Here is a 72,089-nt window from a genome sequence, read left to right as displayed (position 1 = left end):
GTAACGCCGAGGTCCTTCACAGTTTTATTTGAGACGACTGTACAACCATTAAGATTAATTGTCAGATTCAACAGAAGATCTTTGTTTCTTGGGACCTAGAACAAGCATCTCTGTTTTGTCCAAGTTTAAAAGTAGAAAGTTTGCAGCCATCCACTTCCTTATGTCTGAAACACATGCTTCTAGCAAGGGCAATTTTGGGGCTTCACCATGTTTCATTGAAATGTACAGCTGTGTGTCATCCGCATAGCAGTGAAAGTTAACATTATGTTTTCGAATAACATCCCCAAGAGGTAAAATATATAGTGAAAACAATAGTGGTCCTAAAACGGAACCTTGAGGAACACCGAAATTTACAGTTGATTTGTCAGAGGACAAACCATTCACAGAGACAAACTGATATCTTTCCGACAGATAAGATCTAAACCAACCAAAACTAGTGTATTTAACAAAGTTTACCTACGGGTAGTGTATGCCCATGGGCGACTTGTCTTGTTTTCCCCTTTTCCCACCAGCAAACAAACACCATAACCAAAAACAATACTCACAGGTGAGGACAAAGTGCTATGGGGGTGCTCAAACAAAAGATATGTTAATACACAAAGAGAGAGTGAAACACAGAGACCTACAGACATGGAATTTACAGAGAGATTGAGCCCTAGAGCAAACAACTGACAGGGTTTTTAAACCAAGGGAAGGGAACTGTGATAGGGTAGGAAACAGGAGGAGGTGTGTCTTCTGATTGATTGATTTATTTATTTCACCTTTATTTAACCAGGTAGGCAAGTTGAGAACAAGTTCTCATTTACAATTGCGACCTGGCCAGGATAAAGCAAAGCAGTTCGACACATACAACAACACAGAGTTACACATGGAGTAAAACAAACATACAGTCAATAATACAGTATAAACAAGTCTATATACGATGTGAGCAAATGAGGTGAGATAAGGGAGGTAAAGGCAAAAAAAGGCCATGGTGGCAAAGTAAATACAATATAGCAAGTAAAACACTTGAATGGTAGATTTGCAATGGAAGAATGTGCAAAGTAGAAATAAAAATAATGGGGTGCAAAGGAGCAAAATAAATAAATTAATTAATTAAATACAGTATGGAAAGAGGTAGTTGTTTGGGCAAAAATATAGGTGGGCTATGTACAGGTGCAGTAATCTGTGAGCTGCTCTGACAGTTGTTGCTTAAAGCTAGTGAGGGAGATGTGTTTCCAGTTTCAGAGATTTTTGTAGTTCGTTCCAGTCATTGGCAGCAGAGAACTGGAAGGAGAGGCGGCCAAAGAAAGAATTGGTTTTGGGGGTGACTAGAGAGATATACCTGCTGGAGCGTGTGCTACAGGTGGGAGATGCTATGGTGACCAGCGAGTTGAGATAAGGGGGGACTTTACCTAGCAGGGTCTTGTAGATGACTTGGAGCCAGTGGGTTTGGCGACGAGTATGAAGCGAGGGTCAGCCAACGAGAGCGTACAGGTCGCAATGGTGGGTAGTATATGGGGCTTTGGTGACAAAATGGATTGCACTGTGATAGACTGCATTCAATTTGTTGAGTAGGGTATTGGAGTCTATTTTGTAAATGACATCGCCAAAGTCGAGGTTTGGTAGGATGGTCAGTTTTACAAGGGTATGTTTGGCAGCATGAGTGAAGGATGCTTTGTTGCGAAATAGGAAGCCAATTCTAGATTTAATTTTGGATTGGAGATGTTTGATATGGGTCTGGAGGAGAGTTTACATTCTAACCAGACACCTAAGTATTTGTAGTTGTCCACGTATTCTAAGTTAGAGCCGTCCAGAGTAGTGATGTTGGACAGGTGGGCAGGTGCGGGTAGCGATCGGTTGAAGAGCATGCATTTAGTTTTAGTTGTATTTAAGAGAAATTGGAGGCCACGGAAGGAGAGTTGTATGGCATTGAAGCTTGCCTGGAGGGTTGTTAACACAGTGTCCAAAGAAGGGCCAGAAGTATACAGAATGGTGTCGTCTGCATAGAGGTGGATCAGAGACTCACCAGCAGCAAGAGCGACCTCATTGATGTATACAGAGAAGAGAGTCGGTCCAAGAATTGAACCCTGTGGCACCCCCATAGAGACTGCCAGAGGTCCGGACAGCAGACACTCCGATTTGACACACTGAACTCTATCAGAGGAGAAGTAGTTGGTGAACCAGGCGAGGCAATCATTTGAGAAACCAAGGCTGTCGAGTCTGCCGATGAGGATGTGGTGATTGACAGAGTCGAAAGCCTTGGCCAGATCAATGAACATGGCTGCACAGTAATGTTTCTTATCGATGACGGTTAAGATATTGTTTAGGACCTTGAGCGTGGCTGAGGTGCACCCATGACCAGCTCTGAAACCAGATTGCATAGCAGAGAAGGTATGGTGAGATTCGATATGGTCGGTAATCTGTTTTTTGACTTGGCTTTCGAAGACCTTAGAAAGGCATGGTAGGATAGATATAGGTCTGTAGCAGTTTGGGTCAAGAGTGTTGTCCCCCCCTTTGAAGAGGGGGATGACCGCAGCTGCTTCCCAATCTTTGGGAATCTCAGACGACACGAAAGAGAGGTTGAACAGGCTAGTAATAGGGGTGGCAGGTGGAAAGCATGGCCAGCCATAAAAAAATGCTTATTGAAATTCTCAATTATGGTGGATTTATTAGTGGTGACAGTGTTTCCTATCTTCAGCACTGTGGGCAGCTGGGAGGAGGTGTTCTTATTCTCCATAGACTTTACAGTGTCCCAGAACTTTTTTGAGTTAGTGTTGCAGGAAGCAAATTTCTGCTTGAAAAAGTTAGCCTTGGCTTTTCTAACTGCCTGTGTATAATGGTTTCTAGCTTCCCTGAAAAGCTGCATATCACGGGGGCTGTTCGATGCTAATGCAGAACGCCATAGGATGTTTTTGTGTTGGTTAAGGGCAGTCAGGTCTGGGGAGAACCAAGGGCTATATCTGTTCCTGGTTCTAAATTTCTTGAATGGGGCATGTTTATTTAAGATGGTTAGGAAGGCATTTAACATTTTTTATCCAGGCATCCTCTACTGACGGGAGGAGATCAATATCCTTCCAGGATACCCCGGCCAGGTCGATTAGAAAGGCCTGCTCGCTGAAGTGTTTCAGGGAGCGTTTTACAGTGATGAGTGGAGGTCGTTTGACCGCTGACCCATTACAGATGCAGGCAATGAGGCAGTGATCGCTGAGATCTTGGTTGAAGACAGCAGAGGTGTATTTAGAGGGCAAGTTGGTTAGGATGATATCTATGAGGGTGCCCGTGTTTAAGGCTTTGGGGAGGTACCTGGTAGGTTCATTGATAATTTGTGTGAGATTGAGGGCATCAAGCTTAGATTGTAGGATGGCTGGGGTGTTAAGCATGTTCCAGTTTAGGTCGCCTAGCAGCACAAGCTCTGAAGGTAGATGGGGGGCAATCAGTTCACATATGGTGTCCAGAGCACAGCTGGGGGCAGAGGGTGGTCTATAGCAGGCTGCAACGGTGAGAGACTCGTTTTTAGAGAGGTGGATTTTTAAAAGTAGAAGTTCAAATTGTTTGGGTAAAGACCTGGATAGTAGGACAGTACTCTGCAGGCTATCTTTGCAGTAGATTTCAACACCGCCCCCTTTGGCAGTTCTATCTTGTCTGAAAATGTTGTAGTTTGGAATTAAAATTTCAGAATTTTTGGTAGTCTTCTTAAGCCAGGATTCAGACACAGCTAGAACATCCGGGTTGGCAGAGTGTGCTAAAGCAGTGAATAGAACAAACTTAGGGAGGAGGCTTCTAATGTTAACATGCATGAAACCAAGGCTATTACGGTTACAGAAGTCGTCAAAAGAGAGCGCCTGGGGAATAGGAGTGGAGCTAGGCACTGTAGGGCCTGGATTCACCTCTACATCGCCAGAGGAACAGAGGAGGAGTAGAATAAGGGTGCGGCTAAAGGCAATAAGAATTGGTCGTCTAGAACGTCTGGAACAGAGAGTAAAAGGAGGTTTCTGGGGGCGATAAAATAGCATCAAGGTATAATGTACAGACAAAGGTATGGTAGGATGTGAATACAGTGGAGGTAAACCTAGGTATTGAGTGATGAAGAGAGAGATATTGTCTCTAGATACATCATTGAAACCAGGAGATGTCATTGCATGTGTGGGTGGTGGAACTAATAGGTTGGATAAGGTATAGTGAGCAGGACTAGAGGCTAGAGGAAATTAGAGGAAATTAGCCAATAAACACTAACCAGAACAGCAATGGACAAGGCATATTGACATTAAGGATAGGCATGCTTAGTCGAGTGATCAAAAGGGTCCGGTGAGTGGAGAGGTTGGTTGGGGGTCACGGCGATTTAGACAGCTAGCCAGGCCATCGTTAGCAAGCTAGCATAGGATGGACGTCTGTTATTTGCCACCTCTTGTGTTCCGTCAGTAGATTAGTGGGGTTCCGTGTGGTAGAGGGGATTAATCCAAATCACACAACAACAACAAAAATAAAAACAATAGATATAGTTAGAGGCCCAAGAAGAAAAAAATAATAAAATAATAATAAATTGTCCGATTGTCTATTCAGATTGCAGCCGATAAGACAGCTAACGGTAAGCAGGCAGCAGATGGGCGTTCATGTAACGTCGCGACGGAGGAGTCAGCCGGATAACTCCTTCGGGTAGATAACGTCGGCAGTCCAGTTGTGAAGGCCCGGTGGGGCTCCGCGTAGACAGTAAAACGGGTCCGGATAGGTGACTGCAGCCCAGGAGTGATTGTTGGAACTCTTCAGCTGGCTAGCTCCGGAATAATTGATGTTTGCTCCGGAATCGACAAAAGCTTTATCTAGCTTCTGACCTAGCTTCTGATTGGCTTCTGGCTAGCTCCTGGCTAGCTCCTGGCTAGCTTCTGGCTAGTTTCTAGCTAGCTTCTTGGAGGATTACAGATTTGAGGTAAATAATACTTTTTTATAAATATAAATTGGTGAGGCGGGTTGCAGGAGAGTGTTTTGAAGAGTTTATGGAAAATTAAAATAAAAAAATGTATGAAAAAAAGTTATAAAATATGTATATATACACGGGACACGACAAGACGAGGACAAAAGACGTCTGAACTGATGATGAATGGATTGGTGACTGATTGGGGAGTGATGATTTTCACCTGTGAGGGGAGAAGGAGAGAAAAGAACACAGGATACACACACACACAGGATATACACACAGGATACTGGTATCCGAAACAGTCGCCAACCAGCACGGTTATGGTCAGCGAGACCAACTACCGGAGACCAGTTAGAACCAAACTAACAGTAAGGCAAGGTGGAAAAAGTTACAAAACTCCCGTAGATGAAGTCCCACACCGCAGCAGCAAAGCCTTTATGTCATATATTACACCACTGGCCGTGTTCGAGAGCATCAAATCCATTCATGCTGCGTTGTGGGTAAACGGTGACTGGCTGACTGATTTATAAATAATAATAAGTAGTTATTTATGATGCAAGGTGATTTGTAAATTAGTCAGTCAGCAGTCAGTAGCCACCTGCACTGTTGGCTGCAATGTCGAACGAGCCCAATACCCAACCAATCAGGTGTTCGACGAAATGATTCTTCAGACGTCATTGATCATGTGCTGCTGATAAAGTGACACTGCTTTGAATTATATCGCTTAGCGACTTCAGTACATGCCTCATAGCTCCAGTCTCAAACTTAACCCTGTTCCTGCTGAAGAAGAGGACTGCTGGATGGAGAAATAAGTTATTGTGAAAGAGGAGGAGGAAGAGGAGGCTGTTACAATACAGAAACAAGTAGAGGGTGAGGCTGTTACCATGAAAGAATAGAAAGACGTTTCAGGTAAAGAAGAGGATGGAACTGGATATCTGGGCCCGGTTTCCCAAACGCATCTCATCATAACGATGAACTGGCCCTGGTTAACACTCGTAATTACTGTCTTAAAAACAGAAGCACAAACTCTGCAGTTGTTGAACTGATGTGTGATGTAAAAGGGTAAATCTGCAGGGTAGCCTAGTGGTTAGAGCGTTGGACTATTCACCGGAAGGTTGCAAGTTCAAATCCCCAAGCTGACAAGGTACAAATCTGTTGTTCTGCCCCTGAACAGGCAGGTAACCCTCTGTTCCTAGGCCGCCATTGAAAATAAGAATTTGTTCCTAACTGACTTGCCTAGTAAAATAAACATCCATATTTAGACTTTTTAATGATTTATTTATAGGCATTTATTCTTGAAGAATATGACACGTGCCTCGTGAGCTTAGTTCAACTGTTGTACCCCATCAGAACCCCAAGTAAGCTTTTTTTACTCCAATATTTAGAAACAATGTCAATCAACACTGTATAGCCTCAAAGTGGTTAAAACTATAATGTTGATATTATGGATGGTCAGTCCTTGCATCCATAGGTCTGTCTATGAATTTGAGAGTAATTACATTTCTCCAGCCCCATCCACCATCGTATTACCAACACGGTGGTGGAATTACAGCTTTGTTTTTGGTTGAACTGCAGATTGGTTGATTGATTGTTGAGTGGCTTTTTTAAAGGGGCAACCTAGTTTTTAAACAAACAAAATGGCTGCCCAGAGTCCTGAGCTGTGCTCGAATACTCATACTAACTGTACTATTTGTGATGTTAATTGAGTATATAGTATGCCTATTGGTCATAGTATGATGTAGTTGGTATCCCAAAAGTTCCCGGATGTCGTACTAAATTCGACAAAATATGACGTAAACACGCAGTACTTTAGGGCACATAATGCAATTCTTCAGAAAATGGGCGTGGCGTTCATCGTTTTCAGATTTGAATAAAATGGAGGAAAATATGCAGCCGAAGTCCAACGAGAGCGGATACAAATTCATTGCTTAAACTAATTATGACAAATGTTGAGCAATGTAATAAAGTAATGACTTTTCAAATAAGTTACGTTACACGTTGTGTTAGCTACACTATCCTTACAAAACGCATAGCATATCTTTACAGCAGTATGTATCGGTATGTTAATTAGCTACCTAACGTTAGTTGGCTACTTATACATAAAACTTGCCAGTAAAGTAACTATATTCTAACTAACTACCCAATGTTTATTGACTTGACTCGAGAGCAGAATAACTGATTAATTTTATAACGCTCAACACCCGTTGAATATGGCTGGGGTCCGTAAACATCTGCAAAAAAGCTCAAATTAAATTGTTGCCAGCAGCACAGTTAGTCACCAACGCTCTGGATAACATGAAAACAGCCTAACCAGCTCTGCTAGGGCAAGTAAAATGGTAAGAGTGAGATTTTCTCTCATTTGTGTCTAGCAAGCTATCCAACGTTAGCCAGTTAGCTTGGGTGCTTTACTGTCATTGTGAGGTCAGAACGCTTGGATCGACCCTACTCCTCAACCATATAGTATTAGTTTACAAACAGTGGTGTTATACGAGCTTATGTTTTGGTTTCTGGTGGGGTAATACGGTTGAAACATTTGAAGAATTTATAAATTATATTCTTCAAGAATCAATGGTTATATAGTAAATGGGTCTTTCTATAACTGCCAGTGTACATTTCCTGTGGGGGTCAAATTGTTAGAGCTGTTGATAAGTCATTGTATAATATTCTGGCAATTATTTTCTTGCCATTACATTAAAGGCGAAAGATTGTCTTTTCTTAGCAAGGTGTTGCTCAAATAATGTTAGCTGCTAATCGCTAGTTAGCGGGCTAGCTAGCTTGCTAAATGTATTAACCTGTCTCGGACACAGGTTCTGCTAGCGGAACCCCCCCCCCCCAACATTCCGCTGAAAAGGCAGCGAGGGAAATTAAAAAATATTTTTTAGAAATATTTAACTTTCACACATTAACAAGTCCAATACAGCAAATGAAAGATAAGCATAGTGTTCATCTACCCATCGTGTCCGATTAAAAAAAAATGTTTTACAGCAAAAACACATCATATAATTATGTTTGATCACCACCAAATCCAGAAAAACATACAGCCATTTTTCCCAGCCAAAGATTGTCACAAAAGCAGAATTAGAGAGTAAATTAATCACTATCCTTTGATAATCTTCATCAGATGACACTCATATGACATCATGTTACACAATACATTTATGTTTTGTTCGATAATATGCATATTTATATCCACAAATCTCGGTTTACATTGGCGCCATGTTCAGAAATGTCTCCAAAATATCTGGAGTAATTACAGAGAGCCACGTCATAAAACAGAAATACTCATCATAAACTTTGACGAAAGGACAATCACATGTCCAAATAGCTACTTTTGCTAGCACGTTTAATTCACATGTCCAAAAGCTGGCGCTGGTCCAGGAGAACTGAAGATTTTCAAAAAGTTATATTCCAGGTCGAATAAACTGGTCAAACTAAGTAGAGAATCAATCTTCAGAATGTTATTATCATATATATCCAATAACGTTCACACCGGAGCATTCGTTTTTGTCCCCAGAGTAATAGAACGCAAGACGATATCATGAGTACTGCGCGTAACCAGGAACTGGCATTCCGCCAGACCACTGACTCAAATAGCTGCCATCCGGTCCCACATCACACTAGAGGCTTCATTCCACCTTCTACTGACTGTTGACATCTAGTGTAAGGCGTAGGAAGTGTGAACAGATCCATATCTTATTTGGATGTGAATAGGCGATGAGTTGAAAATTAACCAGCACCAGAATTTCCACTTCCTGTTTGGAAGTTTGCCTGCCCTATGAGTTCTGTTATACTCACAGACATAATTCAAACAGTTTTCGAAACTTCAGCGTGTTTTCTATCCAAAAGTAATAATAATATGCATATATTAGAATCTGGGACAGAGTAGGAGGCAGTTCACTATGGGCATGCAATTCATCCAAAGTGAAAATGCTGCCCCCTATCCCCAAAAGGTTTTAAGAGTCAGAGCAAACATAGCTAGCTAATACTGCCTGGTACCAGTGCTGGTGTAGGCCTAGATAAGCATGTTTGTGCAGCGGTATCTTATCAGGGAGGACTAAGCGAAGCATGAATATGTTGGCTCACTAGCCGGCTACATGAAGTAAGAAAACAACATGTAATGTAACATCTAATTAGGGTCAACTGGAAACACTGAGGAACACTTTGGTTCCTACCATGTCTTCTTCTCTGAGGTTTATTGTCAGACTCCACTCATCAGGTGTATTGCTGCCACCTACTGTACGGGGTTGTAAAAAATAACCAATACGCAAAAAAAGAATTTGGGATAAACAAATCATACTATTTACATAAAATAAACACAAACCAAATTTACTCCACTACCCTGAATTTCAAACAAAAATGGATCTATTCAGATCCCTACACAGGTTCAGGAACCTGGGAGGGGAGAACGTCTTCATTCAGAACTCCCTGTAACATTTTGTCTGTGAAGTCCTGGAGATCCAGAAATCTATTTGCCGCCTAAACGATGATGTCTAGCTTCTTAGATGTTTTATTAGTTTATTATTAATGCAATTTATCACTGCGGCAATGAGGGCAATGCAAACACATTTTTGTTGTAGAAACTCCTCCAAGCTAATGCAGAAACTGCTAGTTTTGGACGAAGGTTACTAATAATTTATTAATGCAATTTATCACTTGCTCTATAAACACAACAATGTCCACCTTCTACACTATTAGTGTGTTGGGATCCTTTTCCTGCATGGCTTCACTGCAGAATGTGGGACATCCACTACCTTCTCCTCTCTACTCCTTAAGCTATTTTCACTCCCTCCACATAGGACACCTGCTGGATGGGCCTGATCCTAGCTGCTGTGACATCCTTGATCCGTACAGGGCACTCCAAGAACTTGGGAATGTGATTCCCATCACAATTTCAACATGCTTCATCTGACTACGACGTATTTATTCCTTCGACAAGCACTTGCCACATGTCCAAACATTTTTACAATTGTAACACTGCAGCGGCTTCTGTATATCTCACTTACCCAGGTTTTACATAAGATGGGTGAACCACTTCACCAAACCACAGTAAAACCATCTGTCTATCATTAATTTTAATCAACGTGCATCTACCTGAAATGTTTAACCTAAACCACACAAAGCTTTCTCCTTTTGCGCTGTTGACACACAATCAGTATCATACCGCTCCTGATCACTCGAACCGATTCCACTTTACCCAATTCATCCTTCACCATCTTTGAGACCGTTAACAGGTCACCCACAAAAACATCCTTGCTGATGATTCCCACTCCGACCCTAAACTCTGCTGTTCATTACCAACTCTAGCCCTTTTCACTCCACTGTTCTTCACCATCGTCCACTCAGTCTCACCAACTGTACTCACGCCAAGAGAATCCCACAATACTTCCTCCATTGTTCCTCCAGTCATCCCTGGACTGCCTCGCTCTGTGCTGTGAAAGATGTGAGAGTTTGTGTTCTCAAAGTAGCATCTATATTGGTCTCGTTCCAGCACATCTGTTGCTTCACCAACTTGTTATCCCTTTCATCTGCACTACTTGCTGCCATTTCCCTTCCTGATTTTCCTCTCTTGGATGTCTCCACCATGCTCCTACTCTGTCAGTAATTCCTCCCTGGTTATTAATTGGTAGTCAAACAACAATATATTCAAGGTGCTGCACATTCTATTCCAAATCTAGAATTAGAATCGTCATTATGTTTTCATGATTTCAACAGTTCACCAGTTAACTAAGCCTAAAATGTGGACACCAAGAATGTGGATACCAAGGAACTTGAAGCTTTCAACTGCTCCACTACAACCCCTTCGATGAGAACGGGGGCGTGCAGTGTTTAGTCCCAGGGTCCTTAGCTTAGTGATGAGCTTTGAGGGACTATGGTGTTGAACGCTGTGCTGTTGTCAATGAATAGCATTCTCACATGGGTGTTCCTTTTGTCCAGGTGGGAAAGGGCAGTGTGGAGTGCAATAGAGATTGCGTCATCTGTGGATCTGTTGGGGCGGTATGCAAATTGGAGTGTGTCTAGGGTTTCTGCGATAATGGTGTTGATGTGTGCCACGACCAGCCTTTCGAAGCACTTCATGGCTACAGACGTGAGTGCTACGGGTCGGTCGTCATTTAGGCAGGTTACCTTAGTGTTCTTGGGCACAGGGACTATGGTGGTCTGCTTGAAACATGTTGGTATTACAGACTCAGACAGGAGATGAAAATGTCAGTGAAGACCCTTGCCAGTTGGTCAGCGCATGCTTGGAGTACACGTCCTGATAATACGTTTGGCCCTGCGGCCTTGTGAATGTTACCCTGTTTGAAGGTCTTACTCACATCGGCTGCAGAGAGCGTGATCACAAAGTCATCCGGAACAGCTGATGCTCTCATGCATGTTTCAGTGTTACTTTCCTCGAATCGAGCACAGAAGTTATTTAGCTCATCTTGTAGGCTTGTGTCACTGGGCAGCTATCGGCTGTGCTTCCCTTTGTAGTTGTAATAGTTTGCAAGCCCTGCCACATCCGATGAGGGTCGGAGCCGGTAATACATTGAGCCGGTAATACATTGAGAGATTTGTTCACAAAGGGTTACCCCTCCCATAAGTGGCTCCTTATTTGGATTCATTGCTGATTCCTACCTGTAGCTCACTATGAAGTGTCTCATGATACAGGTAAAGGGCCCTGTTGGAGATTGGTGGCTGGTAGTGGAGTCGAGGGAACAAGCAGGGTTGGACACGGCCATGTTATTATCCTACACACAGTCTCTGTGGTTCATATGAACCCCGTTCCTGGGACTTAGATTTGATTACAAATCGTCCCAGTCTGTTACCACAGAAGGGGTCCGTTTGTCCCATTCCTAGCAAGGTTACGAGGAGCTTTGTCATTTCCAGAGTAATTTTATTTTGGCACTGTCCATATGTAGCTTGTTTTTGGTCACAGAATGGCTGAATAAGTGCAACATTTTACCTGGAGCTAACTATGCAGAGCATAGGAGATGTCGAATGACTTTAGCTTCCCTCCAGGCCTGAGGGCACACGCTCTCTAGTAGGCTTAAATTAAAGATACGGAAAATAGGAGTGGCAATATAGTCCGCTATTATCCTCAGCAATTTTCCATCTAGATTGTCAGACCCCGGTGGCTTGTCATTGTTGATAGACAACAATAATTGTTTCACCTTTTCCACACTGACTTTACGGAATTCTAAATTACAATGCTTGTCTTTCATAATTTGGTCAGATATACTTGGAAGTGTAGTGTCAGTGTTTGTTGCTGGTATGTCATGCCTAAATTTGCTAATCTTGCCAATGAAAAAAATCATAAAAGCAGTGGGCTTTGATGAATGAGCCATCTGATTCAATTAATGATGGGAGTTAGCCTTTTTTCCCAAAATGGTATGTAAGGTTCTCCAAAGCTTTTTACTATCATTCTGTGTAATTTATCTTTGTTTCACTGTCTTTTTCTTCTTTTTCTTCAGTTTAGTCACATGATTTCTCAAATTGCAGGACATTTGCCAATCGGTTGTACAGCCAGACTTATTTGCCATTCCTTTTCCCTCATCCCTCTCAACCATACCATTTTTCAATTCCTCATCAATCCACTGGAATTTAACCATTTTTACAGTAATTTTCTTAATGGGTGCATGCTTATTAGTAACTGGAATAAGCAATTTCATAAATGTGTGCAGTGTCTGGTTGCTCCTCATTACACACCACAGAGCAGCAAATATTCTTTACATCATCAACATAGGAATCACCAGTTTTATTAAATAATTGAGACACACAAATGACTCGAGGGAACCAGAGATCAAGATAGCCTAACCAGAAGAAAAAAACCTCTTCCTTAGCATTCTCCTCACACTGCTGCTGGCCTTCGTAAATTCTGACGTTCTGCTCCTGAAGTTTCCAGTAATAGGCGACAACAGCAGTCGGCAACCTTTTCCATTTGGTGCCAATTTATCTGACAATTTCTACTGATCTGGTGCCAGTTCTGATTTTCATATTCACATTTTACTGGAACAGTTTCATTTAATTTATAATTGTAATAATATTTATAATAGCCTTTGTATCTCAAAATCATTATCTGTGATTAATCTATATTCTATATAAATCGAAGTGAAAATTATACAAATTTAAAAGTAACTTTTATCGCCATTGCCAACTATGTAAAAAATAGCCTACATAAAGTCAACAAATAAAAACGGCTAGAAATATCCAGATAAAGATAGGCCATGTGCAGCCAAAGTGATTTGTCTACATAGTTGATACAATGTTTCAAGTTCTATCACCTAGGTCGGTCCGAAACTTGACATAAAATATTCAGGGCCCTCAGAGTTTCCTGTGCCAGTGAGTTGGAACAGACACAGCTGTAGGCTATTTGTGTAAGGGATAAGAAGTAATCAGGTATTTTATGACATTTCCACTGGATCAGAGCATTACATTTTTGCCTTTCATGTCAAGTGGTTGTAAAGAGTGAGAGCTGGAAATATTTTACAAATACTTTGAGGGACTTTGTTTACTTGCTGTTTGAGGTGAAGAAAAAATTACTTTGAGAAGCTCCACAAATCATTAGTGGTGGTGCGTAAATACTATCAGACATCTCCAAATAGGTGCATCGCTCTCTGCATCGCTCTGTGCCCTCTGTTTGCTAAAACGCAATTTGGTTGCTGAAACTCCTCCATGCTAATGCGGAAATCCCTAGTTATACCAATACCATAGACCTACTGTAGGACCCGTAACTTCACCTAACAACAACATAGACCTACTGTAGGACCCATAACTTCACCTAACAACAACATAGACCTACTGTAGGACCCATAACTTCACCTAACAACAACATAGACCTACAGAAAGGTGCCTATATTGGAGACCAAAAGTTGTCTGGCACACTGCTTAGGATTTCAACAACTTTAAAAATGTATTTCTAGCATACTATCGTCGATGTTACTACTAATGGAAAACAAGACAAAATATGACTATTGTTGTTCACGTGACTGTCTTAAGACAAATGTAAAATAATTTACATTCATTACAGATGTCATTGTTTGAACAACATCATGGCTACGCTGTTGGCATCACCTTTTTACAGTGGATTTTTGCTGTTGTGGGCCTTAAACCACCTGTCCAACTTTTTGTTCACACAGGAGAGAGATGTGACTATCGTGGATCCTCTGGGGGGCCTCAACAACCTCATGATGCTGACGAGGCAGAGAAGAGTCTCTCCACATCGAAACACCAGCAGAGACCCAAAGGGAAGAAATCTCATTGCTGCTCTGACTGTGGGAATGGTTGCAAATCTCCATCAGAACATTGTAGCAGGAGTATTTTAATGATGTCACAATGTAGAATGTTTTAACAGGAGTAGGAGTATTTTAATGATGACCTTATTGTTAGCCATGTTCAATTGATTGCAGCATGATACAGATATTAGCCTCAGGGGAAAATCCAGGCTCTGAATTGAAAGAGTATTATTTAACAAAAAGTGGCTAACAAAAAAAGAGCTGTGTTACACTTACTGCGTTGGTGATCCACTTTTAACAAAATGCAGCACTTCAAAATGTAACTAGCTGTTTTCTACAAGTTGAATAAGCTACTTGTTTAAAAAAATACATCTAATATGATAATTGTTGCAGATGTTTGTGTATATACACACATGAAAGCAGTATAATAAATTGGTCTATAATCAATTTTATTAACAATCTGACATCACTCCAGTATTTCTTGACAACATTCAAATGCTAATTAGCTTTATTCCACTACTGAAGCATGACTCAAATCACCTCATATTTCAAACATTCAGTCTGACAAAAGATACATGTTTTATTATTCCATGCCTCACCCTTAAGTGAATTATTGCCAATACATATTAACAAAGGGGTGAACATTTGGTTTAGATTTTCTTGTTTACAATTTATGTAACATTTAGTAATCAATTATTTATGCAACCAGCTGACCATTTTTGGGTACAGTTATATTGGTTGCCCTGCTTTTAGATATAATTATATTGACGTTTTTACCCTTATTTTATAATATTCATTCTCGCGTGCCAACCCAAATGCATGACATTGGGGACTGGGCCCCGATCCAACAACATGCCTATCGAGTGAAGCCTGAAAAGAGAGAGAAGCTCCGCAGTGAGGTGGAATGTTACTACGGATATTGCAGGTGTTGGTTGCTGATTGTCACAAGGGTGGGCAATCAGCAAGTTTTGCGTTTAGCCAGTGTGGCAACCAAGGATTACAATTTATTTTGATTGCATGTTTTTCCCGTATTGGAGATTAGAATTACAATTTATTTTGTTCCAAAGGGACGAGTGTTGAAGAACTTGGTGAGTTCTAGAAGCTAGTGTTGTCCTAAGGGGGAAGGTGTTACAGGCTTTGGTTTTTCCATTTATGTTTTGAGGTTGGACTTTCCGCACATAGGACACACTGATTGGTGTCACCTCATTAGTCAGTATGTGTTACACCTGTGCTGGCTTGTCCATCTCTTTAGTGGGAAGGTGTTTCAAGTCAAGAAATGGAACGGCAAGGCTGTGTTCAACCACCTCAAGCCCCTGGTAGAGCCGGGGGTGGTGTTTACCACACCTTCAGCATGCTGGAAAAGTGGGATCTATCCATTTGTTTCAGTTTTCAGTTGTTCAATCCTTTGACATATTGTTGAGTTTAACAAATGCACTCCGTTGTTTGAAAAGTGATACTAAAATTACATACCATAGTGGAAAATATACTGAATTTACACTAAGATGGATCAAGATATGTTGCTTTTTCACATTTGTTCATTGGTTTTGCAAGAGTCTGTTGATTGGTTGGTCATTGGATTCATAATGTTTAAATCAAGCTTTATTTATACAGCACATTTCAGACATGGATGCAACACAATGGCATCACAGGAAAAAACAATGAAAATAAACAAATATTTAATACAAACAAGAGAAAAAACAGAATAACTGAAACTAAACTGGAAGACTAATGAGCATTCTAAGTAAATGTCATCGATTTAAAATATTAACAATTCACTGCAATATCCAACCCAAAATATCTTGTCTTACTCCATTGTTTGATGTTACGTTCTCCAGCAAGAAAACCATAAATGTCCCTCAAACAGAAGAGGGAACTAACAACAACAACAACAACCAAAACTAAACAGGTTTTAGGATGGGCTCTGAAAGAAACTGAGGGTGTCCACTGAAAGTTGACTAGTAACAACAACTGGGACCTAAAAGACACCCACCATGAGACCCACTAAATCTGCCCAAGAGGCAAACAAAAGAAAAACCCACACCAAACTTAAAGACAGGAAGCAAACCAAAAAAAGATGGCGCAACTAAAGGTGTTGACTCTCCACATCTATCAAGACGACTGGAGCACTGGGCCAGACACTCTTAAATAGAACCTGGACCAGCTAAGGAAAAACACCTTCCTACTAACGAGATGGACAAGCCAGCACAGGTGTAACACATACTGACTAACAAGGTGACACCAATCGGTTCTCCCTACATGCTAATGAGCTATACGTGCTAACGTCCAACCTCAAAACCAAAGCCTGTAACACCTCCCCCTTAAGACAACAAATATATCCTATATTTTTGTTGGACAAGTTTCCTCACCACCAACAGAAAACAATTTCCATTTCACATTATAATCAACTACAATGCTTCACCAATATAAACACGGTGTCTACTGTCAACATTTTAAAATGTAAATTATTTTTTCCCCCACTAGCTTCTTAGAACTCTCGTCTTCCTAAAACTCACTAGATTCGAAAACTCCCGTCCCCTTGAAACGAGCCCAAACAAAACTAATCTCAATACAAAAAAAAAACGTGCAGTCAAAATAAATTGTGATCCATGGCAACGCACTGGCTAAACGCAAAACACAAAACATTTTGACTGCCCACCCTTGAGACAATCAGCAAGCAAGTTGTCCTTACCACAGACATGTCTGATTTCAAGAGGACTCCTGCAATATCCGTAGTAACTTTCAGTTTTAATGTGTCCAATCAATAACCAATATGCAGAAACAGTTTGGGATCAATTGAAAACCTAAACATAAAATGGGCTATATACACAAACATCTGCCACAATAATAATATTACTTGTAATTTTTAAAACAAGCACCTTTTAAAATGCACAAGCACCAAAAATGCTGTTGTTTTGACAAGTAGCAATAAATCACTTATCGATTAGGGGGAAATCAGGCTGTGCCTGCTGTTGAAACTAACAACTAAAAAACACATGGAAATGTCATTTCAAAATCATTTGTGCGAGAGAAGGGAGCTGAGGTTGCACGTCCTGTTAAAACTAACAACTCAAAAACCACACGGAATATGGCAATAATGTGTACATCCCTGGTTAGAGGACAACTTGTAGAAAACAGATCGCTACATTTTGAAGTGTTGCATTTTGATTCAAGTGAGCCACCAACATGGTAAGTGTAACAACTCTTTTTTTGTTAGTCACTTTTTGTTAAATCTCATAAATAGTACTCTTTCAATTCAGAGCCTGGATTTCCCCCCTGAGGCTAATATCCATGTCATGCTGAAATCAATAGACTCCTAGTACAGTGTTAAAACGTTCTACATTGTAACATTAATTCATTGATATTATGAAACAACTCCATGTATTTTCTAATAATTGATATGAGATTGTTTATCAGATCTCTGGTCACTGCTATAAAATGTCACTCCTGTGTGTTCTCTGGGTTACTCTCAGACTGCTAAATTGAACAAAACTATTCCCACATTGATTACAGCTATAAGATTTCTCTCCTGTGTGTGATATCAGGTTGGTTGAATGAGTGAAACTCTTCCCACATTGATCACAGCTATAAGATTTATTTCCTGTGTGTGTTCTCTGGTGTGATATCAGGTTGCTTATCTGAGTAAGGGAACACCCCCCTGAAATGGACAACAATGAATGGGAAGTCATTGGCACTGGACAAACCATATACACGGTGTCCAATACCACTCAATTCGGCGTCGTTTCGTTCAAAGTTGATTGCAAATGCCATATGGCAAATGCCAGTTGTAACACTTTAAAAATCCAACAGGTGGCGAGCGCGCTCCACCGTGGTTTTTCAAATTGCAAATGCAACACAAGTCAACATCCAAAAGCAAAATTTTGAAAAAGTGAGAAAAAAATTCAAAAACCTAGCAACCCCTTAAAAAAGTGCTTTCTGGACCGTTCTTTTATTTTTTTTTATACTTGTGCATAAGGCTGTTGTTTTGTCCATTTGCAATATGATTTCATAGGAAGTCAAAGTCAAAAGTCACTTTTTTGGGGGCCAAATTGTCATAAGAAATTTGACATGCTCAGAAATGCAAAATTGACCGGCCTGATGAACTCGGGATGGCCGGGCAGTGATAGTTGTTCCTTTCCGTCACTCATTGTGTTGATTTCATCATGTCCATTTGTTGATGTTTTTTTCACTATAGAATCATATTGCAAATGCACGTGCATTTGCAATATGTTTCAATGGGCATTTACCATCACGAATTTGGCATGCTCAAAAATCCTGCAGAAATGCGACATTGACTGACCTGATGAATTCAGGATGGCCGGGCAGTGATAGTTGTTCCTTTCCATCATGTCCATTTGTTTGTTTTCTCACTTTTGCAAATTCACTGTGCATTTACAACATGGTTCAATGGGCATTTACCATCACGAATTTGGCATGCTCAAAAATCCTGCGGGAATGCTAAATTGACTGGCCCGATGAACTCGGGATGGCTGGGCAGTGATTCTGGTTCCTCTCCATCGCTCGTTAGGGTTGATTTCAGAATGTCACTTTGGTGATGGTACCTCACTGTTTAAACATATTGCAAATGGACAAGAATAACCAGCAAGTCACCGTCCATTAGTCAATTAGATATCATTCTGACACCAAACTGATACAAACTGACACCAAACCCACTTTTTCCAACTCGTTTAGTAGCCAACTATCACATACTTTAGAGCTGGCCCGAAATTCACAATGCCTTCTGTTCAAACCAAAAAAAAAGTAAAACACATAGTTACGTTCTAGCTGCGGGTCCAGTTCTGATGTTATGTGTAGGCCTAGCTGAGGCGACCCCGAATCCCAAGTTTTGGCTCGATAGGTCATTTGGTGCCCGAGCAAGACCCTAATTGGTGCTGAAAATCCACTTTTTTCCATGCCTTGCTATGACGTCCTTGAATGAGCAATCGGACAGAAACGTTGGGGTCCGTCTATATGGGCCGAGGCGGTCGCAATGCACCTAGTCTTGCGACTCTGGGACATTTCAAAATGTCGTCATTTTCGTGATGCAAAAATGAAGTTATTGCAAATATATGAGGCTGTTTCTCGGTCCGAGAACCTTCTAGAGCCAACTAACTCACCACGCACTATCGACCTGAGGTCTAGAACAGGTTTCTAAAGTTTCGGAACTCTAGGTCTGACGGTACTTTGAAAGTTCCAACAAGGTTAACTAATGCAGGCAGTGTATGTCTCTACGCACCCAAATGTGTCCCTCCTTCCAAGCTGTGCTTGTGTGTGATTTAGTTTTTCTTTGAAATTTTATGGGAAAAATGACTGATTTACAGTTCATGGGGGTTGCCTAATCACACATATGAAGTTTTGGAAAGATCTGACTTTTTTAACCCTTCGAAACAGACCTGTGACACCAATTATGGCACTTCCGGTTGGCACAGGAAGCTATAATTAAACACATATCCTCATTGGGGTATGCTTTTACAGAATCCTGAGTTTTAAGTCTTTACGTTAAGAACTGATTGATTTACACAGGGTTGAATGCACTATTTCTATCAAACTGCAGGTTGGGTATGGATATACACTTTTTGGGTGAATTTAACCACTTCCGGTTGCTCCAGGAAGCTTAGAATTGACACAGGTAGACCTCATAGTGGCCTGATGGATTGGCATTGAAGACAGGTTCCTAAGGCATTATTAACCCTCATAGGCTCCAGGTTGAATTTAGGGGAGCAGGCAATGTATTCCTATGGGGAGAGATGTCATTGTAATCTGTGAGATCAAAAAACCCTGTTTTACTATTAAGGGTTAATGCCACACGGTCAAGGTTAGGCTTGCACAGATCGGGAGGACTTAGGAACATTCCTGTGGTTGAATTGTCCTTCTAAACCTAACGGTTCCACCGCTGTCCCCCAAAAGCCCCTGAAATTTAGGGCCAAGCCTCATTTTGAGCCTGCTTTTTTTCACTGTTGTTGCATTCAGAGCGAGCTACAGTCAAGCGGGGCGTCTCGTTGAACTCGGCACAGTCTGGAGACTATGGTGATGCCATTTTTAGTGTTGATTTCAGAATGCCATTTTGGTGATGGTCCCTCTTCGTTTAAAACCTGTTAGAGATCGGGCTACTTTTTTCAACATTCTGTTAAAAATCGCGCAACATTTCAACGTCCTGCTACTCATGCCAGGAATATAGTATATGCATATGATTAGTATGTGTGCATAGAAAACACTCTGAAGTTTCTAAAACTGATTCAATGATGTCTGTGACTATAACAGAACGTGTTCTGTGGTCAAAATCGCAAGGAAACCTGATCACAAAATCGACTGAGAAAAAATCAATCCGCCAGTCTCTGTATTGTCTATTGGAATGAATAATAGTTAAGGATGGGATTACAGTTCCTACAACTTCCACACGATGTTGCCAGTGTTGTGATTTCGATGCAACTAAATCCTTGGTCAGATGAGTAATAGGCACATCCGGTCTTCAGGTACACAGCTGGAAAAAATGGAAGCGGAAAAGTGGACTACGTTTTCCAAACTTGTGCCTATTGAATACAGATTGCTCCGTGATCAATTTGATCGTTTATTAACGTTTACTAATACCTAAAGTTGGATTACAGAAGTAGTTTGAAGTGTTTTGTCAAAGTTTATAGGCAACTTTTTTAATTTAAAAAAATAACGTTGCGTTTAAAAATGGTGTTTTTCCTGGATCTGACGGTCTTCATAAATGGACATTTTGGGTATACAAGGACCGATTTAATCGAAAAAAAGACCCAATTGTGATGTTTATGGGACATATAGGAGTGCCAACAAAGAAGCTCGTCAAAGGTAATGAATGTTTTATATTTTATTTCTCCGTGTTGTGTAGCGCCGGCTACGCTAATTCTTTTGTTTACGTCCCCTTCTGGTATTTTGGGGTGTTGCATGCTATCAGATAATAGCTTCTCATGCTTTCGCCGAAAAGCATTTTAAAAATCTGACTTGTTGGCTAGATTCACAACGAGTGTAGCTTGAATTGAGTACCCTGCATGTGAGTTTTAATGAACGTTTGAGTTTTAACGAGTGCTATTAGCATTTGGCGTAGCGCATTTGCATTTATTGTTGGCAAGGTGGGACGCTTGCCTGTCGGGTTGCCCAGAGAGGTTAAACATATTGCAAATGTACAAAAGTCAACTAGCAAGTCAGTGTCCATCAGTCAATTAGATGTCATTCTGACACCAAACTGATACCAATTGACACCAAACCCACTTTTTCCAACTCATTTAGAAGCCAACTATCACATATTTCAGAGCATGTCCATAATTCACAGCGCCTTCAGTTTAAAACATAATAAAAACGTAAAACACATAGTTACGTTCTAGCTGCGGGTCCAGTTCGGACATTATATGTAGGCCTATGTGAGGCGACCCCAAATCGTCTCGATAGGTCATTCGGTGCCTGAGCAAGACCATAATTGGTGCTGAAAATCCACTTTTTTCCATTCCTTGCTACATGGTCCTTGAATGAGCTATCGGACAGGAACATTGGGGTCCGTCTCTATGGGCCGAGCCGGTTTCAATGCACATAGTCTTGCGTCTCTGAGACTTTTCTAAATGTCGTAATTTTCGTAATGGTCAAAATGAATTGAAGTCATTGCAAATGTACAAGGCTGTTTCTCGGTCCGAGAACCTTCTAGAGTCAACTAACTCACCACGCACTATCGACCTGAGGTCTAGAACAGGTTTCTAAAGTTTCAGAACTCTAGGTCTGACGGTTCTTTTTTAGCTCGAACAAAGGTAACTATTGCAGGCACTGTCTGTCTCTACGCACCCCACTGGGTCCCTCCTGCCAAGCTGTGTGTGTGTGTGTGATTTAGTTTTTCTTGAAAATTTTATGGGAATCATGACTGATTTACAATTCAGGGGGGTTGCCTAATCACACATATGAAGTTTTGGAAAGATCTGACTTTTTTAACCCTTCGAAACAGCCCCTGTGATACCAATTATGGCACTTCCGGTTGGCACAGGTAGCTATAAGTAAAGACATATCCTCATTGGGGTATGCCTTTACAGAATCCTGAGTTTTAAGTCTTTACGTTAAGAACTGAGTTATTTACGGAGGGTTTAGTGAGTGTGTGTTAAAAAACTATTTTTGAACATCACCAATTTAACATTGTAAGATTTCTCTTAAATTACGATAGATAAATGGCTGGTTCTTTTTTATTGACACCGGAGGCTCCTTTACTTTGACGTGAAGTGGAAAAATTATTGCTCTATTTTCATTTTGGACCTTTAATCCCAGAAAAATGGCCATAACTCAAAAACCGTTGAGGCCTAGACGCCATCTTGTTCGGAGCCAACTGCCCATTATGCCAAACCTATGCTCACCAAGTTTCGGCTTCGAAATATTTTCCGTTTTGGAGATAAGGCCACGTCGTGATTCGTGATGTTTTGTACATTTGCAATATGATTGCGTATGCCCTCTTGTGGGATTTACCGGGACAGCGGAAAAATGACCAAAATTTGATTATTTTATAAACCGGAAACCGAATGTCCGAGAGAGTTCGTTTGATGACTTCCCGGTAGATCCGGCCCTGCCGCACGTTCCGACGCCATCCACGAATTTTACAAACGTTTTTGGACATCTGGTAAGGGACCATTCATTTGCAATATGGACTTTCTCACTAACCATATGGCGAATGTCAAAATGTTCCCTTAATGTATGCAATGAAACTACGCATTTAAAAAAATGTTGTTTGCACTTCAATTCTAAAACTAAGCTGGTAATCAGAGAATGGTTTTGATACATCGACCTCTGGGTTTTGTGCCCTGCACACTTCCGCTGCACCACTCTGCTTTCAGACACTCCAGATGTGACTTGAACACACAATTTCACACAATCCATTAGGCCACTGGGGCACTGTCTACCTTTCACAACCATTACAAACTGATAGAAGGAGTAAAAACAATGTGTAATGGATGGCATTGACACATGCCCATGAAATTACGCTATCTTTTTTCTGTTTGCATTTCATTTTTTTTAAAGACTGATTAGCAGAGTATGGTTTTGATCAATCGACCGCTATGGGCCCAGCACGCTTTCGCTGCAACACTCTGCTTTCAGCCATTTCAGAAAAGACTAAAACTCACAATCCATGGCTCAGGAGGCCAGTGTCTTAGGCCACTTTTTTTCTTTGTAATCAGTATGACCTATACGAACTGATGGAAGAGGTGTAAAAAAATGTATAATGGCAATTACACATGCAATGAAACTACACTTTTTTGTTCGCATTTCAATGCTAAAAATAAGCTGGTTAGCAGAGAATGGTTTCGATATATCAACCTCTGGGTTTTGGGCTCAGCACGCTTCCGCTGCGCCACTCTGCTTTCAGCTACCGTAATTGCTAAACTATTAAGCGCACCCGAATATAAACCACACCCACTGAATTATTAAAAAATATGTATTTTGTACATAAGTAAGCCGCACATGTCTATAAGCCGCAGGTGCCTACCGGTACATTGAAACAAATGAACTTTACACAGCCTTTAAACGAAACACGGATTGTAACAAAAATAAATAGGCTTTAACGAAACACGGCTTGTAACAAAAATTAAACAGTACCCTCCCAAGAAAGTCATTGGTCACTATCTTCCTCCTCCTGTGCACCGAATCCACTGAAGTCATCTCCTTCGGTGTCGGAGTACAATAGCCTCAGAATTGCTTCATCCGATGTTGGATCGCCGCCCTCTTCAACACGCAGCAGTCCAGCCTTTCGAAATCTGTTGATGATAGTGGATTTTTTGACAATGCTCCATGCTGTCAGCAGCTCTATTTCCTTTTCCAACAGCCAGATCGATCGCCTTCAACTTGAAAGCTGCATCATATGCATATCTCCGTGTCTTTGCCATGATGAGGGTGACAAAATGACTACCGTAATCAGAATGATGGGAAGTTTGAGCGCGCTCGATTTACGTCACTTTATGTGACGGTGCTCAGTTTTTTGGCGGCATGCATCTTGTGAAAGCGGGAAAAATCCATAAATTAGCCGCGTCATTGTATAAACCGCGAGGTTCAACGCATGGGAAAAAAGTAGCAGCTTATAGTCCAGAAATTACGGTACTTCAGAAAAGACTAGAACTCAAAATCCATGGCTTAGGAGGCCAGTGTCTTAGGCTACTTTTGTTCGTTGTAATCAGTATGACCTATACGAACTGATGGAAGAGGTATAAAAAAATGTATAATGGCAATTACACATGTAATGAAACTACGCATTTTTTTTGTTCGCACTTCAATGCCAAAAACAAGCTGATTAGCAGAGAATGGTTTCGATCCATCAACCTCTGGGTTATGGGCCCAGCACGCTTCCGCTGCGCCACTCTGCTTTCAGTCACTTCAGAAAGGACTAGAACTCACAATCCATGGATTAGGAGGACAGTGTCTTCGGCCACTTTTGTTCTTTGTAATCAGTATGACCTATACGAACTGATGGAAGAGGCATGGCAATTACACAAGCAATGAAACTATAATTTTTTTTTTGGTTCGCACTTCAATGCTAAAACTAAGCTGGTTAGCAGAGAATGGTTTCAATATTTCGACTTCCACCGCGCCACTCTGCTTTCAGCCACCCCAGATGGGACTTAAACCCACAATTCCTGGCTTAGGTGCCATTTGGACACTGGGGCACTGTCTATCTTTCACAACCATTGCGAACTGATAGAAGCAGTAAAAACAATGTGTAATGGATGGCCCATGAAATTACGCATTATTTTTTTCTGTTTGCATTTCATTTTTAAAAACAGACTGTTTAGCAGAGGATGGTTTCGATCCATTGACCTCTGGGTTATGGGCCCAGCACACTTCCCCTGCGCCACCCTGCTTTCAGCCATTTCAGAAAAGACTAAAACTCACAATCCATGGCTCAGGAGGCCAGTGTCTTAGGCCTGTTGGGGAATAATCTGAATTAGTTTGTAACATAGGTAAGATGTTTTATATTCATCATATGTTTTTAAGTTACTTCTCATCAGAATGTTTATTTTTGTATAATACTGTGGCGGGGTTGCAGTTATCTGGTCTCTGTCAGGACTAAGCTGCTTGTGCGGCAGAGAGGGGAGAGGTCAAGCGTGTATCTCTTGGCTCCACAATGTCTGTGTGCCAGTCAATGTGTCTCTGTGATCTTGTCATGGAGGGGTGGATTTGATATATTGCCTGTTGATATAAGGATTTGTTTATGGTTCTGAGTTTGAGAAAAGAACATAGTTTAGAAGACAAAGCTGAACGATAAATTATGGCCAATGCTGTCTGGCTTTGTGTGTCTTTGCTATAAAGGATCTCAGTTGCAATGTGGAAGGGACTCTCAGAGAATTCATTTATAGACACTGAATTGATCTGAGAGTCACAGGGTTGTGATGGAGCTCATATAATTAAAGATGGACTTTGTGATAAACTTTGACTTGTGTGTGGTTTGCTCTCATAATTTGGTAAATACAGGAAATTTCCATGACATTTGGCGACGAGGAGGGGATGTCTTCACTCGGTGACCGTTCCTGACGATCTAGGTAAATAAATTGTGCACGAGGGATCCCCTAAACTTGGGATTTTAGGGAAACCACACTTCGGGAACGAAGCAGATGGACCAACCTTTGATCTGAGAGGAAGCGAGCCGAGTGGATACCACATATCGAACTGAGTTTTTTTTAAAGAAAAAGGTGAGCGAACCACACAGATTTGAAGTCGAGTTTTTTAATTATGCCTGTTACGTATACTCTGAGCGTGAATTCCTTGGCGGTGTAAGCAGGGCCGAGTCAGGGGAGAGTAATCTGAGGGTTTGTGGACTCAAAAGATACTCTGCCACTGTCCGGTTGCGAGTGACCAAGAGCCGTCCTGACACTGAATTGATCACAGTGGGGATTTGGTGCGGTCTGTCGGGGGTGAGGGGCCAAAGGGACTGAGTATTTCTAGGTGAAAACACAACATTTGGTGAAGCCCTATTGGAAGAAGGACCTGTGTGATTGTCTAAGTGACCCTCAGATGTGGTGAATTCCAATTATTTTAAATGTGCTAGCCAGGTATGCCTTGGGTTACTCTGTGTAATAGATATTAGTTGTCGGACCGTTCTGTGTGAGCAGGGTAGGCTTGACTCTGTGTGGGCAAACCTTTTTATGTTCTGATGTTCTGTGTGGACGTCTGACCAGTTCTGTGTGAACATCTGACCAATCCTGTGTGGGTGATCCTTAAAGTTCTGTGTGAGTACCTAAGATTTCTTAAGTTTTATATGGATTCCGTGAATTATTTGAAATTATGATACATTGTATGTGTGTATAATCAATTACTAGAGATTTGATAAAGTAATGCTGAGAATGATTAGATACAATTTAAACCACCCATTCGTAGACGTACGTAGGTTTTGAGTTGGTATCTTAAATGGATAATTTGATAAAGATGAGGTTTTAAGCACTATTAAAATAATCTACAAAATCTGGGAAATTGAGCTCTAGAAACTGATTAGAGTGTGTCCACTAACGATGTAACTATAAAACGCATATTGGATTATCTCCGTCTGGGTGAAACATTTAAAATTAAACTGCCCTTAAGGTCTGATCATGTTATATTTTTTCTTCCCAGTATGAGAGAAGTTGCGGGATTTATTGAATAAACTGAATAAAGTTAGTGAGAATTAAGAGGGAATCTCAATGAAATTTATAATGTCGTACAAAGCCTAAGGTTTTCCATCAAACTAATTATCATTGCGTGATTAATGTGATGTAGTAAAGTAATTTAAATACGTTGCATAAGTAAACATAATCTACTTTAATTAAAAGACGCAATATCTGTTTCCTAGTCATTAACTGTCAATTTTATTCTTTGATAGCTAATTTATTCATTTGGCATTTGAGAATCAAAGCTGGAGTAACGCTTGTACATTTAGATTTGGGCAATTTTTTTTCTGGGAATTGCCGATAGTGACGTGTCTTGATTTTATTTGTAAATTAGGTTTATTTGCATTGAATCTCAGTCAATTAGTATAGTGGGTCAGTGGTAGAATTCTTGCCTGCCATGCGGGAGGCTGGGGTTCAGTTCCCTGTCAAAGTGCTGGCTGAATTCTGAGTTTTTGATTGTAAATAATCTATTTGTATGTTTTGCCTGGAAAGTTATGGTCGCTAGTGTTTGTATAAGATATAAACTGAACGTTTTAATAGGCTGTCTGGTTCAAATTGATAGAAGGGATAAATTGAACGTTTATCAATAGATTGTTTAGGTTAAATTGATCGACTAAATTCAACTTAAAATAATAGCGAAGCGAATTCTGATGCAAGACGATGTCTGTTCACTAAATTAACTGCTGGAATAATGTATTGAGAATTGAGTCGTATTTAAATTACTGTATCAATAAAGAAGACAGTTACCTAAGTTAAATAAATTCTGAATAATAGCGGAGAGAGAATGGCGATAGAAAGTGATTACCGAAATGTTTTTCATTCTTATAGATTGACTGACGCATGTTATAATTTTGGCGCTGCATGTGCTATTTTTAAAGAAATAGGATACACTTCATAAGTGTGAAGAGCAAAGAGAAGAGGAAGTTATAAAGTTGGGTTTTAAATCTTACATAGAGGTAAGGAAAAACGTTGAAATGAAAGGGGTTATATATTTTTGCCCAATGGGAAAAAAGGAATAGGGTAAGTTGAGCTGAAAGTACGAAAGGGAGTTAGTTGCTATGTTGACTACTAATTGTCAGGGTAAGTTGCTGGAGGCAGGTAGATTGTTGTAGAATAACGTAAATTTGCGTTAATAGTTTGAATATACAATAACCTTACTCTAATTGTTTTGACCGTTGTTCAGGTACACTCTTTTTCTGTACTACTAGCAGTACAATTTTGATTGCGAGATGTTGATTGGGTTTTATTTGGCTGTAAGAAAGAGAGATCTGAAAGTTGTGAGAATAGATTCTGATGGTTATTGATTCTTGGTTTGATTGTTTACGTAACACCAGTTAATTTGAGCAGAAAAGTTAATGTAGTCTAATATTATAGTATGTTTCCATTATGTGGAACAATGTCAGGTCATTAAAGGTGATTGCTGGATTGAGTAGTATGAGAGCCTGTTGGCAGATGACTGAATGGGTATGAATGTTGAAAAGCAAGATTGGGCCAAACTAGTAAACTAATATGTTAAGCGGGGAGTATCATAGATTTTAATTATAGTGTTGTTACCGCAATAGTCAAAACAATTTCATATGTTTTGGGAAATTAGCTAGGTTGAATTTGGTTATTTGAGTTCCTTTATTATTTGCTTTTTAAAAGAAAGGTTGGAATCAAGTATGATGCCTTGGCACTTAAAATCAGATATCACCAGGAGCTTTTTCCATCAGTAGTTGTTTTTTGAGAAACATGCAGACTGTGTTTTATTTTATTGAGATGTAAACATGAGTCTCTGAGCAATTTTGTCATCTGAACCATTATAGTAGTAAGTTCTTGTGTAGTTTGTTATTTGCATGAATTTATCACTGTATCATCTGCATACATTGGAACTTCAGACCCTGTACAGAGTAAAGGAAGATCATTAATGGATGTGCTGAACAGTATTGACCTTTGGGGAATGAAAGCTTTGTGGATATGAGTGGGAAAAAATAATAAGTTTGTTTTGATTTTTACGCTGATGAGACAGCGCCGACTTTTGAAAGATTTTAGATTTGTTTAAAAAAAATCAGGATCGGTTTTTACTAAATTTCTATCAACAGGTTGAAATTGTTAGATTGCTGATTAAAGTTTTTTTTAAATTTGCTTATGGATGGTTTGTTTTAGGAGTTTGATTTAACTTAATTAAATATTGTATCATACATATACATTGATGTTGATTAAAACTTATGTTTAATGATTTGAGGTACAGTGGAATTATCATTAGGTTTGGTTTATAGTTCACCTTTGAATTTCTGAATCGATGTAGTGTAATGAATACTAAAAAATGGGTATTTCACTGTCTCTCTTTGGAATGTTTCCAGGGACTATACTCTTGGGGAGAGTGAGTGACATTGAGGCCATAAACTACCACATTTAAAAGGGCCTGGAAGTTGTTTGTTTTAGTGCAAAGGTATTATAAAGGGGCACTCATCACATGGGATTTTAATGAGTTTTTATTTTCTGAGTTTTCATTACACACGCACATTCTTTTGATAAAGGAATGTTCTGGGAACATGGAAATACAAAAATGTTGGAACAAGTTGACTATTGTTTGCAATTTGTTTAATATAGTGAAAAACACTGCTTTGAAGGGTTTTGTATGACCTATGACCTTCTGATGACTTTCCGTTCTGGCTTGATCACCCGCATTGGAAAGCCATTTGGATAATGAATTTATGGTCATTTGTAATACTGCTTTCAAGATAATTTGTGTAATTGGTAAATATGTTTCTTAGCCATATTTGTAATTTGGACTGTCTAAGGGTACCTTTCACAACCATTACAAACTGATTTTAAAGAAGAACAGTAAAAACAATGTGTAAAACATAATGGATGGCAATTGACACATGCCCATGAAATAACGTATAAACCAATTTGAAAGAATAGTTTCGATAGAATGTTTTTTTTCTGTTTGCATTTCATTTTAAAAGTAAAAACAGACTGAACTAAATGAGCAGAGTGATGGTTTCATGGAAGAGATAATCCATCAAAACTAACTCTGACAAAGGCGTTAAGGGCCCACTTCTACCGAGAAAAAAAAGCTGAACGATAAATTATGGCCAATGCTGTCTGGCCTTTGTTATAAAGGATCTCAGTTGCTTTCAGATAATTCAACTTCAGAAAAGACAAAAACTCACAATCAATCCATGGCTTAGGAGGCCAGTGTCTTAGGCTACTTTTATTTTTTGTAATCAGTATGACCTCATAGGAACTGATGGAAGAGGTATCAAAAAAAAATGTATAATGTCAATGACTGGAAACATGCAATGAAAAGACTGCATCACTCTTTTAAAACTTTTTTGTTCGAGTGTCTTATCCATCAAATGCTAAAAATTAGCTGGTTAGCAGAGAATGGTTTCGATCCATCAAGCTTTGGGTTATGGGTCCAGCACACTAGGAACTGATGGAAGAGGTATAAAAAAATGTATAATGTCAATGACACATGCAATGAAAAGACGCATTTTTTAAAATTTTTGTTCCACTGATCCATCAAGCTTTGGGTTATGGGTCCAGCACACTTCCACTGCGCCACTTTGCTTTCAGACAGCTCAGAAACCCCCAGCTGGTTAGCAGACAATGGTTTCGATCCATCGACGTTTAGGTTATGGGCCCAGCACACTTCTGCTGTGCCACTCTGCATTCAGCCAGTACAGAACAGACTCGAAATCACAATCCATGGCTAAGGAGGCCAGTGTCTCAAGCCACTTTTGTTCTTTGTAATCAGTATGACCAACATGAACTGATGGAAGAGGTATCAAAAAATGTATAATGGCAATGACACATGCAATGAAACTACACATTTTTGGGGGGTTCGCACTTCAATACTAAAAATAAGCTGGAAAGCAGAGAATGGTTTCGATATATCAACCTCTGGGTTTTGGGAAAAGCACACTTCCGCTGCATCACTCTGCTTTCAGCCGCATCACTCTGCTTTCAGCCACCCCAGATGGGACTTCAACCCACAATTTCTGGCTTCGGAGGCGAGTGTCTTATCCATTAGGCAACTGGGGCACTGTCTACCTTTCACAACCATTACAAACTGATAGAAGCAGTAAAAACAATGTGTAATGGATGGCAATGACACATGCCCATGAAATAACGCTTTCTTTTTTCTGTTTGCATTTCATTTTAAAAAACAGACTGATGAGCAGAGGATGGTTTCAATCCATCAACCTCTGGGTTATGGGCCCAGCACGCTTTCGCTGCGCCACTCTGCTTTCAGCAACTTCAGAAAAGACAAAAACTCACAATCAATCCATGGCTTAGAAGGCCAGTGTCTTAGGCTACTTTTATTTTTTGTAATCAGTATGACCTATAGGAACTGATGGAAGAGGTATAAAAAAATGTATAATGTCAATGACACATGCAATGAAAAGACGCATTTTTTAAAAATTTTGTTCGCACATCAATGCTAAAAATTTGCAGGTTAGCAGAGAATGGTTTCGATCCATCAAGCTTTGGGTTATGGGCCCAGCACACTTCCACTGCGCCACTTTGCTTTCAGACAGTTCAGAAACCCCCAGCTGGTTAGCAGAGAATGGTTTCGATCCATCGACCTTTAGGTTATGGGCCCAGCACACTTCCGCTGTGCCACTCTGCATTCAGCCAGTACAGAACAGACTCGAAATCACAATCCATGGCTCAGGAGGCCAGTGTCTCAAGCCACTTTTGTTCTTTGTAATCAGTATGACCAACATGAACTGATGGAAGAGTTATAAAAAAAATATATATAATGGCAATTACACATGCAATGAAAGTACGCAGTTTTTTTTTTTTGTTCGCACTTCAATGCTAAAAATAAGCTGGTTAGCAGAGAGTGGTTTCAATCAATCGACCTCTGGGTTATGGGCCCAGCACTCTTCCACTGCACCACTCTGCTTTCAGTCACATCAGAAAAGGTTAGAACTCACAATCCATGGCTTAGGAGTCCAGCGTCTTTGGCCACTTTTGTTCTTTGTAATCAGTATGACCTATACGAACTGATGGTAGAGGTATAAAAAATGTGTAATGGCAATGACACATGCAATGAAACTACGCATTTTTTGACATTTTTGTTTGCACTTCAATGCTAAAAAGAAGCTGGGTAGCAGAGAATGGTTTCGATCCATCTACCTCTGGGTTATGGGCCCAGCACTCTTCCGCTGTGCCACTCTGCTTTCAACCATTTGAGAAAAGACTAAAACTCACAATCCATGGCTCAGGAGGCCAGTGTCTTAGGCTACTTTTGTTCTCTGTAATCAATATGACCTACACAAACTGATGGAAGAGGTATAAAACTATGTATAATGGCAATTACACATGCAATGAAACTACGCATTTAAAAAAAAATTGGTTTCGATATATTGACCTCTGGGTTATGGGTCCAGCACGCTTCCGCTGCGCCACTCTGCTTTCAGTCAGTTCAGAAAAGACTAGAACTCACAGTCCATAGCTTAGGAGGCCAATGTCTTAGGCTACTTTTGTTCTTTGTAATCAGTATGACCTATATAAACTGATGGAAGAGGAAAAAAACGTATATTGGCACTTACATGGAAAAAAGACAGAGCCGGCAGGCTGTGTGTCCTAGGCAGCAATGTAAGAGTAACGCTACAATGAAGTGGAAAAGACCTGTCTGCATGCAAAACAAGAAGAAGAAGACGAAAGTGTCTGGTAAATCACAGAGTGAAGGACAACTCCAAGGATCAACTGTACCACTTTGACTCTATGGACACCAGACTCACTTGAACCTGTGTTGTTTATATCTATGCAGCAATATCTGAATAAAGCACAATTACTGTACATGAACCAATCTCTTCCATTCATTTCCTTTACCAAGTACCCTCAAATGAATAAAAACAACCAAGGAGACACAGTGCAATGGGTGTGATATAGTTTATTGTAGTGACATAGAATAACACAAGCCTTGCGCACCAATGTGAACATCACATCATTGACAACATATACACAGAGCAACGTTGACCTGGCCTCGCCGCTGCTATTGCTGCTGTAAGCGCATCACCTTCCCATCCACTCTCCCCTCGTGCATTTCGTAGCTTGCAGATCCATTATTACCTTGACTACCGGGACTCCTGTCCCTAAAACTGATTATAGACTCAATACAAAATACTGTGTCCATGTGTATAGGATGCAAGTACGTTGAAATTAAATAGATTTCTTGTCAACTTTCACTTTCAACTACAACTTATATTGTACATTGGGCATAGTCTTATTTTCACCAACATTTTGCTAGGTGGGATATCCCCAATGTCACAGTTTAAAGTTGTCCAAATCAATAGTCCAAATCCAGAAGAAGTTTGTGATAAATTGAAAACCTAAACATAAAATGTACTAAATACACAAACATCTGCCACAATAATCATATTAAGTATTTATTTAAACAAGCACCTTACAAACTGCACAAGCACCAAAAACGCTAAAACGAACAGCTCAAAAACAACACGGAATCTGCAAATTGTGTACATCACTGGTTAGAGGACAACTTGTAGAAAACAGTTATATACATTTTGAAGTGTTGCATTAAATCACATATAGTACTCTTTCAATTCAGAGCCTGGATCTTTCCCCTGATGCTAATATCCATATCATGTTAAAATCAATAGAACAGGGGTAGACATTTAGGGTTCGACATTGTGACATCATTAAAATACTCCTACTACTATGTTACAACATTCTACATTATTTCACTGATGTCATGAAACAACTACTTCATGTATGTATTTTCTGATGTTTGATCAGAGATCTTTTACGAGGGTATCTCATTTCACACTGATCACAGCTGAAAGGTTTCTCTCCTGTGTGTGTTCTCTGGTGCATAATCAGATTGCTTGATGTTGTAAAACTCTTCCCACATTGATCACAGCTATAAGGTTTCTCTCCTGTGTGTGTTCTCTGGTGTAACTTCAGCTGGCTCGATATATTAAAACTCTTTCCACATTGATGACAGCTAAAAGGATTCTCTCCTGTGTGTGTTCTATGGTGTACCTTCAGCTGGCTAGATATAATAAAACTCTCTCCACATTGATTACAGCTAAAAGGTTTCTCTCCTGTGTGCGTTCTATGGTGTACCTTCAGCTTGCTAGAACAAACAAAACTCTTCCCACATTGAGTACAGCTATAAGGTTTCTCTCGTTTCTCTCCTGTGTGTGTTCTCTGATGTGATATCAAGTTTCTTGACTGGGTAAACCTCTTTCCACACTGAGTACAGCTAAAAGGTTTCTCTCCTGTGTGTGTTCTCTGGTGTCTCTTCAGACACCAAGAATCAACAAAACTCTTCCCACATTGAGTACAGCAAAAATATTTCTCTCCTGTGTGTGTTCTCTGGTGTCTCTTCAGACAGCTAGAAAGAACAAAACTCTTCCCACATTGAGTACAGCTATATGGTTTTTCTCGTTTATCTCCTGTGTGTGTTCTCTGATGTGATATCAGGCTTCTTGACTGGGTAAAGCTCTTTCCACATTGATTACAGCTAAAAGATTTCTCTCCTGTGTGTGTTCTCTGGTGTCTCTTCAGACAGCTAGAACGAACAAAACTCTTCCCACATTTGGTACAGCCAAAAGGTTTCTCTTCAGTGTGAATTCTTTGATGTATTTTAAGTTTCACTGAGGAGTTTAATATTTTCCCACAGTCAGAGCAGCAGTGAGATTTCTTCCCTGTAGGTCTCTGCAGGTGTTTATTGAGGAGTTCTGATGTGGAGAGACTCTTCTCTGCCTCATGAGCATCATGATGTTGGTGAGGCTCCCCAGAGGATCCACAATAGTCCCGTATCTGTCCTGTGTGAACAAATAAGTCAGACAGATGGTTAAATGCCCACAACAGCAGAAATCCACTGTATATTTGAGGTAAAAAGGGATAACCAGAGAGTACCCATGAAGTTGTACAACAATTGACATCTGTTAAATGATTTGACAATCTATCTTAAGACAGTCAAGACGTAAGCAGTGTGCCAAATTACTTTTGGCCTCCAATATAGGCCCATTTCCATTTCTGCAGCGATGCACATGCAATTTGGTTGCAGAAACTCCTCCATGCTAATGAGAAAACCACTAGTTATGGATGTAGTATATCTGCAAGGAGCAAAAATGGTGAGCGAAGATTATCGTTTTTCACAATGTATTCTGAATATTACAGCTCACTATCAGTGTAAGATCAGGAGTGCTACTCAAGGAAACTCACATTAAGCTCTGTGTCTATTCACTAATTCACCACCATGGGGGAAAACTCAGGGGAGTTCTCATAGGCTGACAGAAAAAATAGCCTCCATTTACCGGTTGCATATGAGTGCATTTCACATTACTTTTGGATTATAATTGTAAGGCTCGTTTGAATCTCCTGCTTAATATGTTTGTGTTATTGTCGCAAATCATCTGCTTTACACTTAAAAAACACTTCAACCAGTAATATGCTCTTTGGCTAGCTTTTTCATCTGCCTGACAAAAAGGGTTTGTACACTAAGTGTTTAACAAATTGGCCAATAACATCACCTATTACACACCCCTATTACAGGGGCTGAGTCACTGGCTTACTGGGGCTCTCTCATGCCGTCCCTGGAAGGGGTGCATCACCTGAGTGGGTTGATTCACTGATGTGGTCATCCTGTCTGGGTTGGCGCCCCCCCTTGGGTTGTGCCATGGCGGAGATCTTTGTGGGCTATACTCAGCCTTGTCTCAGGATGGTAGGTTGGTGGTTGAAGATATCCCTCGAGTGGTGTGGGGGCTGTGCTTTGGCAAAGTGGGTGGGGTTATATTCTTCCTGTTTGGCCCTGTAAGGGGGTGTCCTCGGATGGGGCCACAATGTCTCCTGACCCCTCCTGTCTCAGCCTCCAGTATTTATGTTGCAGTAGTTTATCTGTCGGGGGGCTAGGGTCAGTTTGTTATATCTGGAGTACTTCTCCTGTCCTATTCGGTGTCCTGTGTGAATCTAAGTGTGTGTTCTCTAATTCTCTCCTTCTCGCTTTCTTTCTCTCTCTCGGAGGACTGAGCACCAGGACCATGCCCCAGGACTACCTGACATGATGACTCCTTGCTGCCCCCAGTCCACACGGCCGTGCTGCTGCTCCAGTTTCAACTGTTCTGCCTTATTATTATTCGACCATGCTGGTCATTTATGAACATTTGAACATCTTGGGCATGTTCTGTTATAATCTCGACCCGGCACAGCCAGAAGAGGACTGGCCACCCCACATAGCCTGGTTCCTCTCTTGGTTTCTTCCTAGGTTTTGGCCTTTCTAGGGAGTTTTTCCGAGCCACCGTGCTTCTACACCTGCATTGCTTGCTGTTTGGGGTTTTAGGCTGGGTTTCTGTACAGCACTTTGAGATATCAGCTGTTGTACGAAGGGCTATATACAGTGCCTTGCGAAAGTATTCGGCCCCCTTGAACTTTGCGACCTTTTGCCACATTTCAGGCTTCAAACATAAAGATATAAAACTGTATTTTTTTGTGAAGAATCAACAACAAGTGGGACACAATCATGAAGTGGAAGGACATTTATTGGATATTTCAAACTTTTTTAACAAATCAAAAACTGAAAAATTGGGCGTGCAAAATTATTCAGCCCCCTTAAGTTAATACCTTGTAGCGCCACCTTTTGCTGCGATTACAGCTGTAAGTCGCTTGGGGTATGTCTCTATCAGTTTTGCACATCGAGAGACTGACATTTTTTCCCATTCCTCCTTGCAAAACAGCTCGAGCTCAGTGAGGTTGGATGGAGAGCATTTGTGAACAGCAGTTTTCAGTTCTTTCCACAGATTCTCGATTGGATTCAGGTCTGGACTTTGACTTGGCCATTCTAACACCTGGATATGTTTATTTTTGAACCATTCCATTGTAGATTTTGCTTTATGTTTTGGATCATTGTCTTGTTGGAAGACAAATCTCCGTCCCAGTCTCAGGTCTTTTGCAGACTCCATCAGGTTTTCTTCCAGAATGGTCCTGTATTTGGCTCCATCCATCTTCCCATCAATTTTAACCATCTTCCCTATCCCTGCTGAAGAAAAGCAGGCCCAAACCATGCTGCCACCACCATGTTTGACAGTGGGTATGGTGTGTTCAGGGTGATGAGCTGTGTTGCTTTTACCCCAAACATAACGTTTTGCATTGTTGCCAAAAAGTTCAATTTTGGTTTCATCTGACCAGAGCACCTTCTTCCACATGTTTGGTGTGTCTCCCAGGTGGCTTGTGGCAAACTTTAAACGACACTCTTAATGGATATCTTTAAGAAATGGCTTTCTTCTTGCCACTCTTCCATAAAGGCCAGATTTGTGCAATATACGACTGATTGTTGTCCTATGGACAGAGTCTCCCACCTCAGCTGTAGATCTCTGCAGTTCATCCAGAGTGATCATGGGCCTCTTGGCTGCATCTCTGATCAGTCTTCTCCTTGTATGAGCTGAAAGTTTAGAGGGACGGCCAGGTCTTGGTAGATTTGCAGTGGTCTGATACTCCTTCCATTTCAATAGTATCGCTTGCACAGTGCTCCTTGGGATGTTTAAAGCTTGGGAAATCTTTTTGTATCAAAATCCGGCTTTAAACTTCTTCACAACAGTATCTCGGGCCTGCCTGGTGTGTTCCTTGTTCTTCATGATGCTCTCTGCGCTTTTAACGGACCTCTGAGACTATCACAGTGCAGGTGCATTTATACGGAGACTTGATTACACACAGGTGGATTGTATTTATCATCATTAGTCATTTAGGTCAACATTGGATCATTCAGAGATCCTCACTGAACTTCTGGAGAGAGTTTGCTGCACTGAAAGTAAAGGGGCTGAATAATTTTGCACGCCCAATTTTTCAGTTTTTGATTTGTTAAAAAAAGTTTGAAATATCCAATAAATGTCGTTCCACTTCATGATTGTGTCCCACCTGTTGTTAAGTCTTCACAAAAAAATACAGTTTTATATCTTTATGTTTGAAGCCTGAAATGTGGCAAAAGGTCGCAAAGTTCAAGGGGGGCGAATACTTTCGCAAGGCACTGTATATTGTTAAAGGGGACAGCTGGTAGTAGAGGGACAGCTAACTGTGCACAATACACAGACTATGACGTTACACATTACCTGATCACAGTGAGAATAGCAGAGATAGTGTTGTCATTTCAGACACTGTTGTCAACTTTCAGTAATGGGTTTGTCAGAGAAGGCACCACGCTTGAAAGACTAGCTAGAGATCCCTGTATACAAGAGGCCACCTCACCAGAAAGACGAGCTACAGATCCCTGTATACAGGAGGCCATCTCACTAGAACGACTAGCTACAGATCCCTGTATACAGGAGGCCACCTCACCAGAAAGACTAGTTACAGATGCCTGTATAAAGGAGGCCGCATCCCCAGAAGTGAGGTTTTCTGTAATAATAATGTCACATCTCCTGCATACAGGAGGCCACGTCACCAGACGTCAAGAAACAACAGAGATAACAGGACAGAAGGAGACAGATTTCATGCAATAGCTATTCTCACTGCAGTCGCTGTGGGGACAGAACTGAAGAAGCAGTCATAGTATCGAAAGAAGCTACAGTAACAGCATTGAACTAGATTATAGTAACAGCATGGAACTAGTCTAAAGTAACAGCATGGAACTAGTCTAAAGTAACTATAGTAACATTGAACTAGACAATAGTATCAGTATGGAACTAGACTACAGTAATAGCATGGAACTAGACTATAGTAACAGCATGGAAGTAGACTATAGTAACAGTATGGAACTAGACTATAGTAAACAGCATGGAACTAGACTACAGTAACAGTATGGAACTAGACTATAGTAAACAGCATGGAACTAGACTATAGTAACAGCATGGAACTAGACTATAGTAACAGTATGGAACTAGACTATAGTAAACAGCATGGAACTAGACTATAGTAACAGCATGGAACTAGACTATAGAAAACAGCTTGGAATTAGACTAAAGGAAACAGCTTGGAATTAGACTAAAGGAAACAGCTTGGAACTAGACTAAAGGAACAGCATGGAATTAGACTATAGTAACAGCATGGAACTAGACTACAGCAACAGCATGGAACTAGACTACAGTAACAGCATGGAACTAGACTACAGTAACAGCATGGAACTAGACTACAGTAACAGCATGGAACTAGACTACAGTAACAGCATGGAACTAGACTACAGTAACAGCATGGAACTAGACTACAGTAACAGCATGGAACTAGACTACAGTAACTATAGTACCAGCATGGAGTTAGACTATAGTAACAGCATGGAACTAGACTATAGTAACAGCATGGACCTAGACTATAGTAACAGCATGGACCTAGACTATAGTAACAGCATGGAACTAGACTATAGTAAACAGCATGGAACTAGACTACAGTAACAGCATGGAACTAGACTACAGTAACAGCATGGAACTAGACTACAGTAACTATAGTACCAGCATGGAGTTAGACTATAGTAACAGCATGGACCTAGACTATAGTAACAGCATGGACCTAGACTATAGTAACAGCATGGACCTAGACTACAGTAACAGCATGGACCTAGACTATAGTAACAGCGTGGAACGAGACTATAGTAGCAGCGTGGAACTAGACTACAGTAACTATAGTACCAGCATGGAACTAGACTATAGTAACAGCATGGAACTAGACTATAGTAACAGCATGGAACTAGACTATAGTAACAGCATGGAACTAGACTATAGTAAACAGCAGGGAACTAGACTATAGTAACAACATGGAACTAGACTATAGTAACAGCACGGAACTAGACTATAGTAACTATAGTACCAGCATGGAACTAGACTATAGTAAACAGCTTGGAACAAGACTACAGTAACAGCATGGAACTAGACTACAGTAACTATAGTACCAGCATGGAACTAGACTATAGTAACAGCATGGAACTAGACTATAGTAACAGCATGGAACTAGACTACAGTAACAGCATGGAACTAGACTACAGTAACTATAGTACCAGCATGGAACTAGACTATAGTAACAGCATGGAACTAGACTACAGTAACAGCATGGAACTAGACTACAGTAACTATAGTAACAGCATGGAACTAGACTATAGTAACAGCATGGAACTAGACTATAGTAACAGAATGGAACTAGACTATAGTAACAGAATGGAACTAGACTATAATAACAGCATGGAACTAGACTATAGTAACAGCATGGAACTAGACTATAGTAACAGCATGGAACTAGACTATAGTAAAAGCATGTAACTAGACTATAGTAAGAGCATGGAACTAGATTATAGTAAGAGCATGGAACTAGATTATAGGAACATCATGGAACTAGACTCTAGCAACAGCATGGAACTAGACTATAGTAACAGCATGGAACTAGACTACAGTAACAGCATTGAACTAGACTACAGTAACTATAGTACCAGCATGGAACTAGACTATAGTAACAGCATGGAACTAGACTATAGTAACAGCATGGAACTAGACTATAGTAAACAGCAGGGAACTAGACTATAGTAACAGCATGGAATTAGACTAAAGGAACAGCATGGAATTAGACTATAGTAACAGCATGGAACTAGACTATAGTAACAGCATGGAACTAGACTACAGTAACAGCATGGAACTAGACTACAGTAACAGCATGGAACTAGACTACAGTAACAGCATGGAACTAGACTACAGTAACTATAGTACCAGCATGGAGTTAGAATTTTGTAACAGCATGGAACTAGACTATAGTAAAAGCATGGACCTAGACTATAGTAACAGTATGGACCTAGACTATAGTAACAGTATGGAACTAGACTATAGTAACAGCATGGAACTAGACTATAGTAACAGCATGAAACTAGACTACAGTAACAGCATGGAACTAGACTACAGTAACAGCATGGAACTAGACTACAGTAACAGCATGGAACTAGACTACAGTAACAGCATGGAACTAGACTACAGTAACAGCATGGAACTAGACTACAGTAACAGCATGGAACTAGAATACAGTAACTATAGTACCAGCATGGAGTTAGAATTTTGTAACAGCATGGAACTAGACTATAGTAAAAGCATGGACCTAGACTATAGTAACAGTATGGACCTAGACTATAGTAACAGTATGGAACTAGACTATAGTAACAGCATGGAACTAGACTATAGTAACAGCATGGAACTAGACTATAGTAACAGCATGGAACTAGACTATAGTAACAGCATGGAACTAGACTATAGTTAAAGGATGGAACTAGACTATAGTAAACAGCATGGAACTAGACTATAGTAAACAGCTTGGAATTAGACTAAAGGAAACAGCTTGGAACTAGACTAAAGGAACAGCATGGAATTAGACTATAGTAACAGCATGGAACTAGACTACAGTAACAGCATGGAACTAGACTACAGTAACAGCATGGAACTAGACTACAGTAACAGCATGGAACTAGACTACAGTAACAGCATGGAACTAGACTACAGTAACTATAGTAACAGCATGGAACTAGACTATAGTAACAGCATGGACCTAGACTATAGTAACAGCATGGACCTAGACTATAGTAACAGCATGGACCTAGACTACAGTAACAGCATGGACCTAGACTACAGTAACAGCATGGACCTAGACTATAGTAACAGCGTGGAACGAGACTATAGTAACAGCGTGGAACGAGACTATAGTAACAGCGTGGAACTAGACTACAGTAACTATAGTACCAGCATGGAACTAGACTATAGTAACAGCATGGAACTAGACTATAGTAACAGCATGGAACTAGACTATAGTAACAGCATGGAACTAGACTATAGTAAACAGCAGGGAACTAGACTATAGTAACAACATGGAACTAGACTATAGTAACAGCACGGAACTAGACTATAGTTACAGTATGGAACTAGACTATAGTAACAGTATGGAACTAGACTATAGTAAACAGCTTGGAACTAGACTAAAGGAACAGCATGGAAATAGAATTTAGTAACAGCATGGAACTAGACTACAGTAACAGCATGGAACTAGACTACAGTAACTATAGTAACAGCATGGAACTAGACTATAGTAACAGCATGGAACTAGACTATAGTACCAGCATGGAACTAGACTACAGTAACAGCATGGAACTAGATGACAGTAACTATAGTACCAGCACGGAACTAGACTAAAGTAACAGCATGGAACTAGACAATAGTAACATAGAACTAGACTACAGTTACAGCATGGAACTAGACTACAGTAACAGCATGGAACTAGACTACAGTAACAGCATGGAACTAGACTATAGTAACAGCATGGAACTAGACTATAGTAACAGCATGGAACTAGACTATAGTAACAGCATGGAACTAGACTATAGTAACAGCATGGAACTAGACTATAGTAACAGCATGGAACTCGACTATAGTAACAGCATGGGACTAGACTATAGTAACAGCATGGAACTCGACTATAGTAACAGCATGGAACTCGACTATAGTAACAGCATGGAACTAGACTATAGTAACAGCATGGGACTAGACTATAGTAACAGCATGGGACTAGACTATAGTAACAGCATGGGACTAGACTATAGTAACAGCATGGGACTAGACTATAGTAACAGCATGGAACTAGACTATAGTAACAGCATGGAACTAGACAATAGTAACATAGAACTAGACTACAGTTACAGCATGGAAATAGACTACAGTAACAGCATGGAACTAGAATATAGAAACAGCATGGAGCTAGATTACAGTAACTATAGTAACAACATGGAGCTTGACTATAGTAAGGGCATGAAACTAGATTATAGTAACAGCATGGAACTAGATTATAGTAACAGCGTGGAACTAGATTATCGTAACAGCATGGAACTTGACTATAGAAACAGCATGGAGCTAGATTACAGTAACAGCATGGAACTAGACTACAGTAACTATAGTACCAGCATAGAACTAGACTATAGTAACAGCATGGAACTAGACTACAGTAACTATAGTACCAGCATGGAACTAGACTATAGTAACAGCATAGAACTAGACTATAGTTACAGCATAGAACTAGACTATAGTAACAGCATGGAACTCGACTATAGTAACAACATGGAGCTAGACTATAGTAAGAGCATGTAACTAGATTATAGTAAGAGCATGTAACTAGATTATAGTAAAAGCATGGAACTAGATTATAGTAAGATCATGGAACTAGATTATCGTAACAGCATGGAACTAGATTATAGTAAGAGCATGGAACTAGATTATAGTAACAGCATGGAACTAGATTATAGTAACAGCATGGAGCTAGATTACAGTAACTATAGTAACAGCGTGGAACTAGACTATAGTAACAGCATAGAACTAGACTATAGTAACAACATGGAGCTTGACTATAGTAAGAGCATGGAACTAGACTACTGTGCAAATGTGTGCCAGTACTTACTAGTGTTCATCAGGGCCCGGTTTCTCAAAACCATCTTATGGCCCAGATATTCAGTTTCCTCCTCTTCTTCCTCCTCATTTCTCGACGTGACAGTCATCTCCCCCTCCTCCTCTTTAACTTCAAAAACGGCATCTTCCTCATCCTCTTCTACTTTTACTGTAACATCTTCCTCCTCTTTCACTCTGAACGCGTCTTCCTCTTCTTTCACTGAAACGTCATTCTCTTCTTCTTTCACTGTAACAGCCTCACTCTCTACTTGTTTTTGTATTTTGACATCCTCTTCCTCCTCTTTCACGACAACGTTCAGCCACAGACCCTCTTTCTCCGTCCAGCAGACCTCCTCTTCTTTCTTAGGAGAGTACCTTAGTGAACTCATGGTCGGAGATGTTAGCTAGCTAGGCTAATGCTAACTTAACCAGCCCGCTAGCTGACTAATAACAACACCGTAAATATTAAATTAAATCGGATAACTAACTAGACGACGGAAGAGGGTTTGGAACACAGTGGTTAATATATACGAAAGCGTCTAAAGAGCTTTATTGGTTCGGCTATTTTGTCTAGCAAGCTACAGAGGTGTCTGGCTAACTTTTGCTGCTGTTGAAAGAAGCGTTCCGTCCACTAGAATATTTGTCAAACCAACAGCATAACCTTAAATTCCCACACCGCCATCTGCTGACAGGAGTGATTAACGAAGTTGAGTAAAATGTACATTTTATCTTCAGACAACAGGTTAAAGTGTAGAAAGCATTCGTTTTACTCGCCAGTTTAACAAAACAGTGTGCTTGAAACATTAGTAACTGGTTACCTAAAAGCACAAACAGTTTTTTTTTCGCAAAATGTTTTTGCGTCATTACATATTTATTCACTTATTTCCAGACATCTTCTAAACTTCCCACAATGCACTATTTCTCAATGCCATATGGAGGATGTACTCTGTGCTACAGTTTGTATGCTAGCTTGGTAGCTAGCTCATGCTTTCCATGTACCGTGTGGTTGTGTTATCTAGTGGGAACGCATTAGCATGGTAGGCTCTGGTGCCTTCTTGCCGTGGGCTCAAAACAAATGAGAAAATCATACCTGCTTGCTCCTTTTTGTTTTGTCAACTTTTCGGTAGGGAAGTTATGTTTATTCCGGAGCTACGAGCCATGCGTCGAAATCGCTAAACTATACTTCAAAGCAATGTGCTTTGAAGTATTCACGCCCTAGAGTGTGCCGATATCACTTTATCAACAGCACGTCATCAAAGACGTCTGAAGCTTCATTTCATCGAACAACAACCTGATTTGTTTGGTATTGGGCTTGTTCGACACTGCAGGCGACTGGCAACTGACTGATTTTCAAATCACCTTACATCATAAATAACTACTCATTATTATTTATAAATCAGTCAGCCAGTCACCATTTACTCACAATTCAGCATGGATTTCAATGCTCTCGAACATGGCCAGTGGTTTAGTTGATGACATAAAGGCTACGCCGCGCACGCTAGAGGGCGTGTGGGACGTCATCTATAATAATGTGACTCTTCTAAATTCTGTGTTGCTCAAACCTGTTGAACCTACATTACCGTTCAAAAGTTTGGGTTCAATTTGAAATGTCCTTTTTTTCCATGAACACATACATGAAATTAGTTGCATAATAAATAGGAAATATAGTCAAGACTTTGACATGGTTATAAATAATGATTTATATTTGGAATAATAATTGTGTCCTTCAAACTTTGCTTTCGTCAAAGAATCCTCCATTTGCAGCAATTACAGCCTTGCAGACATTTGGCATTCTAGTTGTCAATTTGTTGAGGTAATCTGAAGAGATTTCACCCCATGCTTCCTGGAGCACCTCCCACAAATTGGATTTTCACTTAAGTGTCATACCGTCAAGCTGCTCCCACAACAGCTCAATAGGGTTAAGATCCAGTGACTGTGCTGACCACTCCATTATTGACAGAATACCAGCTGACTGCTTCTTCCCTAAATAGTTATTGCACAGTTTGGAGCTGTGCTTTGGGTCATTGTCCTGTTGTAGGAGGAAATTGGCTCCAATTAAGCGCCGTCTACAGGGTATGGCATGGCATTGCAAAATGGAGTGATAGCCTTCCTTCTTCAATAACCCTTTTACCCTGTATAAATCTCCCACTTTACCACCATCAAAGCACCCCACAGACCATCACATTGACAACCACCATGCTTGACAGATGGCGTCAAGCACTCCTCCAGCATCTTTTCTGCATCTCACGAATGTTCTTGTTTGTGATCCGAACACCTCAAACTTAGATTTGTCTATCAATAACACTTTTTTCCAATCTTCCTCTGCCCAATGTCTGTTATTTTGCCCATCTTAATCTTTTCATTTTTTTTTAAACAGTATTAGATATGGATTTTTCTTTGCTACTGCATAGAAGGCCAACATCCTGGAGTAGCCTCTTCACTGTTGACATTGAGACTGGTGTTTTGCAGGTACTATTTGAAAAAGCTGCCAGCAGAAACCTTGTGAGGCATCTGTTTCTCAAATTAGACACTAATGTACTTGTCCTCTTGCTCAGTTGTGCACCAGGGCCTCCTTCTATTCTGGTTAGCGCCAGTTTGCGCTGTTCTGTGAAGGGAGTAGTACACAGCGTTGTACGAGATCTTCAGTTTCTTGGCAATTTCTCGCATGGAATAGCCTTCATTTTCTCAGAACAAGAAGAGACTGACGAGTTTCAGAAGAAAGTTATTTTGTTTTCTCACCATTTTGAGCCTGTAATCGAACACACAAATGCTGATGCTCCAGATACTCAACGAGTTTAAAGAAGGCCAGTTTTATTGCTTCTTTAATCAGAACAACAGTTTTCAGCTGTGCTAACATAATTGCAAAATGGTTTTCTAATGATCAATTAGCCTTTTAAAATTATAAACTTGGAGAATATAAAATATTTGTAGAAAAGGCCCATGGAGTTGGTGGAATAATCCTTTAATTCATTAGGTCAGGTGGAAATGTCAGACAGATCTCAACTCCATAAAAGGAGGAAATTGCCATCGCCTGATCTCGCTGCTTTCCGTTCCTTAACTCCATATGATCCAGAAGTTCTGTGCGTCCATGAATCCACGTAAGTCCACCGACTCTGTTCCGTTTCATGTTACCTTTCATCTGGACTATCTGTTGCGATCGGGAGATGGGCCATCAGTTATTGTTTATAGTTATTATCGCGGAGCGCGGCTTGTTGCGCACGCTTCAAACATATTGTGTAATGTGAATTGTCAATGATCACGGCCCTACGGATCCTCATAGGCCAATTATGCAATCGATATGGTTCATATGTATTGAAATTAATTATATGTACACATGAAGACAATTGAAAGAGTGAAATGAGAAACGTCATTGTTTGCTAACTGATCGACTTTGATAATGGGGATTATAGATTGTATCACCATTCACTGTTTGTATTCGTTCATAATTTATGATAAATAGTTACGAGCCTAAATGACTCGCGGATGATTACTATTGACTTCTTAATGAACTGGACTGTTGAATTCCTTAAATTATGTTAATAATTAATGATATGATTTGATCTTTGATTATGAATTTGATTGGATACATGTTATTTGTTTCCTTTGTGATGCAGCACAGACTACGATTCCTGCCTCAGTCTCATCCATTCCTCTGTCACCTGACACGTGACCACCTGTTCACCTTCACTGTCAGTCATCCAACCTGTCCAGCTACCCACACAGATTCCACTAATCTTTCAATATAATCACCTTTGATGCACATGAAACAAGTTGTAGGTTTGGGGAGTACTGAAGGAGGCATTGAACATGTTGGTCTGGAGGGGGGTGGTTGAGTGGTTGTCATCCTGGGTCATATTTTTACAGTGCTGTAAAAATCATTTAAAATAGTAAAAATACTACTTAAGAAGTTTTGGGGGGTGTCTGTAGTTTACTATTTATATTTTTGGCAACTTTTACTTCAATACATTCCTAAAGAAAATATTGTACTTATACATTTTCTCTGACAACCCAAAGTCCTTGTTATTTTGAATGCTTAGCAGGACAGGAAAATGGTTCACTTATCAAGAGGACATCCCTGGTTATCACTTATCAAGAGAATATGGTTTCCTGTATAGGTCTGAGCTAAAGCCTCACTTCTCCCTCTTTATCAAAATGTCCAGATAACTTGTTTCATGTGCATCAAAGGTGAATTTCAAATGTTCACTGCTTGTATTGATGAAGGAGTGGAATCAATTGTGATTTTTGTCAGACAGCATAGACAGCAGCTATACACTTTTGACTGACCGATCCAGCCTTCCTCTCCTCTGAAGACCCAGGGAGGATGGAGCTCAGTCAGAAAGCTGTTGAGGGACTGGTTAGGAAGAACACTTCTACAGCCAGAAAGGTGAGAGGTCACATGGTTTAGGTGGTAAATATTTATGTCCCCTTAGCGGTTCATCACGTCAGCAAAAGGGAATATGTTCCATCATCTATGTTTATTTACATTAGTGCAAGTTGTCCACTGATTGGTGTAATTTCTCACCCCTCTTGGCTGTATGAAGGTTAATTTCCCCTCAGGCACACACATTTGTTCTTTGATATTATGAAGGTAATTTGTGTAAAATGTACTTTTCCCCACTCATTCACCCCATCTCGTTACATTGCTGACGCATATTTGGTGGCCTGACTGCATCCAGACAATGTCAAATGCCCATCCTGGTAGATCTGAACCTAATGCTGCTTGGAGTGATCAGATGACAGATGTCACATTTAGGTGCCAGGTGTAACTGAGAAAATAGATGCTCCATGTCCATTACTTTGAGTGATTTATATAATGTGACTAAATGTGTTTCTGTGTTGCAGTCAAGAAATGGAACAGCAAGGCCACAGGACATAATCAGAGCTGTTGGAGACCACCTCAAGCCCCTGGTAGAGCCAGGGGTGGTGTTTACCACTCCACCACGCCTTCAGCAGACTAGAAAAGTGGGATTGATACTGTTTCATACTAAGAGTCATCTTAACACGCAGCCCACCGCTCCCAGGGATCAACAAGCCCACCACCCCTGTGTCTGCCCTAATGGCAGCCCCCAGAGGCTCCATGTACAGTACGAAGAGGAGGGCCGAGAGTGGGCATCCCTGCCTGACCCCAGACGAGAGGTCAAAAACGTCACCTAAGTGACTATTTACACTGACTCGACACCCCGCTCTGACATATAATGTACGGAACCATCCTATAAACTTCTCCCCAAATCCTAATCTACCTAACACCCTGAATAGAAAAGATCTATTCACGCGATCAAAGGCTTTCGCCTGATCTAGCGCTGCTACCATTAAAGGCAGCCCTCTATCTTCAACCCAGGCGATGGAGTCCCTGATCAACTGTAGGTTCCATCTTATTGAGCGGCCCTCTACCCCGCACGTCTGATCCTCATGGACGACGTAGGGAAGGGCTGTGCGCAACCGGTCTGCTAAAACCTTTGCAAGAATCTTGTAGTCTACACACAGCATGGTCAACAGCCGCCAGTTGCCAAGGTCAGTTGCTTCCCCCTTCTTATTAAGAAGTGACAGCACACCAACAGCCATTGATCCCCCCCGGGACCCCCGTCTCAATGATGGCCTTCAAGACTTCGAGGACCACTGGACCAAGTATACCCCAAAACTTGAGGTAAAACTCAGCCGGCAGCCCATCCATCCCAGGCACCTTCCCTTTTCCCATCCTCCTAAGAGCGCTCTCAACCTCTTCTAGTGAGATCTGGGCCTCCATCATGTCTCTAATGTCCTCCGGCAGCCGCCGGGACAAGTGTTCTAAAAACACGTTTCCCTGCTCTACATCTATCTCCCTTTCTTTAAAAAACCCTCGGAAATGATCAGTTGTCTCCCTGACCATTTCCTCTGGTTTTCTAACTATACTACCATCTTCTTTTCTAACGCCATGCATTACCTTCCTACTTTGCCTGGCCCTAACCGACTTAAAGAACATAGCGGAACAAGTCTCATTATGTTCTAGAAAGCCACTATGCGCACGCTCCAGGAAAGCTCGAGCCTTCTGCTCCTGCAGCTCCCTGAGCTGCGCCTTTAGGGTTGCAGATCTCTCCCAGTCAATCGACCCGCCGAGGTTGCCTGCCTCGTACTCGAGTTCAATTAACCTTTGGATACGATCCACCTCCCTCCTTTCCTCCCTTTTTTCCTTCTACAATATCCTATTATAAAAGCCCTAATCCTCACCTTAACTAAATCCCACCACTCTAACACCCCCTCGCACATGGACCGGAGGCCGTCAAGCCTCCGAAAGAAACAAAAAAATGCGTCAACGAAACCCTGCTCCTCCAGTATATCCCGATCTAACTTCCAGTACCCCCTACCGAAGAGGCAGACTGGCGACCCCACCTGCAGGAACACCCCGTCGTGATCCGTGAAGAAAACAGGCACCAGCCGCCCAGACAACTGACCCAAAAACCTGGATACAAAAATGTAGTCGAGCCTCCGCGCAACCCCCCTGGAGTTGCGCCATGTAGGACCGACCATTGCCGGAGTAGTGTGCAGGCCACCAACAACCAGACCATGGCAAGCCATTAGCCCAGAGATGGCACGTGCACTGCTATCACCGCCTACCCCTAAATCTATATTAAAATCTCCTCCTATCACCAAGTGCCTGTTTGTAACACACAGGGGAGCCAGACAGTCCACCATCTCCCTCCTGTCTGCCGCCACCTGTGGCCCATACACCCCAATTAACCTATATCTAGCTTCTCTAAACTTAACATCTATCCCCAAAACTCTACCCTGCATTATTACAAAAATGTTCTCTATTTTAACCTCTCTATGCCCACACAAAATCCCTACTCCTGTTGAGTGCACCCCTCCTATGCCCCAAAAAGATTCCCCCTTATCCCACTCCCTCTTAAATCTACACACATCCCCACCATCCCTCAGGTGAATCTCCTGTAATAAACAGAAATCAAACCCCACACCCTCTAAATAACAAAAAATCGCCCTCCTTTTAACATTATTCCTTAACCCCCTAACATTTAGACTAAAAAAAGAAACAGAACTATTCATTTAATTATTAACAACAAATAAAAAACCCAAAAACCAAAAGAAAAAACAGGAGACTCACCCGATGCTCCCCTGGTCCATCTCCACCGGCGGGGACGTCCTCTCCTCTCCTGACGCCCCCCCGTCCTCCATCCCAACCCATGACCCAGGCAGTGTGTTGGGTCCTCCCTCCCCACCCACCATCCCCCCCTCCCTGTTTGCCTCGGGGCTGCATGTAGGGGACCCCATCTCCTCAAACAGGAGTTGGGATCCCTCTAACAAACAGCCCACCGAACCCTCACTGGAGTCATCCACTAAAATGCAAGGGGCTGAGGTAAACCGGGAGGACAAATTACCCTCCCTCCACTCTCTTAGCCCCCTCCACACCCCCCTCCCTCTCACTTCCTGCCAAGCTCCCCCTCTTCATCCCTTTCTTCTTTGGTGAAGGAGGTAGCGGGGAGACAACGTCCCATCCCCGCTAACTCCTCCACCAAATCCCTCATTTCGACCTCGAGGAAGCCTGGCAGGCTGTCCCCCCACTCCTTCCCCCCATCTCCCCCCCTCCCCCACCTCCACTCCTCCCTCGTCACTGTCCCCGTTCCCTCTTCCACGCCTTCTCGTACCACTGTCCCCTTCTCCCTCTTCTCTGCTCCTCCACGTTCTTCCACCTTCTTTTTAATCTCTCCTTCTTTTTCCTTCTTTCCATCTTCTCTCCTTTCTTTTCGCCTCTTCCTTCTTCCCTTCTTCGTCCTTCTCCATCCTTTCCCCTGTGTCATCCGTACAATCCGCACGCGTCCTTTCTTTTCTCCCCCCATCCCCCACTCACCCCCTCCTCCACGTTCTTCCACCTTCTTTTTAATCTCTCCTTCTTTTTCCTCCTTTCCATCTTCTCTCCCTTCTTTTCGCCTCTTCCTTCTTCCCTTCTTCGTCCTTCTCCATCCTTTCCCCTGTGTCATCCGTACAATCCGCACGCGTCCTTTCTTTTCTCCCCCCATCCCCCACTCCCCCCCCTCCTCCACGTTCTTCCACCTTCTTTTTAATCTCTCCTTCTTTTTCCTTCTTTCCATCTTCGCTCCTTTCTTTTCGCCTCTTCCTTCTTCCCTTCTTCGTCCTTCTCCATCCTTTCCCCTGTGTCATCCGTACAATCCGCACGCGTCCTTTCTTTTCTCCCCCTATCCCCCACTCCCCCCCCCAGCTGCAGAAGCATATGACCTGTGACGAGCCAGGCAATCACGCCACAGGTGTTCTCTGGAGCCACATCCGTGGCAAGCCTTGGGCTTGTCACACTCCCTGGCCTCGTGCTCTTTCGACCCACAAAATCGACATTTCTTGTTACTGCACGAGGTCAGGGTATGGCCGTAGGCCATACAACGCCTGCAGAACGGGGGCTGACGTGCATAGTAGAGTGTTCCCCTGTCAGCCCCCAGGGAGAACATCGCCGGAGGATGGAGGTAGCCATCCACACTCTTCGGGGACTCCCTGAGTAACGCCTGGAAACCTCTCTTTCCGTTCCAGAAACCCAGGGAGTCCCTGAGGTACCTCGCTGAGGAGTCATTGTCCATATATCTCCCCAGAAAGGCCCTCACCTCTTCATCCTTCACATGCGGATTGTACATGGTTACAGTGACCACCCTGAAGTTGTTCCTTGCCAGGCTGGTCACCGTGTAATGGCACAGGGGTCCTTCTTCTTTCCCTTCCCTCACCATCTTCCTAATCTCGTCGTGCTGTTCTTCCAAATGTACAGTCACATCAAACCCTTTCTCCACCGGATTCCCCTGAAGGCAGAGGACATCTTTCACCTTCAACTTCAGATGCCCCATCAGAATGGTCCTCGCCAAGGTTTCTCTCCCCCAAGGCTCCATCTCTCTTTCCCTCCAAGAAAAACGCACCGTATTGGCCACCCCAACTGCTGGAACCGACCGTGACGCTTTTTCCTGCACCATCTCCGCAAGGAGAATAGCACACCTGGCTCTCCAACCTCTTCCAAAAAACAAGAAAAAGTTAAAAACAGGAAGCAAACCAAAACGGTGGTGCAACTAAAGGTGTTGATTTGTCACATCTATCAAGACAACTGGAGCACTGGGCCAGACACTCTTAAATAGAACCTGGACCAGCTCAGGTGAAACACCGTCCCACTAAGGAGATGGACAAGCCAGCACAGGTGTAACACATACTGACTAACAAGGTGACACCAATCAGTGCATCCTACGTGCTAACGAGCTGAAGTCCAACCTCAAAACATAGATGGAAAAACCAAAGACTGTAATACCTTCCCCCAACAGAAAACAACTTCCATTGCACATTATAATCAAATACAATGCTTCACCTTCACCAATATAAAACATGGTGTCTACTCGCTGTCAACAAGAAATAAAGATTTTTTCCCCCACCAGCTTCTAGAACTCTCATCCCCTTGGAACGAGCCCAAACAAAACTCATCTCCAATACTGAAAAACATCCAGTCAAAATAAATTGTGATCCATGGCAACTCACTGGCTAAACGCAAAACAAAAACCTTTTGGACTGCCCACCCTTGAGACAATCAGCAACCAAGTTGTGCTCACCACGGCCATGTCTGATTTCAAGAAGAAACTCCTGCAATATCCATAGTAACTTTTCACCTCACTGCAGAGCTTCTCTCTCTTTTCAGGGTTCACAAGATAGGCATGTTGTTGGTTCGGTGCCCAGTCCCCAATGTCATGCTCTAGTACATTTGGATTGGTACATCTGAGAATTAACCCTGATATTCTAAAAGCAGGGCAACAATGTCAATATAATTTTACCCCCAAAAAAGTGTCAGTTGGTTGCATGTATAAATATCATTACTAAATGTTACATGAATTGGAAATATTAAATATTTGGGTACATAGTCTTATTTTCAACAGCTTTTCAATTACATTTTGCTAGGTGGGATAGCCCAATGTTAAAACACAATTTTAACGTGTCCAAATCAATATGCAGAAACAGTTTGGGATAAATTGAAAACCTAACATGTGGTATATACACAAATAATAATGTCACAATAATTGTATTTTTTTTAAAACAAACTCCTTATAAACTGCACAAGCACCAAAGACGCTGTTTTGACAAGTAGCAATAAATCACTGATATCGACTAGGGGGGAAATGAGGTTGTACGTGCTGTTGAAACTAACCCAACTAAAAAAACACATGGAAATGGGAGATATCTTTTACCTCACTGATTAGAGGACAACCTGCAGAAGACAGCATTTAAATGTAGGGGTCGCTGAACAAAGGAACACAACACTTATTTGTCATCACTCATCAATATCATGTTGAAATCAATTGTGCCGAGAGGAGGGAGATGAGGTTGCACGTCCTATTAAAACTAACAGCTCAAAAACTACACAAAATCTGGGAATAATGTGTAAATCACTGGTTAGAGGACAATTTGTAGAAAACAACTAGCTGCATTTTGATTCAAGTAGGTCACCAACATGTTAAGTGTAACAACTCTTTGTGTTCGTCAATTTTGTAAATCACATTAATAGTACTTTCAATTCAGAGCCTAGATTTTCCCCCTGAGGCTAAGAGCAATAGAACAGGGGGCAAACATTTAGGGTTCTACATTCTGACATTAAAATACTCCTACTTCAATATTAAAAACATTCTACACTGTGACATTATCTAATTGATATCAAGAAACAACTCCATGTATTTTCTGATATTTAAATCAGAGGTATTTTAACGGATCTCATCACATTGACCACAGCCATAAGATTTCTCTCATGTGTGTCCACTGGTGTACTATCAGGCTGTTTCGCTGAGTAAAACTCTTCCCTCATTGATTACAGCTATGGAATTTATCTCCTGTGTGTTCTTTGGTGTGATTTCAGGCTGCTTGACTGAGTAAAACTCTTCACACATTGATTACAGCTATAAGATTTCTCTCGTGTGTGTGTGTGTTCTCTGGTGTATAGTTAGATGGTGAGAAGTAGAAAAACTCTTCCCACAATGACAACAGCTATATGGTTTCTCTCCAGTGTGTGTTCTCTGGTGTAATATCAGGCTCTCCTGTGTGTACATGCTGTTTTATTTTAAGTTCTGATTAAGATTTGCAATCTTTCCCACAGTCAGAGCAGAAGTGAGATTTCTTCCCTGTGGGTCTCTGCTGGTGTTTCTTGAGGAGTTCTGATCTGGAGAGACTTTTCTCTGCCTCATGATGTTGTTGAGGCTCCCCAGAGCAAAAACAGCAAAAATAGCCTCAATTTACAGGTTGCTTATGAGTGTATTTCACATTACTTTTGGAATATACAGTGCCTTGCGAAAGTATTCGGCCCCCTTGAACTTTGCGACCTTTTGCCACATTTCAGGCTCTCCATCCAACCTCACTGAGCTCGAGCTGTTTTGCAAGGAGGAATGGGGAAAATTTTCAGTCTCTCGATGTGCAAAACTGATAGTGACATACCCCAAGCGACTTCCAGTTGTAATCGCAGCAAAAGGTGGCGCTACAAAGTATTAACTTAAGGGGGCTGAATAATTTTGCATGCCCAATTTTTCAGTTTTTGATTTGTTAAAAAAGTTTGAAATATCCAAAAATGTCGTTCCACTTCATGATTGTGTCCCACTTGTTGTTGATTCTTCACAAAAAATACAGTTTTATATCTTTATGTTTGAAGCCTGAAATGTGGCAAAAGGTCGCAAATTTCAAGGGGGCCGAATACTTTCGCAAGGCACTGTAATTGTAAGGCCTGCTTGAATCTCCTGCTTAATATGTTTTTGTTATTGTCGCAAATCAACTGCTTTATACTTAAAAAAAAAATAGTAAAATGTTCTGTAACTAGCTTTGCCATCTGCCTGAAACTGAGGGTTTGTACATTAAGTGTTTAACAAATTGGCCCATAACTTCACCTAACAATAACATAAGACCTACTGTAGGACCCATAACTTCACCGAACCACAAAAACTACAGACATACTGGAACACACGTGTGTTGTACAATAGCCTATCCATCAAGGAACAGTTCTCTACACATTATGAGCTAAGTATCTCTGTGTCCAAACAGACTAACAAGACCCTACCTGTAAATCAAGCAGACAATAACACATTATAAACATCAATTTGTTTGGGATGTTGGATCCAACGTGGAGCACGGCATAACTATCTTTAGCAGAGTAATGAATGAAGACGCACTTTGGTTGTTGTTGCATGTCGTGGTGTTTGTCATTTGACTGTCATTCAGAAAATGATTTCATGGATCAGCTGATGATAGTTGAACATGTGACTAACTAAACGGCTACAGTATTAATTATATGTAAGGAGACACTAAATGTTACATAGTTAGAGAGCATTTCTGAATACAAAATACAATACAAATACAAAAAAAATGTCAAACATCAAGATCCAGTATTTAAGTTGAAGTTCATCATATGACAAGCTTAACATTATGACTATAACTACTGTTCCCTGAAGGAGGGAAACTAGGTATAACATATTATTAAATCCACGCCTTCCTGGAAGTCCCGCCTTCCACAGGTGATGAGCGTGAGGCTAGGGTTTATTCCTTCAATTTAATACCGCTTTTCACCAACCCAAGGGGTGGGGCCAATCAGGTGTTGTATCTCGTTTCCCTCCTTCAGGGAACAGTAGATATAGTCAAAGTTACACTCCCTTTCAGTCGGTCAACTTTGGTACAAAATACTATGGGAAAATAGATTCCCCATGCAGACCCAAACGGATAATAAATGAAACAGCCCCTGGCAGACCACCCAGACCTGACCCCGCAAGATGCGTCAGTTTTGTCAATTTATTCACTGTCTTTTGTTTGAAACACTCCTGAAAATGTTGAGTAAGCACGCACAACTGATTACCCATATAGAAGTAGGACAAGTCTACCTGGCCTGCGCGCAAATGTAGGTCAATAAATGTGCCTTTTTGGGGATGTCTGATAGTATTTATGATTGTCTTAACCTCTTACAAGATGGCGTAGCAGTGAAGACGTGTTTTGTTCGTGTCTCGTGTACTTTCGTATTTTTTGTATATATATTTCAACTTTATTTTCAATCTCTTTTCGATTTTTAATTAGATTATACCTTCCGGTAACCTGCCTCAACCAATGTGATACGGTGTCGATACGGCTATTGTTTTTAATTTTTTAATTTTAGAACACATTCAAGAACCTCCAGAAGCTAACCCGCTAATTAGCTACAAGCTATTTAGTCGTTGTTAGCCACTGCTAGAGGCTTTTACCTTCTGCACAGATACCAGCCCTGTTCTTAGCCTGGATAATACTCGCCAGTCTACCAGTATCGGACTGTCTATTCACAACAACGCCGGATTCCTGCCGTAATCCCTGGACCACTACTTCTGATCTTCACAGCTAGCTTGCAGCTAGCTAGCTCACAGCTAGCTTGCACTCACCGTGGCATCCAGTACCGAAACTATCCCCGAGGCCCACCTCCCGGCCTACTCAGCTGTTCACCCGAACCCCTCATACACGGCTAGAGCTCAATACTCCACCGGATCCTTGCTGTAAACTTTGGACCTTGGCACCGGTTCATCGCTGCTACCGATTGGCTATAGTGGCTAACGCCACTGCCACGAAGCTAGCACCAGTTAGCCGTAAGCCAGGCGCATCTCCTGGCTAGCAAACTAAATTCTACAATACCTCTTTCGCCATATGGCTTGGATTCTCTGTCGACACGGCCCCCCGCCGCACCACCACGACTGGTCCGCCGACGAATACTCCATCCGCTGTGCCTTCAACCGGACTCCGTCAGAGGGCTTCTAACTTTAAACGCAGTGTTGCCCGAGTGCTCGCGTAGTTGCGGCTCCCCTGTTCCATCTACTGCTGCCCTCTGGACACTATGATTACTTGGCTACATAGCTGATGCCTGCTGGACTGTCCATTAATCACGGAACTTCATTCTGTTTATTTACTTTTTATCTGTTGGCCTCACCAAAAAGTGTGTAGTTAATCCGACCCTCTCTGCCTAGTCATCGCCATTTTACCTGCTGTTGTTGTGTAAGCTGATTAGCTGTTGTTGTCTCACCTGTTGTTTTAGCTAGCTCTCCCAATCGACACCTACGATTTACTTTATGCCTCGCTGTATGTTTCTCTCAAATGTCAATATGCCTTGTATACTGTTGTTCAGGTTAGTTATCATTGTTTTACTTTACAATGGAGCCCCTAGTTCCACTCTTCATACCTCTGATACCTCCTTTGTACCACCTCCCACACATGCGGTGACCCATTACAACCAGCATGTCCAGAGATACAACCTCTCTTATCATCACCCAGTGCCTGGGCTTACCTCTGCTGTACCCGCACCCCATCATACCCCTGTCTGCGCATTATGCCCTAAATATATTCTACCATGCCCAGAAATCTCCCCCTTTTATTCTTTGTCCCCAACGCTCTAGGCGACCAGTTTTGATAGCCTTTAGCCGCACCCTCATACATACTACCTCCTTTGTTCTGCGGGTGATGTGGAGGTAAACCCAGGCCCTGCATGTCCCCAGGCACCCTCATTTGTTGACTTCTGTGATCGAAAAAGCCTTGGTTTCATGCATGTCAACATCAGAAGCCTCCTCCCTAAGTTTGTTTTACTCACTGCTTTAGCACACTCTGCCAACCCTGATGTCCTTGCCGTGTCTGAATCCTGGCTTAGGAAGGCCACTAAAAATTCTGAGATTTCCATACCAAACTATAACATTTTCCGTCAAGACAGAACTGCCAGAGGGGGCAGAGTTGCAGTCTACTGCAGAGATTGACATTACTTTGCAGGCTTACTTTCCAGGTCCATACCCGAACCGTTCAAACTACTAATTTTAAAAATGACTCTCTCCAGAAATAAGTCTCTCACTGTTGCCGCCTGCTACCGACCCCCCTCAGCTCCCAGCTGTGCCCTGGACACCATTTGTGAATTGATCGCCCCCCATCTAGCTTCAGAGTTTGTTTTGTTAGGTGACCTAAACTGGGATATGCTTAACACCCCGTCTGTCCTACAATCTAAGCTAGATGCACTCAATCTCACACAAATCATCAAGGAACCCGCCAGGTACAACCCTAAATCTGTAAACAAGTGCACCCTCATAGACGTTATCCTGACCAACTGGCCGTCCAAATACACCTCCGCTGTCTTTAATCAGGATCTCAGCGATCACTGCCTCATTGCCTGTATCTGCTACGGGTCCGCAGTCAAACGACCACCCATCATCACTGTCAAACGCTCCCTAAAACACTTCTGCAAGCGGGCCTTTCTAATCGACCTGGCCCGGGTATCCTGGAAGGATATTGACCTCATCCCGTCAGTTGAGGATGCCTGGTCATTCTTTAAAAGTAACTTCCTCACCATCTTAGATAAGCATGCTCCGTTCAGAAAATGCAGAACTAAGAACAGATATAGCCCTTGGTTCACTCCAGACCTGACTGCCCTCGACCAGCACAAAAACATCCTGTGGCGGACTGCAATAGCATCAAATAGTCCCCGCGATATGCAACTGTTCAGGGAAGTCAGGAACCAATACACGCAGTCAGTCAGGAAAGCAAAGGCCAGCTTTTTCAAGCAGAAATTTGCATCCTGTAGCTCTAACTCCAAAAAGTTCTGGGACACTGTAAAGTCCATGGAGCACCTCCTCCCAGCTGACCACTGCACTGGTAACACCGTCACCACTGAGAAATCCATGATAATCAAAAACTTCAACAAGCATTTCTCAACGGCTGGCCATGCCTTCCTCCTGGCTACTCCAACCTCGGCCAACAGCTCCGCCCCCACCGCAGCTACTCGCCCAAGCCTCCCCAGCTTCTCCTTTACCCAAATCCAGATAGCAGATGTTCTGAAAGAGCTGCAAAACCTGGACCCGTACAAATCAGCTGGTCTTGACAATCTGGACCCTCTATTTCTGAAACTATCCGTCGCCATTGTCGCAACCCCTATTACCAGCCTGTTCAACCTCTCTTTCATATCATCTGAGATCCCCAAGGATTGAAAAGCTGCCGCAGTCATCCCCTCTTCAGAGGGGGAGACACCCTGGACCCAAACTGTTACAGACCTAAATCCATCCTGCCCTGCCTATCTAAGGTCTTCAAAAGCCTGGTCAACAAACAGATCACTGACCATCTCGAATCCCACCGTACCTTCTCCGCTGTGCAATCCGGTTTCCGAGCCGGTCACGGGTGCACCTCAGCCACGCTCAAGGTACTAAACGATATCATAACCACCATCGATAAAAGACAGCACTGTGCAGCAGTCTTCATCGACCTGGCCAAGGCTTTCGACTCTGTCAATCACCATATTCCTATCGGCAGACTCAGTAGCCTCGGTTTTTCTAATGACTGCCTTGCCTGGTTCACCAACTACTTTGCAGACAGAGTTCAGTGTGTCAAATCGGAGGGCATGTTGTCCGGTCTTCTGGCAGTCTCTATGGGGGTGCCACAGGGTTCAATTCTCAGGCCGACTCTTTTCTCTGTATATATCAATGATGTTGCTCTTGCTGCGGGCGATTCCCTGATCCACCTCTACGCAGACGACACCATTCTGTATACTTCCGGCCCTTCCTTGGACACTGTGCTATCTAACCTCCAAACGAGCTTCAATGCCATACAACACTCCTTCCGTGGCCTCCAACTGCTCTTAAACGCTAGTAAAACCAAATGCATGCTTTTCAACCGTTCGCTGACTGCACCTGCATGCCCGACTAGCATCACCACCCTGGATGGTTCCGACCTAGCATATGTGGATATCTATAAGTACCTAGGTGTCTGGCTAGACTATAAACTCTCCTTCCAGACTCATATCTAACATCTTCAATCTAAAATCAAATCTAGAGTCGGCTTTCTATTCCGCAACAAAGCCCCCTTCACTCACGCCGCCAAACTTACCCTAGTAAAACTTGTAAAACCTCCCTACATAGTAAACCTCCCTACATAGTAAAACCTAGTAAAACCTCCCTACATATTCGTCGCCAGACCCACTGGCTCCAGGTCATCTACAAGTCCATGCTAGGTAAAGCTACGCCTTATCTCAGTTCACTGGTCACGATGGCAACACCCACCCGTATCATCCCTAAAGCCAACACCTCATTTGGCCGCCTTTCCTTCCAGTTCTCTGCTGCCTGTGACTGGAACGAATTGCAAAATCGCTGAAGTTGGAGACATATCTCCCTCACTAACTTCATGTTGATTATTGTGGCAGATGTTTGTGTATAAGGCACATTTTATGTTTAGGTTTTCAATTTATTCCAAATTGTTTCTGCATATTGGTTATTGATTTGGACACGTTAAAACAAAGGGCTATCCCATCAAGCAAAATGCCATTGAAAAGACGTTGAAAATATGACTATGCAATCAAATATTTGATGTTTACATTTCATGTAACATTTGGTAGTGATATTTATTCATGCAACCAACTGACAATTTTTTGGTACAATTATATTGACATTGTTGCCCTGTTTTTAGAATATCAGGGTTAATTCTCACATGTGCCAAACCAAATGTACGAGAGCATGATATTGGGGACTGGGCCCCGATCCAACAAATTGCCTATCGAGTGAACCCTGAAAAGAGAGAGAAGCTCTGCAGTGAGGTGGAAAGTTACTACGGATATCGCAGGAGTTTCCACTTGAAATCAGACATGTCCGTGGTATGGAAAACTTGTTTTGCTGATTATCTCTAGAGTGGGCAGTCAAAAATATTTGTGTTTTGCTTTTAGCCAGTGTGTTACCATGATCACAATTTATTTGGAGTTTTATCTCTTATTCTTTTCTGTATTGAAACTGCATTGTTGGTTCGGGGCTCGGAAGGAAGCATTTCACTGTTGTATCCGGCGCATGTGACTAATACAATTTGATTTGAGTTTTGTTTGGGCTCGTTCCAAGGTGGATGAGTTGTAGAAGCTAGTGAGCTGAGTTTTAAGAAGACGAGAGTTCTAGAAGCTAGTGAGTTTTAGGAAGACGAGAGTTCTAGAAGCTAGTGAGTTTTAGGAAGACGAGAGTTCTAGAAACTAGTGAGTTTTAGGATTCTATAGAAAAAGGAGAAAAAAATATAACAATTATTTAGGAATGTGTTTTTTCTTGTTTTCAATTGTTGACAGCCAGGAGACACCATGTTTATATTGGTGAAGGTGAATCATTGCAGTTGATTATAATGTAAAATGGAAGTTGTTTTCTGTTGGTGGTGAGCGAACTTGTCCAACAGAAATATAGGATATATTTGTTGTCTTAAGGGGGAAGATGTTACAGGCTTTGGTTTTTCCATTTATGTTTTGAGGTTGGACTTTAGCATGTGTCGCTCGTTAGCACATGTCGCTCGTTAGCACTGATTGGTGTCACTTCATTATATATGTGTTACAACTGTGCTGGCTTGTCCATCTCCTTAGTGGGAAGGTGGTTCACCTGAGCTGGTCCAGGTTCTATTTAAGAGTGTCTGGCCCAGTGCTCCAGTTGTCTTGATAGATGTAGAGATTCAACACTTTTAGTTGCTCCACCTTTTTGGTTTGCTTCCTGTCTTAAAGTTTGTTGTGGGTTTTTCTTTTGTTTGCCTCTTCTAAGGCAGATTTAGTGGGTCTCATGGTGGGTGTCTTATGTCCCAGTTGTTACTAGTCAACTTCCAGTGGACACCCCAATAGTGTCTTTAAGAGCACCTCCTAAAAAACAAGCTAATATTTTGGGTAGGATATTGCATCCAATTAATATTTGGAACAATGGCATTTTCTAAGAATGCTCATTAGTCTTTCAGTTGTTAGTCTTCTGTACTAAATATTTTCATTTATTTTTCCTGTGAAGCCATTCTGTTGAATCCATGTCTGAAATGTGCTGTATAAATAAAGCTTGATTTGATTTCAACAAATGACCAAACAACAGACTCTTGGTCCCTCTTAGTATGAAAAACAGTATCAATCCCACTTTTCCAGTCTGCTGAAGGCGTGGTGGAGTGGTAAACACCACCCCCGGCTCTACCAGGGGCTTGAGGTGGTCTCCCACAGCTCTGCTTATGTCATGTACTGTGGCCTTGCTGTTCCATTTCTTGACTGCCCCTGCAACACAGAAATAAACACATTTAGTCATATTATATAAAACACTCAAAGTAATGGATATGGAGTTACACCGGGCATCTAAATGTGACTTCTGTCATCCGATCACTCCAAGCTGCATTCGGTTCAGATCTACCAGTATGGGCCTTTGACATAGTCTGGACGCAGTCAGGCCACTGAATATGCATAAGCAATATAAAGAGATGAGTGGGGAAAAGTACATTTTACACAAATGACCTTCATAATAAATCAAATGTTATTTGTCACATACATGTTATTACGGGTGTAGTGAAATGCTTGTGTTCCTAGATCCAACAGTGCAGTAATATCTAACTAAATGCTTGTGTTCCTAGCTCCAACAGTACAGCAATATCTAACTAAATGATTGTATTCCTAGCTCAAACAGTGCAGTAACATCTAACAATTTCACAACAAATACCTAAAGCTCCGCCTTATCTCAGTTCACTGGTCACGATGGCAACACCCACCCAAAGCACGTGCTCCAGCAGGTGTATCTCACTGATCATCCCTAAAGCCAACACCTCATTTGGCCACATTTCCTTCCAGTTCTCTGCTGCCTGTGACTGGAACGAATTGTAAAAAATCGTTGAAGTTGGAGACTTATCTCCCTCACCAACTTCAAACATCTGAGCAGCTAACCGATCGCTGCAGCTGTACATAGTCCATCGGTAAATAGCCCACCCAATTCACCTACCTCATCCCCATACTGTTTTTATTTTACTTTTCTGCTCTTTTGCACACCAGCATCTCTACCTGCACATGACCATCTGATCATTTATCACTCCAGTGTTAATCTGCTAAATTGTAATTATTCACCTACCTGCTCATGCCTTTTGCACACAATGTATATAGACTCTTTTTATATTTTTCTACTGTGTTGACTTATTGTTTGTTTACTCCATGTGTAACTCTGTGTTGTCTGTTCACACTGCTATGCTTTATCTTGGCCAGGTCGCAGTTGTAAATGAGAACTTGTTCTCAAAAAGCCTACCTGGTTAAACAAAGGTGAAAAAAATATTTAAAAAAAATACAGCTACCCCCCCTACTTTTTTCAATTTCCGCCTGAAGACATACCCAAATCTAACTGCCTGTAGCTCAGGCCTAGAAACAAGGATATGCATATTCTTGGTTACATATGAAAGAATACACAAACTTCAGAGAGTGTTAATGTGAATTGAATGTAGGAGAACACAATAGATCTGGTTTCAATAAAACAATGAAAAGACATACATTTTTTCATTTTTATTGTTGTATCATCATCTTTAAAATGAACAAGACAAAACAAACATTCAGATAGGATGATGGACAATTTCAGTGAAAAAATATAAGAGGGCAACAGTACTTGTGCAAAGCTTCAGAATGATAACTTCCAAAATGAGTGTGCGACATGACATTTATCATGAAGTCACCCAGGTGTCCCACACAAGTAGCCCAAATGTACCAAAGTGGCCAAATTGACGAAGTTACATTTTGAATGGAATAACTATATACAAAATACCAAAATGGTATTCTAACACACCCCCCAAAAATATTGATAAAAAAAAGAAAAAAAATGTGCTGCTGATGCCAGATGCCATAGCAGTCTCTTTCTGCTGTAGAGGGTCACCAAGCATGTGGTGCAGGTGATGGGAGACTTAATCTTGCCAAGAACACAGCGACGCCTCCATGCTGTGCCCTTTTGGCCCTGAGGCAAATCCATGCCTGCATAAATACATTTGGGCAGATGAACACCACTTGTGGCAGGAGCTGGATGAACCAGCTTCAGTGGGGGATGGACACCTTGGCCCACAGTGTCACTGTGAAAATTTTTTTTCAGTTAGAAAAGTTTCACATATGAGCCGTGTACCAACAGGTATAATAAAAACAGATACAGTGGGGCAAAAAAGTATTTAGTCAGCCACCAATTGTGTAAGTTCTCCCACTTACAAATATGAGAGAGGCCTGTAATTTTCATCATAGGTACACTTCAACTATGACAGGCAAAATGAGAAAAGAAATCCAGAAAATCACATTGTAGGATTTTTAATGAATTTATTTGCAAATTATGGTGGAAAATAAGTATTTGGTCACCTACAAACAAGCAAGATTTCTGGCTCTCACAGACCTGTAACTTCTTCTTTAAGAGGCTCCTCTGTCCTCCACTCGTTACCTGTATTAATGGCACCTATTTGAACTTGTTATCAGTATAACAGACACCTGTCCACAACCTCAGACAGTCACACTCCGAACTCCACTAAGGACACCAGAAACAAAATTGTAGACCTGCACCAGGCTGTGGAGACTGAATCTGCAATAGTTAAGCAGCTTGGTTTGAAGAAATCAACTGTGGGAGCAATTATTAGGAAATGGAAGACATACAAGACCACTGATAATCTCCCTCGATCTGGGGCTCCACGCAAGATCTCACCCCGTGGGATCAAAATGATCACAAGAACGGTGAGCAAAAAAAACGCAGAACCACACGGGGGGACCTAGTGAATGACCTGCCGAGAGCTGGGACCAAAGTAACAAAGCCTACCATCAGTAACACACTGCGCTGCAGGGACTCAAATCCTGCAGTGCCAGACGTGTCCCCCCGCTTAAGCCAGTACATGTCCAGGCCCGTCTGAAGTTTGCTAGAGAGCATTTGGATGCTACAGAAGAAGATTGGGAGAATGTCATATGGTCAGATGAAACCAAAATAGAACTTTTTGGTAAAAACTCAACTCGTCGTGTTTGGAGGACAAATAATGCTGAGTTGCATCCAAAGAGCACCATACCTACTGTGAAGAATGGGGGTGGAAACATCATGCTTTGGGGCTGTTTTTCTGCAAAGGGACCAGGACGACTGATCCGTGTAAAGGAAAGAATGAATGGGGTCATGTATCGTGAGATTTTGAGTGAAAACCTCCTTCCATCAGCAAGGGCATTGAAGATGAAACATGGCTGGGTCTTTCATCATGACAATGATCCCAAACTCACCGCCTGGGCAACGAAGGAGTGGCTTTGAAAGAAGCATTTCAAGGTCCTGGAGTGGCCTTGCCAGTCTCCAGATCTCAACCCCATATAAAATCTTTGGGGGGAGTTGAAAGTCTGTGTTGCCCAGCAACAGCCTCAAAACATCACTGCTCGAAAGGAGATCTGCATGGAGGAATGGGCCAAAATACCAGCAACAGTGTGTGAAAACCTTGTGAAGACTTACAGAAAACGTTTGACCTCTGTCATTGCCAACAAAGGGTACATAACAAAGTATTGAGATAAACTTTTGTTATTGACCAAATACTTATTTTCCACCATAATTTGCAAATAAATTAATTAAAAATCCAACAATGTGATTTTCTGGATTTTCTTTCCTCATGTTGTCTGTCATAGTTGAAGTGTACCTATGATGAAAATTACAGACCTCATCTTTTTAAGTGGGAGAACTTGCACAATTGGTGGCTGACAAAATACTTTTTTGCCCTACTGTGTATATAGAGTACAGGGAACATAAGGTTGAATATATTATTATAGACCTGGTAGATCTACTGTCTCATTTATATTATGACATTTCAGCTGTATCTACTGTCTCCATTTCACTTTGGCCAGTGTTGTGGGCCTGCCCTCCCCTCAACAGCCTCAAATAGGCTATTTCATGTGGGGGTGGGGTGGGGTAGAGCGGCAGACACACGCATCTCGGCCATGCTCCCTCTAATCCACAATATGGAGTTGCAGTCTACTGCAGTCTTACTGCAGAGATAGCCTGCAAAGTAATGTCATACTTTCCAGGTCCATACCCAAACAGTTCAAACTACTAATTTTGAAAATTACTCTCTCCAGAAATAAGTCTCTCACTGTTGCCGCCTGCTACCGACCCCCCTCAGCTCCCAGCTGTGCCCTGGACACCATTTGTGAATTGATCGCCCCCCATCTAGCTTCAGAGTTTGTTCTTTTAGGTGACCTAAACTGGGATATGCTTAACACCCCGGCAGTCCTACAATCTAAGCTAGATGCCCGCAATCTCACACAAATCATCAAGGAACCCACCAGGTACAACCCTAACTCTGTAAACAAGGGCACCCTCATAGACGTCATCCTGACCAACTGGCCCTCCAGATACACCTCCGCTGTCTTCAACCAGGATCTCAGCGATCACTGCCTCATTGCCTGTATCCGCTACGGAGCCGCAGTCAAACAACCACCCCTCATCACTGTCAAACGCTCCCTAAAACACTTCTGTGAGCAGGCCTTCCTAATCGACCTGGCCCGGGTATCCTGGAAGGACATTGACCTCATCCCGTCAGTTGAGGATGCCTGGTCATTCTTTAAAAGTAACTTCCTCACCATTTTAGATAAGCATGCTCCGTTCAAAAAATGCAGAACCAAGAACAGATACAGCCCTTGGTTCACTCCAGACCTGACTGCCCTCGACCAGCACAAAAACATCCTGTGGCGGACTGCAATAGCATCGAATAGTCCCCGCGATATGCAACTGTTCAGGGAAGTCAGGAACCAATACATGCAGTCAGTCAGGAAAGCTAAGGCCAGCTTCTTCAGGCAGAAGTTTGCATCCTGTAGCTCCAACTCCAAAAAGTTCTGGGACACTGTGAAGTCCATGGAGAACAAGAGCACCTCCTCCCAGCTGACCACTGCATTGAGGCTAGATAACACGGTCACCACCGATAAATCCATGATTATCGAAAACTTCAACAAGCATTTCTCAACGGCTGGCCATGCCTTCCGCCTGGCTACTCCAACATCGGCCAACAGCTCCGCCCCCACCGCAGCTTCTCGCCCAAGCCCTTCCAGGTTCTCCTTTACCCAAATCCAGATAGCAGATGTTCTGAAAGAGCTGCAAAACCTGGACCCGTACAAATCAGCTGGGCTTGACAATCTGGACCCTCTATTTCTGAAACTATCCGCCGCCATTGTCGCAACCCCTATTACCAGCCTGTTCAACCTCTCTCTCATATCGGCTGAGATCCCAAAGGATTGGAAAGCTGCCGCAGTCATCCCCCTTTTCAAAGGGGGAGACACCCTGGACCCAAACTGTTACAGACCTATATCCATCCTGCCCTGCCTATCTAAGGTCTTTGAAAGCCAAGTCAACAAACAGGTCACTGACCATCTCGAATCCCACCGTACCTTCTCCGCTGTGCAATCTGGTTTCCGAGCCGGTCACGGGTGCACCTCAGCCACACTCAAGGTACTAAACGATATCATAACCGCCATCGATAAAAGACAGCACTGTGCAGCCGTCTTCATCGACCTTGCCAAGGCTTTCGACTCTGTCAATCACCATATTGGCAGACTCAGTAGCCTTGGTTTTTCGGATGACTGCCTTGCCTGGTTCACCAATTACTTTGCAGACAGAGTTCAGTGTGTCAAATCGGAGGGCATGCTGTCCGGTCCTCTGGCAGTCTCTATGGGGGTGCCACAGGGTTCAATTCTCGGGCCGACCCTTTTCTCTGTATATATCAATGATGTTGCTCTTGCTGCGGGCGATTCCCTGATCCACCTCTACGCAGACGACACCATTCTATATACTTCCGGCCCGTCCTTGGACACTGTGCTATCTAACCTCCAAACGAGCTTCAATGCCATACAACACTCCTTCCGTGGCCTCCAACTGCTCTTAAACGCTAGTAAAACCAAATGCATGCTTTTCAACCGATCGTTGCCTGCACCCGCATGCCCGACGAACATCACCACCCTGGATGGTTCCGACCTTGAATATGTGGACACCTATAAGTACCTAGGTGTCTGGCTAGACTGTAAACTCTCCTTCCAGACTCATATCAAACATCTCCAATCGAAAATCAAATCAAGAGTCGGCTTTCTATTCCGCAACAAAGCCTCCTTCACTCACGCCGCCAAACTTACCCTAGTAAAACTGACTATCCTACCGATCCTCGACTTCGGCGATGTCATCTACAAAATTGCCTCCAACACTCTACTCAGCAAACTGGATGCAGTTTATCACAGTGCCATCCGTTTTGTCACTAAAGCACCTTATACCACCCACCACTGCAACTTGTATGCTCTAGTCGGCTGGCCCTCGCTACATATTCGTCGCCAGACCCACTGGCTCCAGGTCATCTACAAATCCATGCTAGGTAAAGCTCTGCCTTATCTCAGTTCACTGGTCACGATGGCAACACCCATCCATAGCACGCGCTCCAGCAGGTGTATCTCACTGATCATCCCTAAAGCCAACACCTCATTTGGCCGCCTTTCGTTCCAGTACTCTGCTGCCTGTGACTGGAACGAATTGCAAAAATCCCTGAAGTTGGAGACTTTTATCTCCCTCACCAACTTCAAACATGTGCTATCTGAGCAGCTAACCGATCGCTGCAGCTGTACATAGTCTATTGGTAAATAACCCACCCATTTTCACCTACCTCATCCCCACACTGTTTTTATTTATTTACTTTTCTGCTCTTTTGCATACCAGTATCTCTACCTGTACATGACCATCTGATCATTTATCACTCCAGTGCTAATCTGCAAAATTGTAATTATTCGCCAACCTCCTCAGGCCTTTTGCACACAATGTATATAGACTCGCCTTTTTTTGTACTGTGTTATTGACTTGTTAATTGTTTACTCCATGTGTAACTCTGTGTTGTCTGTTCACACTGCTAAGCTTTATCTTGGCCAGGTCGCAGTTGCAAATGAGAACTTGTTCTCAACTAGCCTACCTGGTTAAATAAAGGTGAAATAAAAAATAAAAAAAATGTATATATACACACACAAACATAGGCTATGGGTCATAAACATACGTTTATGTGTACTTTACACATTTCATTACCTTTTTATATATTGCCACTAAAATGTTAAAACATCACAAATAATATTTTATATTATTCATTTCAAACAACGGCATTAGCATGAGAAGAACTTACCAGTCCAAAACGATGTCCTCTCCGTTCAAAAAAATATTCCTCCATTTGGGAATCGCTAAATGAATCATCCTCCGACAATCTGTCTCACTTTTCCGATCAATTTCTTCTAAAATTGTGTGTACATCTGTATATCTAGACTTAGATTTAGCTTTCCCTGACTTAGTCACCATACTGATTGATATATAAACAGCTGAAGATGCGCTTTACCAAAACAATGCTGTGCGTAACATGTATGGCTCCTTCCGGTATGAATCTTCAATGGCGAATGAACCTCTTTACGCCGGAGTTTACTACATGGGTTGGTCTTCCATCACATAAACATTACATATTGCCGTTTACCTTAGCTCATTGGCTATCTACCCAGCTAGATTTCAAGACGATCAGTGGTCATTGGGTTAAAATACAGTCAATCAACAAAACAGCGGTCATATCATTGGTGCACAATGATGTCATTACTTGTCTTCAAATCGGTTTCTTTTAGTCAATAAGTCCCGCGAAATGACCCATCAGGTTTGGTTGTGTTACAAACAAACCAGTTGATTGCAATGAAACCAAACCTGACTGAAAAAGTCACGTTTAGTGTGTATTTACATCGAATGTGTCGTCGAAAATGGAATGAGACGGAATTCACGACAAGAGGTTCACAAAATATTTAGTGTTAGTCTACAAAAATGTATTTTATCAAACAAAAGACCATTCATTGTGTAACAATGAGCATTGGGATTGCAAACAGAGGAAGATCGTCAAAGGTAAACACTTTATTTTATTGCAATTTGTGATGTTGTTACGCCTGTGCTGGTTGAAAGTTTTTTTTTAATGGGGCTCTATATGCAGATAATCGCATCGTATTCTTTCGCAGTAAATCCTTTTTTAAATCTGGCAACGCAGTTGGATTAGCAAGATTCTAGGCTTTCGACCCATGTGAGACACTTGTATTTTCATGAATGTTTAATATGACTATTTATGTAGCGATTCGGGTTCGGTGCGCAGAGAGGTTAACGCACCACAACTAATGAGATGAGGAGCATCTCCAACAAATTTTTTCTTCACCTCAAACAGCAAGTAAACAAAGTCTTACTAGGATCCATAACGAATGACAATAGTTTCTCAAAGTATTTGTTAAATATTTCCAGCTCTCGGCCTTTCGATAACCACTCAGCACGAAAGGGAAAAACGTAATGTGCTGATCCAGTGGAAATGTCATAAAATACCTGATTACTTCTTATCCTTTACACAAACAGCCTACAGCTGTGTCTGTCCAGAACTCACTGGAGCGTGAAACTGAGGGCCAGGAATATTTTATACAATGTTGCAAACTTGCTCAACTTCGTTGTAAACAGGCCATGTGCAGCCAATGTGATTTAAATTATAGTTATTTTTCTACCTGCAGGCTGCAATGTTTTTATTTGTTGGCTTCATGTAGGCTATATTTACTTAGTTGGCAAATGTGTATAATTTGATTTAGATTTACCTCGCCCGCCCAGCTCCATGCCCCTCCCTCTGCTGGCCACTTTGCCCAGAGCAGCTGCCCGACAAGCTGCCCGGATCCCGTCAACCACCTGTGTGCAACAAGCTACCTTACTAAAACATGAATTAAAAATTATTATAATAATATAGCCTCGAAACCTGATTAAACTATCATTATGACATCATTGATGAATTCTAGAATATACTATATAGCCTAGAAACCTGGTTAAACTATCATAATGACCTCATGGATGGCCAGTCGTCGTATTCATAGAGTAGTGAATTCGGGGGGTAGCCCTGAGCTGAACTCAAACCTGGGTCCAGTGACTGTCAAGCCAACAACTTATAACTGTTACACCAAGATGTCTGAACTTCTTGACGAGGTCCATATGAATTTGAGAATGTCACCTATAATAATGACATAAAGGCAATTAACAAAAAGTGAGACAACGTGGAGATAAAGAATAACAAAATATATATTTCTCCAGCCCAGATCCCTCAGCTGTTTACCAAACCAAGTCTCTGGGCAGAAATTTTGTTTCTGTTTAAATCCTAGGTTGTCCCTTTAAAAAGCCACACAACAATCAATCAACCAACCAATCTGCAATTCAAACAATAACAAAGCTGTAATTCCATCACTGTTTTGGAAATAAGATGATGGGGCTGGAGAAATGTAACAAGTCTCAAATTAATAGACAGACCTATGGATGCAAGGACTGACGATCCATGATATCAACATTAGTTTTAACCATGTTTTGAAGCTATACAGTGCTGGTTTACATTGTTTCTAAACATTGGAGTTAAACAAGTTTATTTGGGGTTGATGGGGTACAACAGTTGAACTAAGCTCATGGGACATGTGTTATATTCTTCAAGAATCAATGGCTATACATTTATAATTTAAGAGTCCAAACATGGATGTAACAATTGCAGATTTCACCACACATCAGTTCAACAACTGCAGTTTGTGCCTCTGTTTTTAAGACAGCACTTACTAGTGTTAATCAGGGCACGTTCATCGTTAGAACCATTTGAGGACTTAAGATGCCTTTGGGAAACCGGGCCCAGATATCCAGTTTCCTCCTCCTCTTCTTCCTCCTCCTTTTTCGACGTGACAGCCATCTCCCCCTCTTTCACTCCAAAAACTGCATTCCTATACTGTAACATCCTCCTCCCCTTTCACTGAAACGTCTTTCTCATCTTCTATCACTGTAACAGTCTCACCCTCTACTTGTTTTTGTAATGTAACATCCTCTTCCTCTTTGACTTCTTTATCAGGAGAGTAGTTTAGTGAACTCATGGTCGGGGATGTTAGCTACCTAGGCTAACATCCCCGTTAGCTAATGCTAACTTAACCAGCCCGCTAGCTGACCAATAACAACAACAAAGTAAATATGAAATTAAATCGGATAACTAACTAACGAAATGGGTTTAAAACACAGTGGCAAATATACACGAAAGCATCTAAAGAGATTTATTGGTTCGGCTATTTTGTTTAGGTAGCTACCGGGGTGTCTGACTAACTGTTGCTGCTGTTGAAAGAAGCGTTCCGTCCACTGGATTATACGTCACACCAACAGCATTGCCTTAAAGCCTCAGACCGCCATCTGCTGACTGGAGTGGGTAACGCAGTTTAGTAAAAAAAATATATATTTCATTTTCA

At 41.7% G+C, this 72,089-nt stretch overlaps 1 protein-coding gene across 1 annotated transcript; it reads right to left on the bottom strand.

Moving 5' to 3' along the window:
- Positions 1 to 32,599: 32,599 nt before the first annotated feature.
- Positions 32,600 to 44,339, bottom strand: LOC135542388 (zinc finger protein OZF-like). The gene is made up of 2 exons (XM_064969315.1): positions 43,083 to 44,339; positions 32,600 to 34,513 (listed from the first exon to the last, which is right to left on the bottom strand). The coding sequence occupies exons 1-2, from the start codon at positions 43,456 to 43,458 to the stop codon at positions 33,450 to 33,452; spliced, it is 1,440 nt and encodes a 479-aa protein (XP_064825387.1). The 5' UTR covers positions 43,459 to 44,339; the 3' UTR covers positions 32,600 to 33,449.
- Between the last annotated feature and the right edge of the window lie 27,750 nt (positions 44,340 to 72,089).

The sequence above is a fragment of the Oncorhynchus masou genome, chromosome 6 (genome assembly GCF_036934945.1).
Source record: "Oncorhynchus masou masou isolate Uvic2021 chromosome 6, UVic_Omas_1.1, whole genome shotgun sequence".
NCBI classification, from domain to species: domain Eukaryota; kingdom Metazoa; phylum Chordata; class Actinopteri; order Salmoniformes; family Salmonidae; genus Oncorhynchus; species Oncorhynchus masou.
Note: the sequence above shows the minus strand (reverse complement) of the source record. Positions and strands in the feature narration are given on the sequence as shown.

Excerpts from the sequence above, each read along its gene's own strand:
- LOC135542388 (XM_064969315.1), bottom strand. The coding sequence starts at position 43,458 with ATGAGTTCACTAAGGTACTCTCCTAAGAAAGAAGAGGAGGTCTGCTGG. Across the intron at positions 34,514-43,082 it reads CCGGGCCCTGATGAACACTA|GACAGATACGGGACTATTGT; the intron begins GTAAGTACTGGC and ends TTGTTCACACAG.